Source organism: Cuculus canorus, chromosome 21 (assembly GCF_017976375.1).
Source record: "Cuculus canorus isolate bCucCan1 chromosome 21, bCucCan1.pri, whole genome shotgun sequence".
NCBI lineage: Eukaryota > Metazoa > Chordata > Aves > Cuculiformes > Cuculidae > Cuculus > Cuculus canorus.
Window position 1 is genome coordinate 3,413,267 of NC_071421.1, and position 68,709 is coordinate 3,481,975.

At 49.8% G+C, this 68,709-nt stretch overlaps 4 protein-coding genes and 2 long non-coding RNA genes across 7 annotated transcripts in view; 1 reads left to right on the forward strand and 5 right to left on the reverse strand.

The window, feature by feature from the left end:
- Positions 1-209: 209 nt before the first annotated feature.
- LRRC47 (leucine rich repeat containing 47) lies at positions 210-6,818 on the reverse strand. Its single transcript, XM_009561580.2, has 7 exons — positions 6,160-6,818; positions 4,666-5,103; positions 3,657-3,773; positions 3,457-3,572; positions 2,369-2,471; positions 1,867-1,956; positions 210-1,565 (listed from the first exon to the last, which is right to left on the reverse strand). The coding sequence occupies exons 1-7, from the start codon at positions 6,793-6,795 to the stop codon at positions 1,326-1,328; spliced, it is 1,740 nt and encodes a 579-aa protein (XP_009559875.2). The 5' UTR covers positions 6,796-6,818; the 3' UTR covers positions 210-1,325.
- Positions 6,819-8,943: 2,125 nt separating this feature from the next.
- Positions 8,944-22,862, reverse strand: CEP104 (centrosomal protein 104). The gene is made up of 21 exons (XM_054085950.1): positions 22,793-22,862; positions 21,695-21,859; positions 21,088-21,261; positions 20,655-20,793; positions 20,047-20,112; positions 19,639-19,715; positions 19,302-19,470; positions 18,724-18,882; positions 17,847-18,095; positions 16,804-17,007; positions 16,296-16,463; positions 15,478-15,651; positions 15,068-15,244; positions 14,555-14,761; positions 13,991-14,057; positions 13,555-13,636; positions 12,836-12,944; positions 12,402-12,540; positions 11,915-11,982; positions 10,342-10,432; positions 8,944-10,119 (listed from the first exon to the last, which is right to left on the reverse strand). Exons 2-21 carry the CDS (start codon positions 21,805-21,807, stop codon positions 9,992-9,994), a joined length of 2,760 nt encoding a protein of 919 aa, XP_053941925.1. The 5' UTR covers positions 21,808-21,859; positions 22,793-22,862; the 3' UTR covers positions 8,944-9,991.
- A 215-nt stretch (positions 22,863-23,077) lies between these two features.
- On the forward strand, positions 23,078-28,507 carry DFFB (DNA fragmentation factor subunit beta). The gene is made up of 7 exons (XM_054086097.1): positions 23,078-23,257; positions 23,328-23,454; positions 23,975-24,163; positions 24,795-24,874; positions 25,034-25,208; positions 25,403-25,499; positions 25,969-28,507. The coding sequence occupies exons 1-7, from the start codon at positions 23,102-23,104 to the stop codon at positions 26,183-26,185; spliced, it is 1,041 nt and encodes a 346-aa protein (XP_053942072.1). The 5' UTR covers positions 23,078-23,101; the 3' UTR covers positions 26,186-28,507.
- On the reverse strand, positions 28,507-33,477 carry C21H1orf174 (chromosome 21 C1orf174 homolog). Of its 2 annotated transcripts, none has more exons than XM_054086099.1 (3): positions 32,293-33,477; positions 29,422-29,919; positions 28,507-28,645 (listed from the first exon to the last, which is right to left on the reverse strand). In XM_054086099.1, the coding sequence occupies exons 1-3, from the start codon at positions 32,524-32,526 to the stop codon at positions 28,532-28,534; spliced, it is 846 nt and encodes a 281-aa protein (XP_053942074.1). In that variant the 5' UTR covers positions 32,527-33,477; the 3' UTR covers positions 28,507-28,531. The 2 variants fall into 2 exon arrangements, with proteins under 2 accessions (XP_053942074.1, XP_053942075.1); XM_054086100.1 differs by lacking the exon at positions 32,293-33,477 and adding an exon at positions 31,199-31,351.
- Positions 33,478-60,728: 27,251 nt separating this feature from the next.
- Positions 60,729-65,265, reverse strand: LOC128854256 (uncharacterized). Its single transcript, XR_008453250.1, has 3 exons — positions 63,668-65,265; positions 62,534-62,691; positions 60,729-62,211 (listed from the first exon to the last, which is right to left on the reverse strand). It is a non-coding gene; the product is annotated as an uncharacterized LOC128854256 (long non-coding RNA).
- Positions 65,266-67,328: 2,063 nt separating this feature from the next.
- Positions 67,329-68,709, reverse strand: part of LOC128854272 (uncharacterized) — a 6,059-nt gene continuing 4,678 nt past the window's right edge. Inside the window, exons 2-3 of the long non-coding RNA XR_008453271.1 lie at positions 68,664-68,709; positions 67,329-68,167 (exon numbers count right to left, since the gene is read on the reverse strand). The exon at positions 68,664-68,709 is cut by the window's right edge and continues 66 nt beyond it. This is a non-coding gene — a long non-coding RNA (uncharacterized LOC128854272). The remainder of the gene's footprint in view (positions 68,168-68,663) is intronic.

Sequence of the window (68,709 nt, forward strand, 5' to 3'; positions counted from 1 at the left end):
CTCAAGTCCTACAGGAGTGTCTCATTCAGTTGTTCCAGCTGACTCAGAGCACAACTCACTGTAAATCGTCGGTCTGCAGAAACACCTGACTGCACGTGAAAGCTGGGAGCTCTAAGAATCACTTGCCCACAAGCAGCGAGGAAGAATTACATCACCCTTTTTACAGCGCACGATAGCTGCTTTGGCAAGTTTATGCAGTTCCACGACCGAAAAACTCACCAAAACAAGCCACTGTCATAGATGACCCCAAAAACTGCTTTATTTTTCCATACAACAGGTAAGTCCCAACACATGACCGTGTTTGACAGCACATCTGGAAGTTTAGTTAGAGCTGCGTATCTTTTTTAAAGGGAAGAAGTCAATTTGTTGATCACCCCATCTTATGGGGAGGTTTGCACCCACACAGGGAGCAGCCTAGGTAGAAAAGACACCCACAGACTGCAAAAGTGGGGACCACACAGCTGTCCGCGTTTCGGAAGGTGTTCCCAGCACTCTTCATGTTGGGGTGTGATGGAAAGCCCAAGAGTGCTCGTGCTCTGCGGAGATGGGACCTTCAGCAGTGTCAATCTAAGGCATCGCCCTCCGAACAGAACTGAACTCCAAGAATAAATCCAACAATGACTCCACAGGTGCACAACAAGGTCACTGAAACTGGGAGTGCTACAAGAACGGATGATGGCTCTAAAATGTCCCGGGACACAGAAACCCCTACAGTCAATTCAACTGACTTCACTTAAAAATGGAAGCTGCGTTAATGTCTGAACACAGAAACCATCACTTTAAAACTGATTCCTCGAGTTCTGACAGCAATTAAATTCTCACAATTGTGCAGAATGAGGCGTTAGCGAAGCGGTTTTGCGTGCTGCCCTCACTAATGGCACAGAGCATGGGACTTGGTTTCGACACTGTCACGACTGGGTGTCTCAGTTTAGCTGCCAAAATAACAATCCAGCTGAAAAACACCAGGAAGAAACAGCGATTGTGCAGAAAAATACCCCCGTCCTCATTTTATCAATAACAACATGTTGTAATGATTTTCTCTATCAGTTAACGCATCCCGACTTCCGATACGTTCTCTGCCTCTCAGTTTGCATCTCGAGATGCCATTACCTGGTCAGAACACTGGTGACTTCCTATGAAGGCTGAAAGAATGCAATATTCCTTGCTGTAGATTGGTGGAATGTTAGTTCTACACACCCAGGCATGATGCACTGCATCTGTTCTTTAAAACCCAAAACAGTTCACCGCGTACACGCTGCGTTGTTGAATATGAAACAGCAAGAACGAAAAAGGGAGTGGAATCATGTTCTTAGCTCGGAGAGCTGCTAACGTATTACAGTCAGCAGAGAGGAAACGGTGGCCAGGTCAGTTTTGGAAGGATAAAGTACTTTCAGGTTCCCATCAGTGTCCACCACTCGAACCTGCTCCACCACTAACGGGAGACTCGTGGGCTGTGTGTTTTGGCTGGAGTTCGAATTCATCGGTCCACGGAGAGCATCAGGTTCACTATCTGAGCCCGAGTCTTCCTTGTTCTCCAAGGTAGATCTGTTCAGTTCTGCAATTTTCTGTTAAGAGCAAAACAGAGAAAACAAGATTCATTCGGTTGAAAGTCAAACCATAAATTTCCCATTGTGGTAACGTGATGTTATTTACCCCGGTGAGCTCCGAGCTCTGCCAGTCAGGACAGAAAAACACAAAACCCTTTTGTGACGTAGCAAGGATGGAAAACTAAGTGATAGAGGGGGAACAATAACACTACTAAATTAAGAATTAACCTCTGTATTCTTCCCTATACATATGAGTGATTAAACGTACCACTGAGAAGCACACCCAGAATAGGAATGGTCATTTCACTCAACTCCTTACCAGGATCAGTGTGTCCATGACATCTTTGCATATCTGCAAACTGGTGTCGCTTGTCACTTCCAGAAACAGATCCCGCGTCTCTTTTCTAATCTGTAAGGATTTCACAGGTAAGGAATGGGCGCAAACTCACCCAGTCACTTGGCAAGGCTTCACCACACACTGAACAACAGGCACTCATTCCATCCAGCCAGAGGCAAAGCACTCCCACTCTTTAGGAGTTAAAAACCCTGCTCTCGCCCTCCAACAAAGCCATCTCTGAGAGGCAGACCCGTGCCTTTGGAGCAGCCGGCCAGAGCTCTACAGATCTATAAAGGTACAAATGTAACTCTAAGATCCACCTCAACCTGACAGCCTAGCAGAGAACACTCAGGCTTTGAATGTTTGTATTTGGAACGCAATCACAAATTTCATGCAGCTGTGAGCATCTCTGAACCTGGAGTTACGTCCCTTGTAAGAAAGAAACACGGTTTAATTCCAATTAATTTCCATGAGCAGACAGCACCTTTGTTTTCTCACTGTTGGTTATCGGTGGGAAAGAAATCACAACGCCTTCAGCATCCACAAGACACGGGTAGTGATCTTTGCCATCCAGTAACTGGAGATACCTGCCAAGGGGAACAGGGAAACAAACGGTGAGGAGCTGAAACACACTGGCGGCAGAGAGTGATGAAGGTGAAATCAGTGTGTTTCTCATGACCCTGGAGCAAAACCAGAAGTCACTAAAATGGCATCATGGTGGCATGGCTGAGGAAAGCCAGGGGCACAAAGCGACGGGCTTGGACCAGCATGGAACTCGGGTTAACAGCCACGCTGCCAGCCAGCCACACTCCTAGCACCCACAGAGATCCCTGTGCTCAACGAGAAGCAATGGAGTCTACTCCGACTCTTCCAGCCAGCTCACTTCATTGTCCCTCTCACTCACTCTGGCGATAGAGTTCTCCCATCACGCGCTTGGGAATTCTCCCCAAGCTATGCAGGAGCAGCAAATCCAGCAGTGCAGGGCCACGCTCTGCCTGATAGCTCCTCTCTTCCTACACACAGATTTACCGCACCTGCCATTTGCTTAGTTTATTGCCTGTGGATGACATCCACTTCATTCCTCCTCATTTCCCCTCTATTTGCTATTTTAAGTATCTTCGTCCCCTCTAAGAACTAACCACATGACAAGAATTTACTCTTGATGCAGCTAGAAATAATGGCAGGCACTCGCCATCCTCGCTTCACTCCACATCACTCTTTGGGTATAAATTCACGGAATTACAGAATGGTTTGGGTTGGAAGGGACCTTAAAGCCCATCCAGTTCCACCCCTGCCATGGGCAGGGACACCTCCCACTGGATCAGGGGCTCCAAGCCCCATCCAACCTGGCCTGGAACCCCTCCAGGGATGGAGCAGCCACCACTGCTCTGGGCAACCTGGGCCAGGGCCTCCCCACCTCAATCCCTAAAAGCTCCTGCTAGGTTCATTATCCTCATCACCATTCCAGAACACTCTCCTTAATACAATTGAGCACATTTTCCTCCACACTGTGTTTCTGTGCGCGTGATCAAAATTCACACAAAGGAAACCAGAAAAGCTCAGAGTACTCACTTGTGCAATCCAGAAATATTCTGCCGCTTCTTCTGTTTCCTCTGCTCCTCAGCTTCCAACTGCAGCTGCCGGAGAAGATCCTTGGCCTTGATCTCCTTTCGACCCAGAGGTGTTATCTACACCAAACAGGAAAACAAGTGTTTGCACTTAAGACTGGGGTCACTAAAACTCTCCTGTAATCAAAATGCCACCAGCCCTACCTTCAGCTCCTCGGGAGGCTGAACGTCATAGATCAGAGGACCTTTGATCAGCCACAGGTCATGGGTGGCGATCGTGGCTGCCGTTCGCTTTTCACAAATGTCTTCATGCAGTTTAGTCTAAAACAGAAAGAACACCATGAAAATTTAACAAAAATATCATTTATTCCTCCAAGGTTTCAGCATTCTCAGCTATTTAACGTCTGTAGCATTATCAGCCCGTTGAGTGACCCTTCCACGTTCAACGGAGCTCTGCTCATCACCCGTACAATAGTTTTATCTGAACTACAACCCGATCGTAAAGCACAGCACATGCCGTGTTCTCAGCTGGGGCATAAACAGGTTTAAATCAGAACAGAGTCACAAATCACAACAAGTCACAAAGTCTTGGAATCTGAAAGCAGCGAGCGCCGGCCATCCCACGGACAAGGACCAGCACGTGAGGTCGGGAGGCGAGAAGTGCCCGACAGCTTCAGCACTGACTGGGGAACCTGGGAGCCAAATAAGAGTACGTCTGATGTGGACACCGGTTCACTGCTACATTCCACGGGTTCCACAGCGCTAACGTTAGAGAGGCCATGCCCGTGCGTTGGTCGCCCTCTCTTGGTAACAGCTCAGCTTCTCTTGGGTTCTTTCGGAAAACTAGTTCTGCTCATCACGGACGGACCAGACGGCACTGCCCTCCCGCTGTACCCCCACCACAAACCGGGTACCCTAAGTTTTGTGGAATCGTGGAATCATTAAGTTTGGAAAAGACCTTTAAGCTCATCCAGACCAACCATCAGCCCAACTCCATCACGCCTGCTAAACCACGTCCCGAAGTGCCAAAGCCGCACACTTTTTGAACCTCTCCAGCAATGAGGACTCCCCCACTGCCCTGGGCAGCCTCTGCCAGAGTTTCACCACTCTATCAGTAAAGACGTTTTTCCTAATATCATATCTAAGATTCAGAAACTTCTCTGCTGGAAGGAGCCTGGAACAGCCCATCACAAGCAATGTTCCCCTTAGTTACCTGCACGGACAGGAACTTCTTCAGAGCGTTTCCTGGCTTCAAGTTCACTCCCTTCAGCACACAGCACACGATGAAGGGTCGGACGTCTTTGACACCCGCGCTCACTTTGACCACCAAAGGCGTAGAGACATGCAGAACCTTCACCAGCAGCTTGCTCGCCTCCTCCACCTCATCCTGCTCACCATCCCCACCATCCTTCTTCTGCTGCTTCTCCCTCTTTTTCTTCCTGGCCTCCTCTCTGCTGTTCTCAGCCTTCCCCTTGCCACGGCCGCCGGCCCGCAGGTACTCCAGGATGGACTTGGTCTGGCAGCCATTGACCATCTTCTCCAGTCGCTTGTCCTTCAGCTGGTTGCCCCTGAAGTTGGCTTCCTTCAGCCGTGGGCAGTCAGCCAGCTCAGCAGGCAGCTCCTGCAGCTGGTTGTTGGCCACATCCAGGCTCTGGGAGAGATGGAAATCAGATGGTCAGCATAGTCAGAATGATCAGTGGTGGTCGGAGGGTGGAGATGGGATGGTCAGGGCGTGGTCAGGAGTGGTTGCGGGGGCATGTCAGGGATGCTCAAGGATGGTCGGAGGTGGTTGTGGGTGGCTGAGGGGTGGTCAGGATGCTCAGGGATGGTCGGGAGGGGTGAGGGATGGTCAGAAGCAGTCAGGGATGGTTGTGGGTGAGGTCCAGAGATGGTCAAAGATAGTCAGGGGTGTTCTGGGGGGTGTTCAGCACTGGTTGAGTGGGTCAGGAGGTGTTGTGGAGGATCACGGATGGAGACAGGATGCTTGGGGCTGGTCAAGAAGCGTCAGGGGTGGGATCAGGGATGCTCAAGGGGGATCATGGATGGTTGGGGACAATCAAGGATGGGGGCAGGGATAGCTGAGGTGGTCAGGGATGAGGTTGAAGATGGTTGGGGTGGTCAGGAATGGGGTTGGGGATGGAGACGGGATGGGGTCAAGGACAGAGATGGGGATAGTCGGAGATGGTCAAGGATGGAAACGGGATGGGGTGAGGGACGGTTGGAAATGGTTGGAGATGGAGATGGTTGGAAACAGGGACGGAGTTGGGATAGGGTTGGGGATGGGGTCAGGGATGGTTGGAAATGGTCAGGGATGGAGATGGTTAGAAAACGTGAGGGATGGAGATGGGACAGGGCTGGGGATGGAGATGGGAATGGTTGGAGACAGTTGGGGATGGAGATGGGATGGTTGGAAATGGTCAGGGACAGAGACAGGGACAGAGACAGGGATGGACATGGGATGGGGGTCAGGGATGGCTGGAGATGGTCAGGGACGGAGATGGTTGGAAATGGTGAGGGATGGAGACGGGATGGGGCTGGAGATGAGATGGTTGGAAATGTCAGGGACAGAGACAGGGATGGAGACGGGATAGGGTTGAGGATGGGGTCAGGGATGGCTGGAGATGGTGAGGGTTGGAGCTGGCCGGGGATGGAGCTGGGATGGTGGTTGGAAGCGGTCAGGGCCTGTTCGGGGCCTGTTGGGGCGCACCTTGAGCGCGGGCAGCGCGGCGATGCCGGCCCCCCCCAGGACCCGCAGCTCGTTGTCGGGGGCCTCGAGGCGGCTGAGCAGCGGGAAGAGCGGCTGGGCGGCGGGCCCCGGGGGCAGCAGGCGGCCGGGCAGCTCCCGCAGCCGGTTCCCCGCCAGCAGCAGCGCCTGCAGGCGCGGGGCGGCGCGGCTCAGCCCCGGGCCCAGCTCCCGCAGCCGGTTGGCGCTCAGGTTGAGGCTCTGCAGCTGCGGCAGCTCGGGGTCGGCCCCGGGGCCCGGCTCGGGCCCGTCCCCGCCCAGCGCGGCCGGCAGCACCTCCAGCCCGTTACCGGAGAGGTCGAGGACGCGCAAGGCGGGCATGGTTCCGCCCAGCCCCTCGCCCAGCCCCGCGGGGCCCAGCGCGTTGTCCCGCAGCACCAGCGTGTGCAGGGCGGGCAGCGCCTCCGCCAGCCCCGGGCCGAGCTCCCGCAGCGCCGCGCAGCCGCTCAGCTCCAGCGCCCGCAGCCCCGGGCCCAGCGCCCGCAGCGCCGCCGGCAGCCGCCCCCCGCCCGCCGACACCCGCGCCGACACCGCCGCGCCCGCAACGCGCAGCTCCCGCCGGGACCGCCACTCCGGCAGCTCCGGCCACACCGCCTCCATCGCCCTCCCGGCCGCTACCGCCTCTTCCGGCTTAGGAGCGCCGCCTCTTCCTGCCGGGAATAGCCCCTTTCCAGGGGAGTCACCGCCTCTCCCTCCCGGGAACCGTCTCGTCCTGGAAATCACTGCTTTCCCCGGGAATCGCTGCCTCCCTGGGAACCGTCTCCTCCCGGGAATCGCCCCTTTCCACGGGAATCACCGTCTCTCCCTCCCGGGAACCATCCCGTCCTGGAAATCACTGCCTCCCGGGAATCACTGCTTTCCCCGGGAGTCACTGCCTCCCTGGGAACCGTCTCCTCCCGGGAATCGCCCTTTTCCACGGGAGTCACCGCCTCTCTCTCCCGGGAACCGTCCCGTCCTGGAAATCACTGCTTTCCCCAGGAATCACTGCTTTCCCCGGGAATCACAGCCTCCCTGGGAACCGCTGCCTCCCAGGAAATCACCGCCTCTTCCTCCCGGAATAGCTGCTTTCCCCGGGAGTCACCGCTTCTCCCTCCACGGAACCGTCTTCTCCCGGGAATCACTACTTTCCCCGGGAATCACAGCCCCTTCCTCCCGGGAATAACTACCTCCGTGGGAACAGCTGCCTCCCCGGGAATCACCACCACCCGCGAACCGTTTCCTCCGGGGAACCACCGTCTCTCCCCGGGAATCTCCTCCACTCCGTCAACCGTCTCCTCCTGGGAAGCACTGCTTTCCCCGGAAACCGTCTCTACCCCTGCATCCCTGCCTTCCCATGAACCGCTTGCCCCGGGAATCGCTGCTTGCCCCGCGCTCTGTCTCCTCCAGAACCACCGCCTCTTCCTCTCGGGAATCACTGCTTCTCTGGGATCTCTCTCTTCCCAGGAATCATTGCTTTCCATCTCCTAGGAATAACGGCCTCCTCCGGAACCGCTGCCTTCCCCGGGAATCACTGCTCTCCTCCCAGGGACCATCTCTACCCAAGAATAACTGCCTCCCTGCGTACCGTCTGCTGCCAGGCTGCCCGGAGCAGCGGTTGCTGCCCCAATCCCTGGAGGTGTCCAAGGCCAGGTTGGATGGGGCTTGGAGCCCCTGAGCCCGTAGGAAGGTGTTCCTGCCCATGGCAGGGATGGAACTGGGTGCCACAGCCCAGGAATATCCTGAGCGAAACCAGTAGGCGTTGTGCTTAGCTGAGCAATGGGGTTCTCAAACGAGAACCTGTAGCACTAAAAGAGAGATAACAATACATGTGTATTTGTTAATATATAGTCCTAATGTATATATATTTATTAATAGATAAATTTGGAAGAGTATAAAGACTGACTACCACAATCTGTCTACCTGTAAAACCCACGAGCTTGCACACAGGCTGCCCACAAACTATATAAACCCCGTGAGGTACAAAATCAGTGCTGTAGATACAGAACAGCGCAAATTCACAGTGCAGCAGCAAAACCCCAGCACCAAACCTCTCCTGACATTACAACAATCACTCACCGCCCTCCCTCTGGGATCAGTGAACTCCAGCCGGGAAAGCCACTGCTGAAACCACGAGTGGAAACGCTGGGGCTGTTGCTTTAGGTGCAAAGCTTCATACGTTGTGTCTTGACAGAACTTGTTCTCTTTGAAGCTCTTAAGCGGTCACACACTGTGGTCGATGGATGCTTACTTCAATCCAGATCCAACCAGAGAAACTGTCTCAGAGCTGGATTTAGAAGCAAACTGAGACTACAACAAGAGAAAAAAAATCTAAATTTATTTATTCTAACTTTTCAGGGCCCCATGAGGATTTTTTTCCTCTCTTGGGGATATACTTCAGAATTAACTGTGGGATTTTAAAGCATAACTTCAGTTTTTGCAGCCACTCCCTCGATACACGCTGTTATTTGGTACCAAACAGGACTCCTGCGCTTTGGTTTCATCCTCTTGTCGTGCGGATGGATAAGGCACTTTGTGCGCAGCAAGAGGCAACGCAGAGCAGCAATTTCATGTTCCTCCGTATCGGTGTGTCACACGGCAGTGTCCAACCAGCCCTTGTGCTTTTTCATCCAGTGTTAATCCCCAGTGCTGAGCAGCGCTTTAGGCACTGCCCAACTGCCTTTAAAGGTCTAAATCTGAAATCGATGCAAAGGCCGTGCTTCCACAGCCAAACCCCTGCTCACCAGGCATGGCTCCAGATGGAGGAGATGGTCCTCCTCGAGCTCCAGCAGAGACACTGACGTTATTAACGTGCCTCAACTCATAAATTACAGGCACCAGAATTAGTCAAGCACAGTTATCTGTCAAAATAATGCTTCTAAGAGTCTGAAATACGAGTGGAAACACATTATAATGGCCCTGACCCAACTCCTTTCGGCTGACATAGAAGGTGTTCCAGGATACCCCTCACAGAAAAAGGTTTAGTTTCCATTTCCATGGAAGGCACCCAAAACTTTAGAGCCTGACACAAATAAATGGATTTGTGAGCTTTCCCAGTGGCTGTAGATTTGCCTTGCTTATAGTGACAAATACGGGGAAGAAAAAGACAGCTCCTGTGAACATGCATCTGCAGAAGACCTAGCCGTATATTCCGCAGTTATTACACAGCAGTGTTCAGGTTCAGCCAGTACCGGCATTGCTTCCCAAGATGTGTCACTACAAACAACTGTCACATTGGGGTCAAAAGGAAAAATGCATTTCACCTCTGTCTCCTCAAGTACAGTACAATTCACGCTCGATATGTTTCTTGCTCTTTCCCAAGAGAAAGCCAAACCACAAATGGCTCTGGCTGCTGGATCTTAAGGAAATTCCCTATTGGATATCAAACCCAAGCTGTTAGAACCACAGTGGCAGAGTAAGCCACTAACCACGGGCACAGCCTCTGTGCTGGCCATGGCAGCAGCTACGCAGCGCAGCCAGGTTAACTCCCCACTTACTGGGGAGGATTTTTAGTGAGAGGAACCAGTCCCAGTCCAACGCACGGCGTTCCTTGTGCCCCACAGGGAGCGCAGCAGGCTGGATCTGTGCCAGAACACTTGCGTATGTCTGACATGCACTTTTCTAGGAGAAAATCGCAGTGCTGCACAGACAGCTAAGAAAAGAGTTACCTACTGCAGTGGTCAGACCAGGAGGTACTGCTCAAGGTGGATAAACAGCCCCATGCAGGCAAATGAAAAAGATGCTATGTCACCTGCAACTTCTAAATAATCATTACCAACTGCACGACCAGTTATTAAGACAAGGAGAATTATTTTTCCTGTCATCGCTTTGAGTATGTTTTGCCAGTGGGGGCCCCTCTTGGGGTTGGGATCTTGCTTCCTGTCGAGGGAGATCGAGCTTTTGCTCCTGAAGGACTCGGTTTCTTTAAATACTGGCCACCTATTTTGCCTGTGAAGAGAAAATACAGATCATTACTGCAAGCACATCCACTCCCAGACATGTATTTTGTCTCCCATTTTGATTCTCAAGATATACAAAGTCCAAATGACTGATTCTGGCAACCAGGAGTTGGCAGGCAGAGAGCCTGAGGTGCATCTTGCACAAGGAGTGGTAGGAAATGGTCAATGTTCCCTTTCTATCTCTACGGAATGTTCGGGAGCTTTATCTTACCAGGCTGCATCAGGATAGTTTTATTTATTACGGGTAGCCTCCGTTGGTTCATTTTACAGCCGTCTCTGCCCGCTAGGTGAGATTTCCAGGCCTAAAGTTAATTAAAAGAAGCGATATTACAAGAGCAGCAAGGTTAGCCAAGCTTCTCTCCAGTCACTATGGATGCACACACGCTTTTTAAAACACGGAGAAAATAAGCATTGGGTACAGATTTTATGGCAACAGCATTTTAATCTGTTTACTCATAAAAGCATGAACCCCTTATGGCTTATTAAGTGAAATACAAATTAATATGTCCTTTTTTTAATGTAACTTAAAAGATGCATCATGATAAAAACCCCAGCCCGATCCTAGAAATTGAAAGTGAGTGATATTCATTCTGGTTTTTAATTTTTCTTAGTTAATAACCAAGTTCAAATCAGGAACAAGGAATGTACAAATAACAGAAAATATTTCTCCTCTTTAAACTGAAGTAGTGTGGGCATAACCACCAGGTTATGATAATAATTAAACACTCAGCACCAGAAGGAGCAGGAGCTGCTGTTACCTGAAACCATAACAGCCTCCTCAGACTGGAAGCTTTGTGAATCTCCTGCTCACAGGAATAATTTAGGCCAAAGCAAGGGGGAAAAAAAAACCCAGACCACAAAGAAATCCAAACACCACATGCATTTCTCAACAAACATTTTGGATTTGGTTACCATAATTTGTGAGTTCCTCATGCTGGGGAAAGCCAAAAGGGTTTGGAAAAAAAATGGTTTTCAGACCAGCAGCACTACTCAATGGTGCCAAAGAGAGGACGGAAATGACACGGATTGCGTATCAGCCACAGATATTTAACTAGATCCAATATTCCATATAGAGTTGTCAGCTGCCTCCTGGATAGCCTTTTCCGAACATTAAATCGTACACAGAACTACTTGAATAGGGTGATAATGCACCGTTAGATGGTTTGTATAAAAGACTGGAACAGATACATTAAGTATTTTCTGACGAAATTGGTTTTTTTATGTAATACCAGCACACATTTACAATGCTGAAAGCCCATTTTGGAGCTGGCACATCAGAGATTTCATAGCATGAGGCACTTACAGGGAACACCAGGTAAAAATCAGAGAGGCCATCTCGGCTCTCTTGACAACTACAGCAGTTCTCGATTCCTTTCTTCACATCAATTCTTTCTTATACCCAAACCAACATCATCTTAACCCTGGACACCCTGTTGGATGTGCTCAGTCCTGCTGCAGCATCTGAAACCTGAACAACAGGACTGACAAGAGAACTCATTGGTTCTGGTAGCAGTTGGGACTTTGGAAAGCCATGAGGTGTAGAGCTGTCTTTGTGGAAGGAGAAAGACCAGCACTGAACAGCCTGTAGCTCCTCAGTTCCCACATACACATGGGAAGGGCAGGAGATCCGGGTTTGGATACAGTCCCAGTGTAAGACAGTCATTACAGACCCCAGCAATAACCCAGGCAGGTTCTGAAATCGCTGGGGGCAAGCTGGTGTTAGCAGAGGACGCGAATTCAGTCCCAGTGGCATAACACCAGACTGACCTGGAAAGCAGTCTTACCTCCTCTCCCGGGGAGAAGTTGTCATGGCACAATGGGCAATGGTTTGCCACATTTTCCGGTTTGGCAGCTGAAATGATTAGAAAAATAAAATAAGAATTGCAAAGACAGGCTAATTTCAAAAATGAGAGGAGAATGTGCACAACAAAGAGCACAGAGCTACTCCATGGCTAAACCAGTCCAACCCTATTATCATTAATTGCTCTCAAAAAAATTCCGTGTTTAATGACCTACATCCAAACAAGATCAAAAGGAACAATAAGGATTAATCCACAAGGGCGTGGCAGAGGTTTGCTGTTCCCCTCACTCATCCTCCCCACATATATTCATAGAAACAAAGCATTTCAAGCACTAGGACTAATTTAGATTTCTAAACCACACAGTGTGGTACCTAAACATAAGTGCTCTGCCTTCCCAAAGATACATGGGATTTGAAAGTCCGACTGACTCAATCTTTGCAGTTCAACCTTCCTGTTCAAAACTACTCACGATTGCAAGTCTTGCTCTTAAAATGTCTGGGCAACTCGTCTTTCAGGATGGCCTCGCTGCACTGCTCACATTTCTCAAAGCTCTCCTTCTTATCACAATTAGTCAACAAGTGCTCCGTCAGGCTCGCTATTTCCACCACCTGCAGCAGACCAAGAGGCACCCAGGAAGATTCATACCACACTGAGTACATATGGACAGTGTTTAAAAAACTGATTATCTCATTTCTGAAAGTTAAATCTCGCTCTCTAAAATGACAAAGGGAAAACCAGTTATTAATAGTATTTATAATGCTGCTCTTTTCAAAAAGCACTATCCAAGATCACACAGTTGGGTTCGGAATTCATCTACTTTAGCATTAAATATCTCACAGCAGCTTAAAAGCAGAGTAATGACAGTTAACGTTTTGTAGTTGCTCTAGAAAGTTGATGCCTCACCTGTTTGCAGTGCTCACATCTGGTTAACATAGGGCAGTGTTTCCAGTAATGGAGATCCAGTCCCTCCTCTGTGAAGGATTTGTCCCTTTCACCACAGAAAATACATAAGCTAGGAAAAAAAAAATGCAAACATCAGTAACAGAGCGAAATGGATGAACCCAACTTCTTCTTTTGGAATCTGTTCTGAAAAATAGCAAACATCTCTCTCAGTACATCTTGTTCCCCTGCACAGTGCTGGCCTCAGCTTAGGGCACAAACAGACACCGTTATAGAGTTTATGGTAAATACAGCCATAGAGCATTTGATCATAGAGAGATGAGATTCCACAAAAGTACAGGGAACGGCACGCTGAAGCTGGATGTTGTGGAATCCTCAGAATCCTCAGCTGCTTTCTCCATGCCCTTAGCCTACAATATACACAAAAGTTACAATACATCTTTGCCTTACTCTATACTGGCAGTTGAACACTGAACTATGGCTGTTTCACACCTCAAAGCAACTACTCAGACAACAATTTCAAGGTCATGCTACCCAAGAACTTAAAAATCAACATCTAGGATTGCCAGGTGATGATTCCAAATCTGCTAGAAGATAATTTTTTTCATTATTTAAGTGCTGAAAGTATTAGATTTGATCCAATGGAGAAATATTGTTATCATCATTAGCCGGCAGGTTCTGCTAAGTGCTCATCGTGATTTGCAGCTGCTCCTCTAACTTACTTATCCAAGTTATCTCCACCGGAGGGATGATCCTTTGGACTCTCCGCTGCTGCAGGCTGTGGGCTTTCGTATATGTGGTAACCTGTAAAAACAGAACTGTTAAAACCAAGATCACATTTTAATTTGTTTTCGTGCATGCCTACAAATAAACATTAACAGCACATCATCTAACAGAACCTGACCATTTCCATCTTGGTAGGCAAGCACTGAAAGACAATTTCCCTGTAGGCAGTTGGGAAACTATTACTTTAGTGATCTACAAAGGCAAACTATCTTAGCCATTATTTTCACATGTGGTAGATAATCTGCTTCAGGTTAGGGAGATGCCTGAAGTGGTTTCAAGCCAAGCCATACTCATTTCTTAACAGAAATTAACTGGTAAGCTGACGACAAAGTTTCTTTTGTTAATTTAATGGTTTGAGAGCTGCCAGCTGACCTTGCAGAAGTTTTTTTTCTTCCTTTTTCTGTTTCTCTGCTTCTTCTCTTGCTGCTTTTCTCTGTGCCTGTCAAGAAATACACTTTCAATTACAAAAGTTTTGGAACCATCTCTCATATAGAAAAGAACAGAAAACAGATCAGCATGGAGCCAATGGCCAAGGCAGCACAAGAAAGATCCTCTTGGGTTACAAGACCAGTCTGTGGCAGTAACACCTCCCTCCTCCAAATGCCTCTATACTAACTGGGAAGACACACAAAGCCTTTCCCCTGTGCTTGCTGTTTCCAAAGCTCACCAGCACAGAGCAGTGTATGTGGATCTTTTAAAATGACTGTGGGTTATTCCAGAAGTCCAATCTCTGTGTTCTTTGCAGGCTTTATTTGTAAGTGTGAGGACAAGTAATAAACTGAAGACCAGTGTTTTAAACTAAGCAACATTAACTACACATCTTAAAATACTCTATTCATGTCATTCACTGTCCGATATGCCTGTGAAATCAGTAAATTGCTCAGCTGAATGCCATGTTTAAAGCAGCTACATGTCTTCTACAACCACGTTACGTACCCTAGCGTCAGCTTCAGGAAGTTTCCCATCTATTTTAGCAAATCCATCAAAGAGTGTTTTATAGAGAACAGTCTTGCGAATGTTTGCATTGTCTGGAGGAAGATAATCCAGCACGGCAACCTTGTGCTTCCGGTACACATCAAAGATAATCCGCAAAGCTGCGTCACGGACTTCAGAGACTCTGTGCTCCAAAGCTCCTGTTGCAAACTGAAAATAATCATAACAACAAAGTTATGCCTCTTTTCCCACATTTTTAAAGACTTGTTCCTTAGTCTAAGACAATTACTTCACTGCAGTAGGAGAAATCTTCACTCAGACAGGTTTTTGCAAACATTTCTTGACCAAGTGATTCCTTTTTCTCCCTATTAGCACACTGCTTCCTCACAGGGTTGTATCGTCACCTACCAAGAGGCTCAAATTCCCTTCAGTAATTCACTCAGCTCTCCAACAGGCAGACAGATGAGCCCTAATAAAGCAACAACAGAAAAATCTTCACTTGCTACAGACTCCTACCTTCATAACGTTGCTGACTGTAAACCCAGAGTTTTCAGTTCCCATGTCTTTCAAGAGGCTTTCCACCAATTCCACCTGACTCATTGCAAGGTGTGCTGGGAAGTTCGGTTTTAATGGTTGCACCAAATGAACTGGAACAATCTGAAGAGGTTTAACTTCACTGCACAGAGCCATTTCCTATAAACATACGGAGAGTCAGTGTGCATTAGGAATACTAGCTGATGAGAGCAAACTGGCTGTGCAAAGCAGAGCTACTCTAAGTTACTACCACTTTCCCTTCCCCATAAGGCATAATCCTCTACAGCAACAGACTCCGGACTCAAAGCAAAGTCTGACGAGGTGTTTTCCACCTGCGAGCTCTGTGACACGCTTCACGGAAACCAAACTGTGATGTGAAGAAAAACACCCACCTGAATAAAGTTAACAGCCATGAGGCGGAGGCGGGAGGAAGAGTCTCCTGTTCTGGAAAGCAAATTTGGAAGCGTTTTTTCCACACAATGAGCAGTTTCTGGCTTTCCTAGTTTATGTTTTGGTATATACTGGGTAACGATCATTTTTAACAGTTTCAGGGAAGCTTGAAAAACCTAATTTACAAAGAAAAAGGAAACGCTGAAAAAAATTACCACTCAGATGCCTGTTTTCAGCCAATATTTCTGTATCTCTAAAGAACAGCAGCAACAGCAATCCAGAATTACAACTCTTAAGGGAAACTACTTCAGACACCTCGCTCAAAAAATATGTTGCTAGGGCTTGGTGAAAAGCTTCAGAATTTGCTCTATAAAGAGCAATGCAGCTCTTGATTTTTTTCTTTTTTCCTCCTTTAAGGCTTACTTGGAGCCCATCTCTCCCGAGAGTAACTGCAGTCTCTTAGACAGAAGCCAACAGTTACTTCATTGCTGTATTTCAGCTTCACAGAGAAAAGATAAAAGGCTCAACCTCAGAACACATTTACTGCATCAGCAGTTGCTTCTCAAGCTCATTACTCGGCCCAGGACAGTATTTTCCACGCTGCTAAATACCAGGCAGTGCCCAGGCCTTGATCCGAACGAAAAGTTGACATTTCAGTTGTCTGGGGTGTTCAGTGGGGTTTTTTGTGTTCTTTTCACCTTATGCAACAGCAGTTTCGCAAACTATATGTTTAAATTATTTAAAAGTTCATACGCGGTTCTACAATTTTTGCTGCTACTTCTTTACTGGAGTGTTTCTTATCACACACATCACCACTTACCGAAGACACTATGTCCTTGATGGCTCTCCTCACAAGAAAAATGGCAGCCCTCAGCATGCTCTTTAAATCCTCCTTTGGAGTGTTCACTGATGCTTCCATCAGCTTCTTGTACACAGCCAGCAACGCATCCTCACGGTACGACCACGTTTTGGAATACGCTCCAGAAACCTGGACACAGAACAAGTTTATTTCTCACGAGGTCAATACTGATATTTCACTATTTATTCAACATTTATCTACAGAAGCAGAACACATGAACTTAAGCACAAAATTACAAGGTGTTTCCTATGGGAACCTGGCTTTTATGAAAAGAGGTGTTTCTGCACTGATTTTTGAAAAACGATGAGTAAAATGGATCAATAGATCAGGCTCAAGGTCAAATGATCATCTCGGATTTTTATGTAACAGCTTTGAACATGCAAAAATCACAACAGGAAGTCTGTTGGCACAGCACCTATTGAATCAACTCAGAGATCACAATCTGTGTGTCTGTTCTGCTGTTACTTACCAGAGCCTCTCCAAAAACTTCAATGGCAGGGCTCGCCTCTCGCAGTGCCTTCTCAGTTAACGGCTCCGGTTCCCCAGTGATGCCAGTTGTCGGACTATCGCTGACATCCTCCTCAGTTGTCTCTGGCTCCAGGTACGCAACTGCCTCATCAGACTGTTTACAAACGGCCGGAAGGGGTCTCTCATCATACAGTAAAAATTCAGCCTAACAGAGAAGATAAAGTTTGCTGTTCTAGAAATGACCTAGATGTGAAGTTGTTTATCACTAACTGCATTCACCTCAATGCATGTTTTTCCCCATTCAAGCAGCATCGCTTTCACTGTAAATACAGATGTGGAAGCTCCCATAACGTCATGAAGAAATAAAACTTATTTCTTGTCTATAGAATACAATGAAAGGCACACAAAACGCCTCCCATGAAGCACACACATCTACAGGTGAAATACCAGCCAGTCCTAAGGCTTTATTTGTTAAATCATTTCAGGACAACAGCCTGTTCAGAGAACAAAACTGCTACTGGAGCCTAGGAAAGTATGCCCTAGCTTTGCCAAAAGGTGGAGCAGCAACACCTAAGATCAAGCGAACCAGATACCGTGATTCCCCTCCTCTCTTCAGACATGACACCCAGATTCTTATCTCACCACCACATCCCAACAAATTCCCTTACTGCTGTAGATTGATCCATCATCTCAAAGATTTATTAAACCATTAAAGGAGAAAGCAGAGCTCAGCTTCCTCCGTACTGGCTGTGTGACCCCCACTGAGTCATTTAATGTTGATTTGCTTCCGCTCACCTATTTTTAAATCAGGTTTAATCCCTTTTTGCCTCAATCTCAATGAACACTTCCAAAAGCTTCTGAGGAACTTTGTGAAAGAGAAAGATCAGTGCCGACTGTCAGATGGGCACTGCTCAGCACTACAGTCAATTTCTGATACCATATAAACCCTGAGAATAACCACAAAAGCCCTTGTTGTCTGGGAAGGCTGAGTACAAGACCATTTTCTACAATACATTTGTGCAGCGATAGATGTACACTACTCACATTTCCTTTGATAAATTCTTTCCTGGAGGTTATGGGATGGATAACAGCAGGAGACGGAGACTGATGCGGAACAACGGGCTCAGTGGAAGTGGGATCTGCTGACTTCTTTTCCAGCAAAGGCTCTGCTCTACAGGGCTCTCCTTTTTGTGGTTCCGTGTGTTCACAAGGAGGTGAACTGGCAGCCTTTGTGCGCTGAGGACTGTCAGTATAACTCGTGGGCTCCAAAGGCAATTCAGGTGGTTTTTGAATCTGAGAAAGGGCAGGAGATTTTGTAAAGCAAGATGAACAATGTACTAAAATCAGAATTAGTGCAGCTACAGCTCTGATGGCAACATGACTCTGATGCTTTCAAGTAAATATCCGACCTCATTCACCGCCCTGTAAGCACTTCCACTGGATGCAGTGTTATGAAACTATCAGAAAATAATTCTGTGTGGATGCATGTGCGAGAGATATATAAAACAGAGAACAATATAAAACTACATGTATACATATCTCTTACCACATTAACTCTGTATAGCCTCAATGCCTATGTAAGCCTATTACACGTCTTCAAAGTAAGAGAAGTCAAAGTCCCTTACTAATCTGCATTGGGTAGCCCTGAAATCATGTAAAATATTCAGACCTTAATGACATTTGCTTGAAACCGTAACACTTGATTGTAACGTAATTTATGGAGAGCAAAACACTCTGCCATGTGTCAGTCTTTGCTCAGAAAAACCCACAGTCAGAACAGAAGACCTAAAACCCACACAGAATTGTCACAAAACACCTGTGCAGTGACTCTTGTTCCCCGAATGCATTTTGGTTGCTTTGTCAATTCTGTTCACAACACCCACATGGTAAAGCCTCCTGAATTAGGAACAAAAGCACCCACCATCAGCTCTGCATCCAGCAGGTCATGGAGCTCCAGCTGCTGATACACCTTCAGCCGGTACGCTTCCATTTGCTGTTTTTTCTTTTTAGCAAGATCATAATCCTCTTTCTCTACAGCACAGCGCTTCTCCACCTCGTACCGCCCCAGCCGTTCTCCCACCTAGACAATGGCACAACGAGCTGGGTTGGAATCATGGCACTGTAGGTATGCACGTTTCCACCCAAGTTATTAAATCACAGAACGGTCTGGGTTGAAGAGACCCTTAAAGACCCTTCAGTCCAAGCCCCCTGCAGTCAGCAGGGACATCTTCAACCAGATCCAGTTGCTCAGAGCCCCATCCAACCTGGCCTTGAATGTTTCCATGGATGGGGCTTCTCCCACCTCCCTGCGCAGCCTGATCCAGTGCCTCACCAACCTTACAGTAAAACATTTCTCCCCTAGATCAAAGCCATCTGATTTTAAAACTGCTATTTTGAAAATACACTGGAAATCGCTACAATTCCCGAAGAACGCTCGGGTCCCTGACGGACCACTGGAACACTGCTCGCCTTAGGAGATAAACAGCCTTCCAACAACACCTTTTGCAAGTCTGCGATAGCTTGTTTGAGCTTCTTGGCATAATCGTAGTGCTCGTCACGGACAGCTGTGCGCTTCTTCTCATCCAGCCTACGTATGATCTGAGCAACTTCAGGATCCTGGTACATGTCGAAAGCCAGATCATCCAGAGGGGAGATGCAGTCAGGTTTCCTGAAGATAGAGAATGAATAAAATAACTGTTCGGCTAATCTAAAAGGGACTGGGCTGAGCAGATGTGTTCTCTTTTCACTAGCAGGGAACTAACAAAGCACAGAGACAGAGAACTGCTTTAGAATGACCAGAGGGTTTGCCAGCATATATGTAAAAGAACATCCTTACCCCAGGTAAGTTCCATCCAAGGCAGGGTCATCCAATTTAATTCCTAAGTAGTGGTCTATCAGCTTCTCTCTGGAAGGCTTTGTAAAAGGGAAAAAGAATCTTAATGCCCATTCATTAACTTCAAGCACATGCTCAGGACAGAAATTTTGACTTGCTGTAATTGACGTAAGCTGTGCGACTCATAACACTTATGTTTTGGGGCAGGAGAAAACGCAAACGTTCCAATTGGTTATGTTCTGGGTCTTGTATCTACAAATTAGGTTCAGCTTCTGAGAACTTCAAGATAGCATTAAAAACTGGAAGCACTTCACCAGCACAGAACCAGCAGAAGGAAGATGCATCTCACTGCCCAGAGAACCCTGCATATGAACGCCTGTAGCGACAACGTCAGTGATGCTCTGCACTCACAGTGTTATTGCTGTCAGCACCACAGTCTGCTGGGTCCCCAATAATGTTGACGGCCACCAAGGCAACCTGGGAGAGATGAGAAGACAACGTAAATGCATAAGATACGTGTATTCACAGATCTACAGACTACACTGTACAGAATCAGTCATTCCCTTTCCTGGTCTGAGGTGGAGGTGGAAAGTGTCACTGCAGAACAGCAGCAGATATTTGCTCTTTCTGTACCAGGCTGGCTGTACAATACCTCCACATAATCCCAGACCAGATGCTAAAGACTAAGAGTGGCTGCGTAGTGACCACAAAGCTGTTCTCAGGGGAAGCACCCTGTCTGCAACACAGACCCTGCTGTGCAGTCTAACACTCAGAATGGAAGGCAGTAATGGAACGTGCACTTGACTTATTTGCTCTGGACAAGTTGCACACATTTGGTCATTATTCCAATTCGCTTAGAACCTCTTATTTGTATCTCCTGCTTCAAAAGAAACCAAAAATAAAACCAGGAGCTCTCAATCAACATTTTCAGCTTCTGCAAATCAAGGGAGCAGATTTCTGTGCCTATACTGTACTACTGAAACGCCATCTACCTTACCAAGTGAGGACTTCTAACTCACCTGACCATATAAGTTGTATTTATTGACATAATTCTTATGCAAAATCAGCTTCAGGTACTGGCCAACTGCATCCATGTACACAGACTTCAACTCCCGTGCTTTGAAATCAGTCTTTTCGTTGTCCGATAGAGCAACATAACTGAGAAGGAAAACATAACAAGTAAGCAGAGAAAACGTACAAACACAAAGGTCAGTGCTCTGGTGAGGTTTAAAACTCCCTCGTAACTGAAACAACACGCTGTCATCTGACAAGCATTCATCTGCATCGTGTCTCTTACACCCACGCCTTCAGCTCTGTTACAGATCTAAGCAAGCAGGGAATCTGTTCACTGCTTCTGGCAAAGTGCACCAATGCTGAAGCATAAGGAGGACTATTTCCTCCTGAGGCTGTTCTGATCAAGTTGATAAAACTACTCAGAGCTTTTTGACTTACCCAAGCCTGTGAAACCTCTCTGACTGATAAGGAGCAAAGTATTCAGGCAAGCTTTCACTGATGTAGAACTCAATTTTGCTTGAAATCATGTACTGGTGCGCCAGCAGCTGCAGCTTTCGTATTCGACACCTCTCCACCAGCTGCAGGATGATCTCCTGTGGGTACTGACAGAGCCTAAAAACACACACAATGTCTCAACCACCTTTTTAAAGACAACTTCACTGCCAACTAGAGCAACATTTAATGCTGAAACTTCCCAAAATCAAAGTTTAACTCAGCTTTACTGATAGAAGAGCAGAGCAGAACACTTCCCGCTTTATCATATACATGAGCACATTGTGCGTCATGGATGTCTACAGGAGGTGCTGAGAAGACTGGATTTTTAACACCAAGACAAACTAGTTGCAATCTCCAAGGCAACTGTCAAGAACATAAAGAGTTCCCTCTTTGTTTTAAAGGACTCTATTGAAATGCAATGTGACCCCTTTTAACTTCTTTGGTTTTAGAATCAGTTTGGCCTAGGATGCTGTAAAAAGCTCTAAAGACTGCGGCACATCTCCCGCTCACGGTAAACTCCCCCAGTGCTCAGTCGTCCCACCCCCAGTACCTGGGCGATCGCCATCCATTCACTGTCGGTGCATGAACCATCAATTCTTTTGCACTGAAGCCGTCTTCGTGTCCTGATGAACTAATAACTATAAAGCCAATCTTGTGCGGCATCCTGCAGCAGCCACCCAGTCAGAGCAAAGACAGTTCCAATTTAACCTGATCCCTGGAACCATAATAAATGAACAGTGAAACACTACAGTCAAAGAATTACATCTTGCGGTCCATCAAGTCAGTAAATGATAACTGCAAATGTCAATTTTCTTTAATTAATATTAGCATTATAAGCTGCACCATATTCCTATCTGAGGGTTTTGTTAATAGGCAGTGAAATGAGGGATTAGCCAACTTGTGCAGCAGTTTGCCAATAAACTCCATTAAATCTGCTAACGCGAGATCATAGAATCACAGAATGATTTTGGTTGGAAGGGACCTTAAAGCCCATTCAGTTCCACGCCCTGCCATGGGCAGGCACACCTCCCACTGGATCTGGGGATTCTAAGCCCCATCCAATCTGACCTTGAACACCTCCAGAGACGGTGCAGCCACCACTGCTCTGGGAAACCTGGGCCAGGGCCTCCCCACCCTCATCGTGAAGAATTTCTACCTAAAACCTCATCTCAACTTTCCCTCTTCCAACTTAAAGTCGTTCTCCCTATCACCACATGCAAATGCCCTTCTCCAGCTCCCACCGATGGAGCTTGGAAGTATTTGTGTTCCGAGATACGCACAAGAGCAATTTGTTCTGTCCTCTATGTGCCCGAGCCAAAGGGAAAATAAGAACCAGCCAAAACAACCTGAATTTACCCAAAAGGGAGGCAGGGGAAGGGGGGACGGGGGGAAGAGTGGAAAGTGGAGAAAGGGGGAAAGGGAAGAACAGGGGGGAAAGGTCGAAAAGCACTGCTTCCCCCATACCATAAGGATAATTATGGCACTAAACAACCCCCCCTCCCATTCCCCCCCCGGCCCCGGCGCCCACAGGCCCCAAGGAGTCACGGCCAGGCGTACGGGGCTCCCTACACGGCGGAGCCTCACGAGGACGACGGCGGGGTGAAGGAAGGGACAGAGGACGAGGGAAGAACGGCCGGGCCCCACTTGCCTCAGCGCGGCTGTGCACCGGCCGTCATGACAACGGCGGCGCCACTGCGCATGCGTACCCTTAGCCCGGCCCTCCCCTTAGCCACCCCCCCGCCCTGGACTGCGCATGCTCACGCCTAGACCGCCCTCCCCCGACTGCGTCCACCTCTCAGTGCGCATGCGCACTCCTAGGCCACCAACATTCCCCCCTCCACGTGCCTATTCGCTTCCTTCCGTCCCCAGAGTGCGCATGCACACTCCCTCGCCCCGCCCCCAGATGAGCATGCCTTCGCCCTCCCCAATGAATGCGTTCGCCCGTCCCCGTGTGCGCATGCGCAGTCTTTCGCCCCGCTCCTGGCGGAAGGCGGCGGGCATGGCGGAGCCGCTGCGGGCGTTCCGGGTGCGCATTCCCGGCCAGACGCAGAAGATCGGTCTGGCGGCGGCGAGCCTGCGTGAACTGCTGCAGAAGGGCTGCTCGCGGCTGCAGGTATGGGCTGGGGGCAGCGGCGCGGGGGCGGGGCCGCGGGCGTCTCTCACCGGCGGCGTGTGCGGTGCAGCTTCCCTTGGCAGGCAGCCGGTTCTGCCTGTACGAGGACGGGACGGAGCTGAGCGAGAGCGGCTTCCGAGAGCTACCCCAGAACAGCGAGCTGGTGCTGCTGGGGCCCGGCGAGACCTGGCAGGGCTGTGAGTGCGGCCGGAGGGAACCATGAATGGCCCGGGGGGGGGGGCGGTATGGGGGCGACGAGACCATAATCGCTGGGGGGGAAACGACACACACAAATCGTAACAGATGGAGTGGGGGGAATCGGGGGATGGGACACCCCGCTCTAACTCCCCCCAATAACCGCTGGAGGGGGGAAAAAGGGAGGCACAAGATTATAACCAGTGTAGTTAGGGGATGAGACCGTAACCGGTGGAAGGGAGGAAAATGGGGGGACGGGACCATAACCAGTGGGAGAGGAGCAGGGTGAGGGGGGCACACTGAGTGGGAGTGGGGATGCTGGGGGTGAGACACAGCCAGGGGAAGGGGGAGCGTGGGGAGGGGACCACAACAGGGGAACCCCAAAACCACAATAGGAGGGAGACAAAAGGAGGCAACGGCTGGGGAGGGGAAGAGAACATGGGGACTCACAATTGGGTGGGGGGTGAGGGGCAGCGTCCAGGTCTGGCCGTGGGTCCTGGGGCAGCCCTGCCTCACCCGCAGGTGCCAGCGACATCGAGCTGCTCCTGGGCATCTGCTGCATGCGTCGCTGGGCCGTGGTTGAGGTAGCGCGGACGCTTCTTGCCGACGAGCAGGCCCCGAGCAGGCAGCGGCTGCTGGCGGATCTCATCCACAACCTGAGCGAGAACAGCCAGGCTGAGGGCAAGGAGCAGGACCAGGCGTGGTTTGAAGGTGTGTGGAGTGGCACCAGCCTTGGACTGCCCCTAAGGAAAAGTGCTTTAAAAATCTGGGAATCCCTCTGGCTCAGGGTATGATTTACCACTCACTTCAGCAAGCATGTGAGCTCAAGTGTCTTTGCATATTTACTCTCAGAAACAGGGAAAAACCTCAGTCTTCCCTATTGCTCTATCCCAGATTGCTCTAGAATACATTTTTCCCCCTTAACAGAGGTCTGCATTTGCAGTCTTTTAATGATTTGCTAATAGTATATTGATAATTCACAGCCAGCTGATCTTTCTTTACATTTCCTTTATGCTTTCCTTGCAAGTCTCCCCTTCCATTCCAAAGCTGTTGCAGTTCTTCCTGAACAATTCCATTTTCTTGTCCCAGTGTCTTGGTGTTCCACATATGTAAATTAACAAGAAGCATTTAACAACTGTAACATGAGCTACTGTCCCACAGCAAATGCTCAGTGTGGGCCTTCTCAGGACTAGAAGCATAGTAGTCTGGAGCTAGTAAAATAAAAATGGGCAAGAAAAAATGTGTGCCTGCTGAGTTTGTGAAAAGCAGGGGTAAATACCCCATGAGGCAGAAGCACAACACTCACAGCTCTTGGTTACAACACAGTCTTAACTCCCTTTAGGTCTACAATCTCGTTTTAAGAGCAAGTCAAGCTACATGCGTTACAGCTGTGAATGCAGAATACGAGGCTACCTGAGAGAGGTAAAAGTTTCTGTTTAATTAATTTCCTTTCAAACTGCTGGTAAAAGCCATTCTCTGAGCACATACATAACTGGGTTACGGTGCCGTTGCAGAAAACAGTCCTGGGCTGCTGTAGGCACCAAGGAATAGCTGTGGGTTTGTTTTATCCTGTTTCCTTAGGTTAGTAGTTTTACTCCCAACGTTCATCCTACAGCAAGAGATGCGTACAAAAGGATAGTTGACCTGATGTCCGATAAACTGAAATCTGCCAACTACAACGGGTGCTACTTTGACAGAAGAGAGGAAGAGGCCGCGCGCCTGTGCACTGCAGAGGGGTGGTTCTCCTGTCAGGCAAGTTGATCTCGGTTCCAACAGCAGAGGTGTGACTTGGGATGATAGCTTTTAAGGAAGGAGATGGTTCCCTGGGTGCTGGTGTAGAGAAAGTATGGAGTTAAGGGGTGACGTCAGAGCGTGCGTGATCTCTGGTTGGGTACAGCTGGAGCAAGCAGCAGTGCGCCTCTCATCGCAGCCGTCTTGTTTTACAGGGAGCCTTTGACAGAGCCGAGTGTCCGTGTAAGCATTCGATCAACCCTTACAGCAACAGGGAGAGCAGAATCCTCTTCAGCACCTGGAATCTCGATCACATGTATGTATAAAGTCTTAATCCCAATGAACCTGCTCTGTGCCCTTCATCTCAGACAGGAAAGGTGCAGCTGTGGAGTCTTTACCCAACGCCGTGCAGTCAGCTCCGCTAGGGATGGTGCACAGTGATAACAGATGCTTGGATGCTGCAGTAACATAAAATCATGAAGCCAGATGATAATGCCATCTCATTCACTGCCTCATTCTGCTCACATTTCCTTTGAATTGAAACTTACCCCACCTCACCACGTTATCCATTGTCAAAGTGCCTCTCAGACCCACTCTTGTGTGTTGCGTGCTTGGGAAGCAAACGAGATTGGCCTAAGTTATTTCCTTGGGAAAAAAAAATAAACCCAAAATCTAGTTATGGGAAAAGAATTCAGATTCCGCTTGGCTCTGAAAGGAAGAGGGAGACTGGATTATTATGAACAGCCTTTTGATGGCAATATTGTTTTCTCTTTTGTGTTGTGAAGAATAGAGAAGAAGCGTGCTGTTGTCCCAGAGCTGGCAGAAGCTGTCAAAACACGAGACGGAAGAGAAGTGAACTGGGAATACTTCTATCGGCTGCTCTTTACCATGGAGAATTTAAAGCTTGTCCATATCGCTTGCCATAAGAAAACCAATCATAATCTCAGCTGTGATAAAACTAAAATTTACAGGAAAAGGAAGAAAACCCAGGAAATTTCATAGCACTGATGCTGGAAGTGACTCCTGTTTTCCAAAATTGTGTCACAAGGAGCATCTTTAAATAGCTCTGGTTTCTTAAAAACTTACTGAGGAGTGCCTGGCAACGGAAACGCAAGTAATTCAGCTGCAGTCTTTCAAAGTGTATGTTCATATTGTGCCTAAGTCCACTCTCACCGCACGCCTGCCTTGGATCCCACTGTGTTAAGTGCAATAAAATGCAGCTGGGAGCCAGAGTGAGGCCAGAGGCTGACACTGGTCATGCCTTGTGTTCTCTCTCGCCCAGACAAATGCGGGCACGGAACTCAATGCAGAAATGAAACTGGGACAAAACATTTCCTAAAAACCAACCCAGGTACACCTTTCTCTGAACAGTTAAGCCAAACAAAGTATACTTGAATACAATCATGTTTACCCGCCTCTTGAGGGAATTGCTTTTATGAAACACTTCCTACTTCAGGACAGAATACAAAAAGAGAATTTTTACTTGAATTTTTTTAACTATCAACTGATGGCATTTGGATTTTTAGGAACCGCCACTGTAAACTGATTTTTTTTTACAATAAAAGAATCACTGCCATCTTTGCGTGTCTGTTTGTGGAGACAGAGGTGCCTGAGTGGTTGATCAGGTGTCATGGAGCACACCTGGTACTAGAAAGGTGGAGCACTTGTCACTGCTCTGTAAATAACCATTCATTTCTACGGCAGAGCTTTGCTTTCTCCCAGGTTGCTGCCTCTCTTTCTTGCCTCAGCAAATCCAGCTCGTCCACACAGAGCTGCGTTAGGGCAGTATTGCTGTGAGGCATAACTTGCTCACAAGTGCAGGAGCATTGCTACAAAGAGAACTTTTAAACGACAAGCTCAGTCTCCCCCTCTCAAACACTTAAATGTGAAAAGTAAGCAGGTATGTTTTATGTACAGGACTTAATTCCAGTGCTCTGAATCAATCCTGCCATCAAAACCAAGGTGGAAACGCTGCACTGGTTTTAGCATCGCAGCCAGGATTCTGATGACAAACACAATGTCATCTGTAAGCACACATTCTACCAACTGAAAATCACCATTTTGCACAGTGCTAAAGTAAAAACAAATGTCTGTGTGTGAAAACATACGCACTGATAGAGACGGTAGCAAATATGGCATTTGAGGCAAACTGGGAGAGCTGCTCCGAGATGGAGTTGTGCTGAAACCCATGAATATGCTAATAAAATACTAGATTTGGAGTGAAAAGGAGCCAAGGAATACGGTTGACAGAAACAATGCATCAGCTGGAGTGGCAACGTGAAGAAATTAACATGTCATGCATATGCAGCGTGTTTGGTTTGCAACTCTTGAATGTTTAACAGACTATAGCTGTAGAAATTAATATTTATTTAAACCATCTGCTGATAAGATTTTCTCTATTTTTAGAATTGTAGAAGAAACTGTAACAATAAAGATTTGGAAGCTTGTTGCATAATCACACTTTCAAAGAAGTGTTATAAACACAGGGCGAGTTAACAGTTCCTGAGATCAGCTGGGGTCACACATTATTTCCTAAAACACAGGCCAAAATGCCAAATCTGGTGGCCTGACCCCATATTCTGAGCAGTCAATGCTCATTTGGGTCTAATACTCTTTATCGCCAGCCATGTGTTTGTTTAGAGAATTCCTATTCCTAACCCATAGAATTCACCTGAAAATACTGCACAAGCTGCATCCTGTGACTGTTACAAAAGGGAATGCTTACGCTGGGCGGGAGAGGGTAGCGCTCAGCTTCACGTGGTGGTTCAGAGAACTGACGTGCAATAAAAACATGAGATTAATAGCACTGAACTCACGTTGACACCCAAGCATTTAGTTTTGCCAGCAGAATCGCATCTTAGAGGTTTCATGCATTCTGGTTTCAATGTAAACAGTGCACCACAACTTGCACACCAGAGGCTGATGTCCCTCTTTGCGATCAACCAGCTGCGTTACCATCCATAGTGCCAGACATCACAGAATTGAAAGCAAAAGGACCTCATTCCAATATAGTTTGCTGGGCTATTTTTAAAAAAGGAATGAGAGCAAATGTTCACCTTAGATATGGGCTCAAATTTATAGAAACACAGTGAGAACTTATATCTCCCCTAGTTTTTTTCTTAAATACTAGTGTTACGTTACAGTTTATTGCCAAATCACTGAAAATTCAGTCAGTTGTTCCCCAGGTTACTGTGGGAAAGCACTGTATCTGGCAGTTCCAGAAAAACAAACTCAACTAGTTCTTCTCTCTCTGAGAAAAGGCAAACACAGACACCTCAAGTTAGTGGGACAGCCAGCCACCGTAATGTGGTGCAAAGAAAAAGAGGTTTCATTGTTTACAGTTTGTTGTTAGACAACATCCTCCTCCTCCTCCTCTTCCTCATCTTCCTTCGCAATGAAATGCTGCTTCCTGAACTCTCGCCTGCTCATCGCTGTCCTCTGGAGTGGAACTGCTGGGAGATCCTTTAAAAGAAAGAGAAAATCATTCAGGGTAGCCTGTTGCGGCAAACAGCAGACCTACCTCTGCAGTGGTTCACACACTTCCGCAACAGATAAAGGAGGCACCAACCTCCGTATGCGGAAGCGGTGGCATAAACCCATGGCTAAAGCAGAGGAGCTCCTAGGGGAGCCTGCCTGAACCAGCTCACCAGTTCACGCTCCAAGTGAGGGCTGACATTCCTGCAGGCTTGAGCAAGATTCAGAGAGAGGGAAGTGCTCCACAAACAAATCTTCACTATTCCCACTAAATACCAACCCTGACTCCTGCTAAACACCCATCCTCACGGAACCCCTGAAAGGAGAAGGCATCGCTTGCCCAAAATTATCCAATGGTACAGGCAGCCCTGGGATTTGAAAGTAAAGCTCTGGCCCTTGATCCAAAAGCAGAGGTTGCCAGAAGCCAATTTCCACCCTAAAGAATTACAATAATCACAATTAAGACCCAACAATCAGTGAAAAACTACTTTGACAGAATAACACTGTGTCTTTATGTGTAAGAATAGCTGTCTTATGGAATTGGAATAAAAACCTAAACAGAAAAGATCTCACATCTGAAGTTAGCATGCATTGGCAATTAATTTCACCCCTGAGAGAAATAATTCCATCTCAGGGACAGTGTTATGCCTCCAGAGGGTCAGGTTTCCCCACAGTTTTGGGGCTGGCTTGCTTCTGTTTGAGGATGCAAGACTGAAGTGGAACAAGACTAAATCTGTAGGGTGAGCAGACCGGCATCATCTTACCTGTATGAACCCAACGTCTCCAAAGAACCGGTCCACTGGCATTGGCTGGTTGCTGTCCTCATCCAGGAGAGCACCGTGGTCTGGCTGTACTGTTTTTTTCAGGAAAGCTGCCTCCTCCGAGCTGGACCCATCTGAGCATACACTCCCATCACTGCTCTCCTCTTCGCTGCAAGCACTGCTCTGCAGCTCTTCAGCACTGCTCATTTTTGGTGGAGCACCACTTGATTTCACTGCACGTGGCTTGAGGGAAACATCCTGCTCCTTTTCCCGTTTTTCTTCATTAGGCTCTGGAATGCTTTCACTTTTTTTCTGTTCAGTTACATTGCAGTCTCTTGGGGCTTCTGAACGTTCATCCCCATCAGATGTTTTAGGAGGTTCCAACGCCGTGGGATTTTCACTTCCACATGGAAGTCCTTCCCGTCTGGATTTTACAGGACTGCTTTTGTCATATTTTAGCTTCTTCAAGGGCTGTCTGTCAGCTGCTTCATGTGAAGACGACTGTTAGAAAACAAGATAAGATCCTAAATCTTATTTGAAATAAATAAATATAAAATCCCCAGGATACCTCTAGATGCAAGGCGGAACATGGAACCGCAGGGCTCCATCAAACCAGCGCTCGTCAAGGACTGCGCCTTCACCCTCACCTGCATATAAATAATTAACAGACAAATAATTAACAGATAGTGCACATGAGAAGAAGGAAAGAGGAGCTGATGGCTGGCACCAAACCACAACGTGTGGTCCTTCATCAGTGGAAAAGCCGCTTGGAGCATGAACCATTGTGGCTAATCGCCATCCGCCTGTTTCCTTAGGGATGCTGTGGGCAGAGGTTAATGCGGGAGAAAGAGCTGTCAACCGGCATGGCCCAGCATCAACCAGCCGGCCTCCCAACGGGAATGATTCCCAACAGGAATGATCGTGAACAGGAATGACTCCCAACAGGAATGACTGAATGGGAACGACTCCCACTGGGAATGATTCTGCTCAGGAATAACTCCCAACAGGAATGACTGAATGGGAATGACTCCCACTGGGAATGATTCTGATCAGGAATGACTCCCAACGGGAATGACTGAATGGGAACGACTCCCACTGGGAATGATTCTGATCAGGAATGACTCCCAATGGGAATGACTGAATGGGAATGACTCCCACTGGGAATGATTCTGATCAGGAATGACTCCCACTGGGAATGATTCTGCTCAGGAATAACTCCCAACAGGAATGACTGAGCAGGAATGATTCTGAGCAAGAATGACTCCCAATGGGAATGACTGAGCAGGAATGACTCCCGATGGGAATGATTCCCAACGGGAATGACTCTGAGCAAGAATCGTTCCCAACAAGAATGACTGAATGGGAATGACTCCCACTGGGAATGATTCTGCTCAGGAATGACTCCCAACAGGAATGATTCTGATCAGGAATAACTCCCAACAGGAATGACTGAGCAGGAATGATTCTGAGCAAGAATGACTCCCAATGGGAATGATTCCCAACAGGAATTACTGAATGGGAATGACTCCCAACGGGAATGATTCTGAGCGGGAATGGCTCAGAATGGGAATGACTCCCAGTGGGAAAGACTGAGCGCGAATGACTCTGAAAGGGAACGCTTCCAAGCGGGAATGGCTTCCCGTGGGAACGGCTCTGAACGGAACGATTCCAAGCGGGATCGGCTCCGAGGGAGCTCCCGGCGCTGCGACGGGCGGAGCGGCAGCCCGAGTCCCCCCGGGTCTCCCTCTGCAGGCGAAACCATCCCCCCCGGCGTCCCTACCGGGCTCGGCGAGCGCTCCTGGCCGCGGGCCGCCGCCTCCCCCGCTCCCCCTTCGCCCGGGACCCCCGGGCCCGACCGCCGCCGCGCCGGGCGCCAGGCCGCCGCCATCTTGGAAAGCGCGCAGCGCGGGCGCCATCTTGTGGGGCGGCGCCGCATCGGCCGCGGCGGGCACTGACAGGGGAGGGGCTCTGTCCCAGACACAGGCGCTGTGCCGGGCAGCCGCAGTCCCTGTCCCATCCACAACCACAGCTCCTGTCCCAGCCCCAGGCTCAGCCACAGCTCCTGCCCCAGTCCCTGTCCCGTCCACAACCACAGCTCCTGTCTCAGGCTCAGTCACAGCTCCTGTTTCAGTCCCTGTCCCATCCACAGCCCCTGCCATAGCTCCTGTCCCAGGCCCAGGCTCAGCCACAGCTCCTGGCCCGGGCCCTGTCCCGTTCACAACCACAGCTCCTGTTCCAGTCCTTGTCCCCTCCTCAGCCCCAGTCCCTTTCCCATCCACAGCCCCTGTCTCAGCCCCTACCACAGCCCGTCCAGTCCACAACCACAGCTCCCATCCCACCCCCTCAGCCCCCCGTCCCATCCTCAGCCCCATCCTCAGCCCCCTGTCCCACCCCCTCAGCCCCAGCCTCAGCCCGTTACACTCTTCGTTCTTTTGGAAATTACAAAATCTCGAGTATCTGTGCTGAACAGATGTGTTTTCTTCTCTGATCACCTCTGTTTGCAGCCTCTCCCTATCTCAAATGCAAGGTCAGACTCCGAGCTGGAGCCAGCTCCAATTAGCAAGGGATTTGACTGTTGTGAAGTTCATAATAACATTAAAATTAGTCCTTGGAAAGTAATAGAATATGCATAAGATTTCTGGGAAAAAATTATACATATGCATATAAGTGGGAAATACATTCTGTAACAGCTCTTGTCTCACTACACAGGATTGAAGGAGATCATTCCCTCACATGGTCCAGGTGTGCACTAGAAAGATGCTTGGTTTCTATAACTCTAAAACAAGTCTTAGAGAGTTTATGTGCTGGTAATTTTCAGCATCACAGCCCCAGCCACACCCTCACACCTTGAGCTAGGTCCTCAGGGAGCCTTACCTTAAAACAAGCTTTAGCAAAAGGAAAACAGAGCTTGGTTCCAGATCTCCTCCATGGGCTGCTGCCTGTGGGGGAAAAAAAAAAAACCCAAACAAATTCTGCCCAGTCACTGTATCTGTTATAAACATTACAGATCTCCAGCTTCCCATTGTGTTTTCCTTCTGGAGCAATGCTGGCTCCGGTCGTCAGATGTTCATTTGGGGAGTTATTATTCAGATGTGCCTCTCCGTTCATTTCCCCAGTCCTCAGGGAGCAAATTATGTCAGTAACTCAAATCCCTCTTTATCTTCAAGGACTCTGCCGATAGCAGATGGATTTCTGTGTAGCAAAGCAGCCTTCCAGTTCCTAAAGGGGGCCTACAGGAAAGCCGGAGAGGGACTTTTTACAAGGGCATTTAGCCAAAGGACAGCGAGGTAATGGCTTTTAACTGAAAGAGGGGAGATTTAGACTGGATGCAAGGAATAAAGTCTTCACCATGAGGTCAGTGAGGCACAGGTTTCCCAGAGAAGTCATAGATGCCCCATCCCTGGAGGTGTTTAATACCAGCCCGGAAGGGGCTTGAAGCGCTCTGGTCCAGTGGGAGATGTCCCTGCCCATGTCAGGGGGTGAAACTACACTGGATGGTCTACAAGGTCCCTTTCAACCCCAGTCATTCCATGATGCTATGAAACCAGCCCAGCACTTTGATTTAAGTACATAATTATCCTCCCTTCCTTTACTCGGTGAGGGGAGGTAGCACACTTGCCTGTTTTGGAGAAGTTGTAGGTACCGGTGCCCTGATGGTCTGCAGCAGAGGAGGGACAGCATCATCTGTCACGGTAAACTCCAGCTCACTCTTGTTTAATTCAGCACCTTGAGCACCCTGTGGGGATTTTCATAACCCTGTCTGGCCGAGGGCACAGGAGCTTGTTTCTGTACAGCAGCTCTGGTTCATCACAGAGCCATACCGCCGGTGTCAGTGGTCTGAGGATATTACCGACGCTCCTCAGTCCACCTGGGCTGATAAAGTGCTGTCCGTTCATCCTGGCCCTGGAAAACATCAACAACAATTTAAATTGCAGAAATAAGTGGCAAGACTGCACCTATGAGATTACTCAAGTAAGACTTCTTTTCTCAAAAGCATAAAGTCTCGCAGTTAAACTGCTGCGGTTCGGAGGCAGGCCTGATATGTTGTTCTGCAATTTCTCTCCGTGCTCAGGGGTCCTTCTGTGCTTTGTTCTCTGGCTGAGATAATTCATATTCTCCTCCAAAAGCGGTTCAACCGCTCCACTCTCTCGCAGCGTTGTTGCTTGCAGCCACTGAATACAGATGATTGTTTTTATTAGGCAGTGAAAACTTACACTGTCTCGTAAACAGACGAGGACTAGAGCTGACTGAAGAACAGCATTTCTGCAGCTGGAAAAACTAGTTGATGTTTTAATTTCTGCAACAAACTGAAAATAGGAAGGAAATTTTCGTTTTGAAACTGTTCATAAATACTTTTGGCAACGCTATGTGTTTCTCATTCTTTCTTCTGCTTTGTAAAATTGGCGTGCATATGCAAGGGGTGAAGGCAGGGGGTAACTGAGCCCTAAGCAGCCTCGTGTGCTTCCATAACCCAGCACGGACACGGGCTCACAGGCTGAGGCAGCTCCCCTGGGTGGATACACAACCACAAATGCCCAAGAGAGCGCAGCGTGACCTCCAATGCTTGCAAGGATTGACCTTAGGCAGGTGAAGCCTGGATGCCAAGGCTCCCATGCAGAGCTTTTGTCCTGCAGTCACCACACTCTGCCCTATAACCACATCACTTTGTGGGAAATTGCTGGCAAGTTCACAGCTGCAGATGCTGTTGACTTTTCTGGAACGTGGCTGATCCTTCTCGGAGAATACAAGTGTGATGTAGCACGGAGAGCACCCCAGGAGAGGCAAGCAGGAACGCGGATCCCCTTGAGACCAGTCCACATCTCAGCAGCCAGCAGAGTCTTCTGAGTGACTTGAACAGTTACGTAGGGGCCGCGAGCAGCCAAGAAGCCCTTAAAGAGAGCCACAGCAGCACAAACTATTTACATTAAATTCACATTTCCACATAAAAGAATGCTTATTTTCAACACTATTAAAAAGTGGTTTTTATTAGAATCTGTTGTCTAAGCAGGCAGGCAAAAAAAGAAGATTTTGTGGGCTCGCTCATCCTCATCTTTATGAAAGCTGGCGGGCATAAAGCAGCAGCTGATGAGCTTATTGAGCAGGAAGGGAGGTTCAGGCTGTGAAACTCGATGTGTAAATTAGCTTCTTGCAGCACTTTTCCCCGTGCCTGTCACTTCCTCCAGTGTCTCTGTCTGTTATAATCCTCCCAGTTCATTTGGCTAAACGTCGGTGACATGCTAGGACAGCAGCCAACACCCCTATCGCCTACGAACACGCTGGCTGTTAACCATTGAGAGAGAGGTCTGCCGAACACGAGAGTCCTCCAGCAGGAGCACTGGCTGGCCTTTTCCTGCTCTGGGAAAGTTATTTTCAGTTAAGGTGGCTCAATTATTTTTCATTGGCACCTGGAGAGGGTGTAGGAGGAGGACCTGCTGCCCAATATCTGCCAAAGGAACCCTTGCTCCCTGCCTGGACCACACACCTTCCTGCTCACCACCTTCTCAGCCTCCTCAGCAAAGCAAAAACAAATGTCTCAGGCTTCTGCTAAGGATTTGACAACGCAACTTTTTAGCTGTTCTCTCCTGTCAAACGATGTTGTCACACCAGCTTGGATAATGACAGCGGATATTGAACTACGGATATGGGGCTTCCAGGGGCACTGCCTCCTGGATGAATTTCTGAGGAGCTGATGTCCCAGCTAGGATAAAAACGTTCCAGGAGTCTGCATCTCTCTGATGCGGCTGACCTGAAGAGCACCGAGATTGAATCAGGCTCTCATTTTCATAGCTGAGGAGCATTCGCACCGGGAACTGGAGAGCCCTGACATGAATATTACAGGGAATTTATGATATATAATGAAACTTTACACTTGCTGTGTCAGAAATCTCTTTTTTGAGTCTTATTTTGGTTTTCTTTCTAGTATCTTATCAAGAACCAAGTGTGGAAAGCCAGCATCTGAAGAAATTAATTAACATAACCGAGCAGAGCACACAGGCTTTGTGAAGAAGAGCAGCAAAGAGAAAAACTATGAAATTCAATAATGAAAATCCTTAGGGGACATCTGGGAAACAGCCAATCAAATTATAGCATCACTGAGTTGTTTGGGTTGGAAGGGACCTTAAAGCCCATTCAGTTCCACCCCCTGCCACGGGCAGGGACACCTCCCACTGGATCAGGGGCTCCAAGCCCCATCCAATCTGGCCTGGAACCCCTCCAGGGATGAGGCAGCCACCACTGCTCTGGGCACCCTGGGCCAGGGCCTTCCCACCCTCAGCAAATCATTTCCTCCTGAGATCTCATCTCAGTCTCCCCTCTTTCAGCTCAAAACCATTCCCCTTGTCCTGTCCCTGTACTCCCTGATCCAGAGCCCCTCCCCAGCTTTCCTGGACCCCCTTCCATTGCTGGAAGCTGCTCTGAGGTCTCGCCGCAGCCTTCTCCTCTCCAGGCTGAACAACCCTAACCCTCAGCCTGTCCTCATATGAGAGGTGCTCCAGACCTCACATCATCTCCATGGCCTCCTCTGGACTCGCTCCAGCTGCTCCATGTCCCTCCTGTGCTCAACACTCACAGTGCCAACCCTGGAAGCCCATCCAATCCCCAGCACTCACCCTGCGCCCAGGTGCGGCTCCTGCCCTGCGTCGATGGAACGCTGTGCCAACCTGGAATATAAGCGATTAACAACAGGATCAGTATACAAAGTGCGGTGCGTGTTTTAGTCCCTCTCTGTCGGGTTGTGTTATTTCTGTTATTATTTTAACTGTCCTCTCCTGGGCTGATTGAGGCCACTGGGAAGCGCACGCTGAAGATGGGATGGAAATTGCACGGTTTAAGTAGCCAGGCAGAGTGGTGGAAATGGCTGCTGGGACGTGGGAAAAGGAAGAAATTCATCATGGAAATTAAGGCTGCAGTTGCTGGGTCTCCCCAGCATCATCTGGCACCCTGGGAAGCATCACCCAAGTGCCGGGGAGGAGCTGGAACCGCTAGAGTCCCGGCTGCTCCCCTGCCAGCACATAACGTATTGCTTCCTTTTGATGGGCAGGAGCCATTCCCGTTCACAGACGTTCAATGTAATGTGGGAATTAGTAATTTGTGATAGTGCCTGAAATCACTTTCGAATACATAAAACACAAATACAGCAAAAGCGGAGAAATGAGCCATAACTCTCCCTAATGGAAACCCCGGCCTCCCTGCTTTTTATGGTGTGGCAAAAAAATGGCCCTACTATTTTCAATCATTAATTTTGTATTGGCCTGAACTGCGAGGCCGTTGGTTTCCAAAGCGCTTTTTGCAAAATAATGAGGCTATTTATTAGTAGCAACTAGGCTACACAGAAAGAAGAGTTGAGATAGTTTCTATAGTAACTCTCTGCTAAACCATTTGACACTCGCCCTGGCGAAAGCAGTTCTGTGCCCCGGTCGCCAGGCTGAGCTGAGCTGCCCCCATCCAAGGGGTCTCTGCACTTCTTTTTCTCCCATTACAGGACCTGTTTTAAGCCATTACGAGCACCACGGCTGCTGCCCATCACAGGGGCAGCATCTTCATTTGGGGATTATGTATCTGGAGATAAATAACCTGAGAAACACCCTCGAGAAGGTGGGAACGGAGGTACGGATGCTGCCAGCCCGTGCCGGGATGTATGGTGGTCCTGTGCACCAGCTCTCACGGCCCTTAGGGTGAGATGCAACAGGTCTTTCCTCCCTGCATAGCATCTTTTTGTCTTCTTCCTCATCTGTACAGCCTGTATTCATTGGGCATAAATGTATATTCTCAACCCATCCTCCTCCTCAGAGACGAGGAGCAGGAGGGGGGGTTGGACAGCAGAGCCAGACTGGCCACTGACCATCCCAGTGCTCACCGGGAGCACTGGCTGCTCCTAAGACCAAAACGATTCAAGGCTCACTCTGGTCTCTGCATCACAGCAGAATTTCCAGAAGTAATTGGATTTGGCCATTCAGTTACTTCCACAAATAAGAGAAAACACAATTATTCACATTCTCCAGTCAGATACTGTGGGAACTAAGAACAAATCCCATTTTTTTTTCTTTTATATACAGCTCCACAAATGGTTTGTATCGAGTTAGAAAACAATAAAAATCCCTGGCACTGCAACAACGTTCATACATTAAAGCAAACGAAGCAACCAACCAGCCCTGTCGAGGTGCTGCAATGCAATGTGTTTTCCTTCCAGGCGCCAACAGAACAAGGTGCAGGTACCACATGTTATGGGGCAGAGCATCCGCTGCGGTGGTGGAGCCCTCAGCGCAATGTGCGGCAGCTCCAGACAGAGCTCAGGTGGAACCCAGCTCTTCTACCCATGTCTTTGGTTGCAAGAGCGAGGTGGGCACCCTTGCGCAAGGAGGTTCTGAAGACCTACATCTCTTGCATCCAGCTCCCTTTGTGCAGCAAATAAATTCCAGGGATGTCTGAAGATTAGGTAGAGGCCAAATTTATGCAGGAAATAGTTATTCACTTGGCCTTACATGACAGCTGGCCAAACAGGGCTTGGGGAGGAGGATAAATCAGTCCTGACCCGTCCATGTTTGCAGGGAGAGTGGAGCATCCTCCAGCCTGCACTCTGGCTCCGGCTTGCCGGCTTCTCCCGTCCCTGGCGAAACCATTATTAAAGCAGACAAGCCATCATGTGAAATAAAGATTTATCGTGGCGTAATTTCCCAGGAGGGACAGAGATTAATGCCGAGCAGAGGGGAACCAGCATTCGTTTTCTGTTTGGGGAGCGGAGAGGCTTTCCACCCCCTCAGGCCCTTCTGCTCCTGCCAGGAGCTGGCAGTGGCCCAGCCAGGACGGCACGGTCTCGGGGCCAACACACTCTGCTGCCTGGCTAAGAGAAGAGCAGCTCCATCACAATGCATTTCTGTTCTGCTTAGCTCTTAAAAGACACACATTCCCATACCAGCCTCCCTTTGGATGTCAGTTTGTTTTTTCCCAAATTTGTAAGGCAATGACAAACGCTCGGTGTCAGGTAATGATTGCACACAATCTCATCTGTCCATCGCTCCGAGCACAGTCACAGACTGCACAGGAATGTGCCACGGATATAGCGTTTTATGGTATCATAGTATAGTTTGGGTTGGAAAGGACCTTAAAGACCATCAAGTTCCAACCCACTGCCATGGGCAGGGACATCCCACTAAAGTAGGCTGCCCAAGGCCCATCCAACCTGGTCTTGAACACCTCCTCTTGGTTTCGGAGCCAAAAGGGATATTTTAGGGGTTTTTTTTTTTGGATGGTCTTTGCCTAGGGAAGGTTCCCTGATGTTCCCCACAGACATACACCATGCAGCAGCACAGCGCTGGGCATCACCGGGGGATGCTGGCTGTGGGAAGGCAGGAGGAGCATCCGCTGGATGCAGACCCCCAACGTTACAGCAGTGCAGGAGCACAAGTCTATTTAGCAGCAGCAGGTTCCCTGAGCACCGTCAACGGGACAATCTACTTGAACCCCTTCTTCCATCCATCCCAGCAGCATCCTTTGAGCAACCCTGCCTGCCCCACTGCAGGACCAGCACCTGCCAGTGCGCGCTCCCCCATCTCTGCCGGTCCCTTTTCATGAGAATTAAAGTCACAAAGTAGCAGCCTGTAGAAAAAGAATTATTGCTGGGGTTGAGGGTTCTTCATCAAAAACAGAGGAGAGCTATTCTGCTTCCTTGTGCTCAGGCTTGCCTACCCCTGCCCCTCTTCGCTGTCTGTCATCTCCCAGTGGAGATGAAGATTTCCTTCCAACTCCCTCTCCCCTGCCTTTTCTTTTGGGGTTTGACAGAAAAGGAAAGCAATGCCAGAATCCCCCGAGGTTTTTCTGCAGCCAGCACAGCCCTGGCTCTGGCACCTCTGCCTTCTCTTTTCTAAGAGCATCTTAAATCTCACCCTTCCAAGGCCGCTTTGGCAGTGCGGCCCCCAGCGAGAGGCTCCCCGTGCATTGGCGAGATGGCAGCTCTTTGCACGGTGCCTCAGAGGAGGCTGCGATGCCGGTGACACACAGCACAGCCCCAGCTCCCAGCACCACCATCCGGGATGGATTTCAGAGCAGAAGCAGAGCCGTGCTGAGATCCATCAGCGTAAGGCAGCGCTGCCTGCACGGCGCGTGGGCACGGGTGCCCCAAGCAAGGGGAGAGGAGGAACGCGAGAAAAGCCACAGAAAAGGCAGACTGTACAGTGACTTGGTGATTTTTTGCAGAGAAAAAGCTCATCTGTGGACTGAAGAAACCACCGCCACTCAGACAGAGACCAAAAGGCTCTCATGAAAGAGCCCTGTTGTTGTTATTGCTCTCCTTGGATGCGCTGTGCGGGAAGAGGGAATACTCGTAATGCACATTTCAATTTTGGCTGCAAAGCTTTCATCATTATCATTTCAATTAAAATTGCTCTTTGAAGCAGTTTGTCTTCAGGCTCAGACACACGAGCCTTTGCTTTCATAAAAATGGAAAACTTGAAAAATAAAAATGACCCTATTTTATCCAGCCCTGGATTCTTCCTCTCGGCACACAGAGAGCCACAGGGCTTGTCTCGGAGTGTGTGAGGACAGCTGCCTTCACCCAGCGCATCCCAAGGATTGGCTGTAAACCTCGATAAGTGCGATGCTGAGAAGCTCTCAGCCGCCGCCGCGTTGGCCAAGGCAGGCGGCAGTGCCAGGGGTTCATGCTTCACAAACCAGTAATGGTTTGGCAGGAGCGAAAAAAGGCACTGTAAAAGTTTGGCTGTGACAGCAAGCAGTGGCAGGATGGGGTCAGATGTAAAGCACAGCATCCGTGCTCTGAGGGCATCCCTGGCCTTCCTCTGGGGCAGGGAAGCGCTCTTAGAGCAAGGGCAGCACTTGTTCAGGTCCAATGCTGAGAGAGGTGCCCACAGCCCTGTTACCTCTCACCTTAAATTAAACTAAAATTGAGCTCCGTTAATGCCTTCAGGGCTCCGACATTTGAGCAGTGCCCCAGCAGTAAATCAGTGGGACTCTGCAAGGTTCCGGCAGGAGGAAGGGCTCCTTCCCGAGAATGCTCACCAGCCTCTCCTACCTCTACTGGGGATCCTAGGATGGGCCATGAATATACATGAGGCAGAGATTATTCAAAGCTTCCATAAAACAAACTGATGCTCAACGCTAATTTATGGATATACTGAATTATCTAACACAAATGTAAATAGGATTTAAAAGAGATATCAGGATAGGCACCTACAATCGAGTCAATCTTTGCAGAGAAGCAGAAGAAGAAAGGAGGAAAAGGAGTCTGATAATTTATGCAGCTGTATGTCCCATTCTGTCCTCAGGAATGTGGATACCTGTAGCTGCCGCCTGTCCTTCATCGCTGCTCGCAATGTCATCTTTTTAATGAAAATTAAGTGCTTTGGTTGTACTAAACAGAAGCTGTGCGGACAAGTCTAATTGCAGCGCTGGGAGATGGAACCTCATTTGAAAGGAAGCAAGTCCCGGGAGGATGCGGCACGGACTCTTCAGAAACAACAGACGCCATGGACTTAGAAGGGCTAAAAATATTTTCCCTGCATCTGTGCGAGCCATTTCATTTCCTCTTCATTTTCTCTAATTTTCTTTGTCTCCAGCTTTAACTGATTTGATGCATCCTAATTACGTGCACATCTGCCTGCTCCCAAGGCATCTCGGCTGACCGGCACAGGGAGGAGGCAGCGCTGCTCACTCGGTGCTGCCTGACACCCTTCTCCTGGGATCATCCATGAGCTCTGGACGCTCCCCAGCCACCCCCAGGAGAAGGCTTTCCACACATGGAGCTTCCAGTGCCATAGTCCAGCGCTAGAAGATGCCCAACTGCATTTCCCACAAGTACCATCACTTCCCAGCAGCTAACAGTATGGTCAGGATCGCATCCGTTGCGGCAAGTCCTCACATCCCTGTGGACAGGACCGGGGTTGGCTTTTTCCAGTTAACCATCACTTAAGCAAAGCCTGTGTAAATCCAGTGCTCAGAAGTCATTTATTCTGCTTCTAATATACGATAGTGTTTTTCATCCTGATTTTAAAGAAAATCCATCCTCACATTGAAGCTAAAAGCAAATCCCTGGCAAGATTAGGTTAGCCTAGAAAAACTCAGCCCATAAGCAATTACCCATCGTTTCAGAGGTGTTTTATCTCCTGGCATAAGGAAATCAAAATCCCCAACCAACAATTCATGGGCAGAAGCGGTTCCGATACAAGAACAAAATGCGTGTTGTGTCCTTTCTTTAATCAAGTTAATGGTCATCATTTCACATGCTAATGTTTCCTCCGTGGTCCATCAGCTTCTACAGCTGCAGCCGCCTTCAATCCGGCACAGTTTACCTAAGAGACCCAATTACGTGCAGGGGACTGACTGTGAACGTCTCAAACAAACCCCCACCGCCAACCGCTCCGTCTGCAGCAAAGATCTCCTCCAGCATCACGGAGGGCAAGGGAATGATTTTAAAGGCTTTGGGTGAAAAAAAATAGAGTAGAACGGCTTGTGCCCCGCTTCATTCAGTTCCCTGGGAGGGCTCAGGATCGGTCAGGAGGCTGCAGGGCACTGGGATGCTCCAGCCCAGGGACCGAGCTGGCTCCTGGGGAGCCTTTAGCAGGCAGCGATGGTTCCAGAGGCACAGGCTGTGCCGCTGGCACACAGGGTCATGAGTCGTACCACGCTGCCCATGGCAAAGCACATTGCCATTTTCATTGCCATTTCCATTGCCATCTAGTGGCAATCACTCACAGCTGCTTTTTAACCTCCATTTTCACACACGATCAACAGTAACCGATATTCAATTAAACCAAACCCAAATATTCAGCATTGCTCCCCTCAATCTTTGCAGGAAGCTGCCGGACAGAAGGACCTGGGGTGCTGGCCTCAAAAGGTGCTCAGCAAAGGCAAAGCATAGAGGCACTCGGTAACAAAGGATGCACCAATTCTCTGGATTGGTTTCCAAGAGCTCAATTCCACCTTCGCCTGAGTAGAGAGGCATCCACCCTCTCGTGCAGCCCCCAGAAACACAACAGTAACCGGCAAAGACTCAGTTTCTCCCTGCATTACCCAGGCAACGAGCAAACCACATAGTAGACACAGTGTGATCAAAACTATGCTTGGAAAAAAAGCACAAAAACCCCGAGCGGTCCAGACCCTCCAGCAGGGTCCTCTCCAGCTTTCCAGCGCTGTTTGTGTTGAAAACGCAAGGCTTTTCACATCCCTCACTGCCCATCGACTGCCTGCCGCCCCAGCCTCCCACAGCATCCTTACTCCCATGGTCACCGACTGAAGCATCTGCCCCGGAGAGCCCCTCCAGCAGGACCCGTGTCTCCGTGGCAGGATGAGGGGTAGAGGAGAGGCTGCGCTGGGCAAGAGCAGAAGGATGCAGCACCCTCGCAAGAAGCACAGCTGCTCACAATCTCCAAGGGCTACGAGATAAGGGGGCTGCCAGGGAAAAGCCGGACCAGAGAGATAAGAGAGCTTATTCTGCTCAATTATTGGGCAGATAAGACAGCACAAGCAAGCCTGGCTCTCCTAATCCATCACAGCGAGCCAAACAAACTGTCCCCACTCGCCTGCTGTGGCACTCAAAGGCCGGGCAGTTTCTGCTGCAGGCAGAGCTTGGCTGCCCCGCTGGATCTCCTGCCTGAGACTTTACAAGCCTGGGAGCACTTGGGCTCATATTTCATGTGAAATACGGCCCTGGCATTTCTCACAACCTTTGCACAAAGGTTAGGAAGGAGTTTGATGAGATTTGCTTGATGGCTGGGAGTTGGGATGCACTGTCGACTGGGATGATGGAGCTCTCTCCCGGGAAGTGGCGGCTCACCCATGGCTTTGAGGGCTGGGGAGGAGAGGGAGTGGGGAAGTGTGGACGGCAAGGTCTTCCTTCTGCAGCAGTAACGCTCTGCCAGGGCTCATCTTGACAGCTGTGAGGTTGTGGGGCTGCTGCAAACACCAATCTGGCCCCATGAGCCCCCAGCATGAGAGAAAACCTCCTTCCAGGATGGCTGCGGACAAGGGTTGGCAGCACCCTGCATGACTCTGATGGTGCTCACAGAGCTGAGCATCCAAACAGGGACAGGAGGAACCCCCGGGAATGGTCGTGTGAATACCTGGACCCTGTAGATCTGACTGTGACAGAGGAGGGACAGGGATCCAGGCCAGGAGACACACTGGGGGTGATGGCACTGGGGCTAAAGATCCCTCCCAAGAGAGCAGCATCAGCCCTTGGGGACAAACACCCTCCTCAATGGGGCAGGACTGAGCTCTGCAGGAGCCTGCGCTGCTCTCCAAGGGGTGGGTAGAGATAGAATCATAGAATTACAGAAAGGCAAATGCCAGGGAAGGAAACATGCTTAGAAAATATCTTCTATCTGTGATTTCAGCTAAATGCCTCTAATTCACCCGCACAATTAATTGGAACCATGAATCTGCAGCTGGAGTTAACTGCATGCACAGGACTAAAGATGGTTATTAAAGTCTCTCCTGCATCATCTCCCTCACTGGTGGCCGAGAACGGAGCTGGCATGTGCGTCTCCATCAGCGCCTCAGCCCCGACTCCGCAGTCGGCAGCTCATGAGGCTTAGACCCAATGGCACCTTCCCCATCCCAAACCACCAGCGAGGTTCAAATCCCCTCCTGGGCAGATTCACCTCACCAGCTGCTACCAGAGTCCAAGGAAACACAGCCTAAACCAACCCTAAATCATCCCTGACCTGATTTGGAGGCACAAACAAACCGTCCTTGCACCGTCCGTAACTGCACACGCTCAGATTGGACCAAGACACAACTTTGTGCTTTGGGGAAACTTCCTCAGATTTTTAATTATCACAGGCAATTAAGACTTTAATTCTGCCAAGCTCCAGCTGCCGCAGCTGGCACAGCTCCAGCAGCCCAGCCATCCTCTCCAGAGGCAGCACTGGGATGCTGGGCCCGGATGAGGAGCTCCAGGGGAGGGGGTTGGTCACCAAAGCCACCACCGGGTGACAAGGGGTGCTGGCAGGAGCAAGGTCACGCTGGGCACAGTCAGGCGAGCAGCTGGGGAGGTGCACGTGGGGCTGCCCAGATGTTCCCGGCCAGGGCACAAGAAGAGAAGTAACAGTAAAATGCCAATTAGGCTGTGAAAAGTCAAGTATTTTATGGTAGACAGAAGGATGAGGAGAAAAAAAAACCCAAGAGCAGCATTAAAAATAGATCAAGGTAATGAGGTGAGAGGTGGCTGGGGCAACACCAACCCCTGCGAGCAGCTGTGTAAGATCGAGGTAGCATCCAGCCAAGTGAGGATGGACAAACAACTGCAGCCCCCAGGGAGCCCCCTGGGCATCCAGAGGCTCCACCATCCCATAAAACCATCTCAACAGCCCTGGAGAGAGCCATGCTCAGCCAAGGATATGAAATGCAGACGCAGCAGAGGGAAGCCAAGCCCTCAACAGACAGAAAGCACAATAACCTAATCCGGGTCCCACTGCAACGGCTTTTCTCTTTTCATGGCGAACGTTTCTTTCACGGCTGATGCGGCGCAAACTGATACAGTTGTAATACGCACGCAGGGGGATATCTCTCTCTCCACGTCTGCCTTCTGCCTTATCACAAACAAATATCACTACAAAAGGTGGAGGAAGCATGATCGCGGCCTCATCTGGCATCCCACAATGTAATTAGTTAGCGCACACCAACTGGAGCCTGAAATGCGGAATACAGAAATCCGAGGAGCTCGCCCAATGAAAGGGAAAATGAGAAAGCCTCACCCAATGAAGGAGCTCTCTAAATATAACCAGCACTGCAAAATTATGTCAGGGAATAATTCATACGCAGAAAGAGCTTTAAAACACGGTGGAAGCGCGAGCAGCTAAATAGAGCAAACCCCAAGGAACAATAAGGGAACTGCATAAACGTGATGGAAGTGAGAGCGCAACACAGCAGCAATGATAAAAAAATACTCCAAGGGAGCTCTTGTAAGTCACCCCACTTCTCCAGGTTACAGCGAAGTGAGGAAAGCCGTGGGAAAAGGTGGGAGGTCCTCTCCCTCACCACCAGCTCCTTCTGGAAGATCTTGAAGGTCCCTTGCAACACAAAACAGTCTATAATTCTGCATAGCGGAAGAATGCAGCCCCTTGGATTGGCTTGTGCCACACTGGACACCAGAGAAGGAGCACCGTCAGCTTTGTCTGCTCAATATAGGCATATTTAGTCCTTTTATTTCCTACTCATTTTGCTCCAACACATCCAAGGTGGCACAAACACTTTGCTTCCTCAGCCCTTGGCCGCAGGAAACCTTGTCATTAAATGGGCTCTCCAGTGTCTCCAGGTCCGGGGTACATGAGGAAATTTGAGGATTGTATAGATTAGCGGGCTCCCTGCGTCGGTGGAGGGATAGGAGCCTCACCTTGCCTTTCCTTCCTCTGCACATTCCCATGGCTCCTCTCACTGGCTTGGATGGGGCTGATTAATTCCTGCAGCTCCCTACATCGCCTTGTGCCGAGACCAGCACCTCTGGCACTCCAGGGGTATTTTGGACACTTTCTTTACTTTAATTTGATATGATTCGATTTGATTAAAAGGTATTGATCGGGGAGAGGGGGGAAGGGGCTAAAATTGTGGCTATTTGTCAGTAGCTGAGAGCTTGTGAAATCTCATTAATAAAGCACGGCCGGCGCTACCCAGTGCTCAGCTAGTGCTGCTCAGAAACAGAGTCAGGCTCGTTCCCCTCCAGCACCCGGTGACAGATTAATACCACTAGAAATTGTGAGTGGAAACAGCATGGACCTGCTTCTGGGTCCAGAGCTGGAGGGTGAGAAATAGCCCCTGCACAGCCAGGGTGTCCCCAGGGTGCCCGCACCCCAAACTCCTCCACGCTTGGGCACAAGCTCTGCACAGGGCAGCAATTTCAGAGGCTCTTGCAGCCCAGCTTCAGGGAAGAGCTGGAAAGCTCCTGGCCCAAAGCGCCTTTCTCTTGCTCTCGAGTCATCGTGCTGCCTCTAAGAACGCCTCTAATACCTTCCATAAGATCATAAAACCATTAGGTTGGAAAAGACCTTAGACATCAACTCCAACCATACCTGACTCAATCACGTCCTCAAGCACCTCATCTACCCAACCTTTTAAACACCTCCAGGGATGGTGATTCAACCACCTCCCTGGACAGCCTCTGCCAGCGCTTGAGAACCCTTTAGGTGAAGAAATTTCTCCAACCTAAACTTCTCCTGACACAACTTGACGTTGTGTCCCCCATGAGATGCTCCCCACCACAGCCCCTGCCAGATGTGGACACAACTTCAATTTAAGTCCATAGTCCACAGGCAGCTTCTTCAGCAGCTGTGACAAAGAAAAATTACAGAGCAACGCTTACAAGCTCTTTTGCACAACTCGAAGGGAAAATGGGGACCGAAACGAGCAGATGTAAGACTCCTGATGCATTTGTATTATTTCCAGAACGCTATCATAGCTCCCAGAATACGGATGTCAAACAGCTTCCTCTGAGCATTTTGTACGTCTTTAAAAATGAAATGGGCTGTGCTGATGCCTTCAGATGTCTAATGGGCGATAGGGGTGTAAAAGTGCCACTTCATGCTTTGAGACTTCACTACAGTAAATCAATCCTATTTTCGCTGCTTATAAATGGCAAATATTTTCTTAGGGCTACTTCAGCACAGAGGGAGGAGGAGAACAGGAGCTGGGGGCTGTTGACAAAGCCAAGCACGCAGGTCAGCCTTGGGGTCCTGCTCAGCTTGCTGTTTCATCCTGCAGGGGATGTGAGCCCCTAGATTTCACCTGCACCGTTTGGCACCCCAGAGGCTCAGGAAACATCTCATCACCTTTATCTCTTCCGTCATAGGGGCTTTTGCATCACCCAGGAAGGCTTCTCTCTGTATATCTGTTTTAAGCCCTCTGTAATAGCTTAGAGGGAGCCAGGGGAAGCTTGACAGGTTGGTGCAGTATTAAAAATGATGTATGATAATAAAAGGGGAGGAAAAAAAAGAAGAGACAGCTATCTTACAAGAAGTCATCTCTGAAAGGCACAGAAGGGAGTGTGATTAACAGATCTGCTGCATCGCACAATGCGCACAGTTGGGTTTGGAGGAGGAAAGCTCTTCACGCTTGGGATCTTTCTCTAAAGACCTTTGGTACCATCAATAAACACCAAGACCTTGATGGAATGCAAGTGGTGGAACCGTGGTGCCCACAGGGTCTGCACAAGCGCAGGAGATGTGGTACCCTGAGGTCCCTGGGGCTCCAGCAACCGTACATAGGGTCTGCAGAGACAAGCAATCCACTTCAAGGGTGAAGCTTCTGGAAGAACACCTGGAGGAGGGCGCTAGGTGGCCCTGCTGTCCACTGAGAAGGCTGGCGAGTCTTTGGTCCAGAGTAGGAACAAGTGACAGCACCATTGAGGGGCATGTGAAGAACCATCACCTCCTTATCTCCTATAAACCTGTGCCTGGGATCTACTGTGACTTGTCTCAGTGACTCATATGATCATAATCAAAATGGACCATAATCATTACGGCAGGAAAGCGATCCCTACATTTTCCTACTTACTAATCTTCAGCTTCTCCTTGTGACCTTTACTTTAAAATGTTTCAATATAAATAATGCACTTCTGTGAATATATTCTTCTGTTTATTTCCCAAAGCTCTGATTCTCCATGTGTGACGGTCCCTGAAGTGGTAATTTGTTCTCTTCCCTGGTAATTGCAATTTTAGAAATAGCTTTCTCAAATGCTCACAGTCTGATATCTTTTTAGAAGACGTTTCCTTCATTTTCCCCTCGTTGATAGAGCTGCTGCCCACGGCAGTGGTGGCACGTGCACAGGCAGCCAGGACAGGGGATGCCTCAGGGGGGGCTCTGTGGGTGCTCCTCTAGCACAGACAAGAGGTTTGTACACCCCAGGAGTATCCATCTTCCTATTAGGCTCCTCCTAATCTATTAGGAATCCTCTAATAATTTCAGATTAACTCCTATTGACTCCAGTTGCAACTGAGAATCAGTTATTGCAGGATGGGAAACATGCTGGCGGTACACGGAGGGAAAAGAGCCCAGCAAGAGAGATGTCAGTGGGCGAATTAGATGGAGTCTTGCCCTTATAAGCAGTTCATCCCTGAGGCACTGACTCAAGATACACATCGCTGCTCGTAAGTGAATAAAATGATCATTCCCACCTACAGTAAATGGCTTTGGGCTCTGGGTCAGAGCAGAACCTGGCAGTAGAACAGGGGAGCGGGACCAGCAGGGTGGTCTGATGCTGAGAGGCAACCCCTAGGCTCGGGTAGAGCAGCTCATTCTCTGCAAATGAAACACTTGCAACAACCAAGGGCTTTGCTTTTGGGGGAAAAAAAAAAAAAAAGGGCTCTCCAGCAAGGCGTCTGGTGCAGGCTCCTTTTCTCAAGGGAAATGCCAAGGGAAGGCTCCACTCGTCACCCCAGCTGCCAGGTCCCTTCCTGCTCACCTGCGAGCTCAGTCCTTGTTCTTGCCATGCCGCAGCCCCTGGGCTCTAACCTTCTGTAGCCAGTTCAGAGAAATTGTTGGTGATTAATTTAAGCTGAAGGTTAAGAGCTAACATAAGCTAGAAAGTCAATGACTAATCTATTAAGCTCCCCAGTAACTTAATTTACATGTTTTTAATGATTGCTTCCTACCTGGGCACTCTGAAAACTAATTGGACTTGAATCGTTAAGTGCATTCAGAGGTGGACTCAAATTAATAAGTACCACTCATGTTTGCTTTTAGATGCAAAAGGAAATCAACTTTGGTTCTTGGGGCTGCCAGAACACCTCATTGCCACGTGAACGCCGCCACATCTCCTCCATTCGAGGGGTATCTGCTCTCTAATAACCAGGATGCATTAGCCTGGGGAGCCAGGTTTGCCGTACCTGCTGCCATTTAGGAATTAAAATCCCAATTAAGGCCTGGATGCACTTCTTGAGAATTGAGGTTTTTGTCCATTGTTAAAGAAAAATCTGCTTGAGACTTCAAATGACGCTTGGGCCAAGCATCACTCACAATTAGTTGGTGTTCTTGGGCATCCAAGGGACCAGCGAGGCTGGCTTGATGGTTTCTTCCTCTGTCAGGTCATGAGCCAGTCATCCCTCGTTCTTCCCAACCAGTTCAATCGCAGACTTCATCAGTGAGGTTCTGGTGTCTGTGTTCCCCCTCCATCTGACACCATCCCCCCTGTGAGCAGCGAGTAATAGGGACGTAATTCAGCGTCACAGCACTGTAAGCAGTCAGCAAGCTGCAGGAGCTCCCCTTTTCTCCCAGTTTCTAAGACCAAGACGAAGCCATCTGAAATAAACCACCAGGTGGGCAGGCAGAAGATCCTTCTGCGCTGCATCTGCTTCCCTATGGCCTAATCCTCACATCTGCAAGGGAAGTACAGCCTTCTCCAGGAAGATAATTGCCGTCAACTTGTAATTAGAAGCATCCACACCCGGTTCTCCATTTCCAGCACCTCTATTAGAGGCGGGCATGCAGCAGAAAACACAAATCTCACCCCCAGTAAGTACAGCTGTGGGCGTTCAGGTCATCACTGTGAGTGTTTTTAATTCCCAGAGGATGGAGGGGTCACCAGGAGGGACCTCCAAGCTATAGCGAGGGGGTAGGAGCAAATCACACCTATTCATGTGCCCAAGGGAAAGGTTGTCACTCAGATCATAACACTCCATTCATGTCTAAAGTGCCCAAAAGCTGCACGAGAGAAATAACAGAGATGCCTGCCGTTTCTGTCCGTGCAAGGACAGCTCTTGCTCTGAGCAGAGAAGTCTGGCAGTAACAGAGGAAGTGTGGCTGGAATGAGAAGCACCTACTTAAGAGATAACACGAAAGCCCTTTTAATGTAATTTAATGGCAAAAGGCAAAATGAGGCTTCAAGATGCAGCGCCAGTTCTCTACTTAAGGTGAGGACAAGCACTTGTGTTAGATCAATCCACAGGAGGATAAGCAGGAGGAAAAAAAATCAGTGTGGTATTTATGTCTCTGAAAAGTCCAGCCCCTTTGCTGGAGCTGCGGGAAGTGAATTTTCTCCGTGTCAGAGGTGCAGGACTGTCCTTGGAGCAGCACTGCACTCGGAGCAAAGCGGGACTCGGTCCCCATGCCCTGGCGAGTGGCTGGCAGCAAAAGCCAGCGTGGCACACGCAGCGCCCCGTGCCATCACCAATGGTGTTGGGGAGGCAACCGGCCACCACGTTATAGCCCGCGCAAGTTAATCATCATGAAATTGAGGATTTCACAGTTTGCCAACAATTAATAGCTGAGCAAACAGAGCACGGTGCTTGTTTTGGGGAAGACTGTTCCCCCTAAAGAACAGTTCTTTTAATGAGGCTCATAATAATACTCATTAATTTGTGTATGTCTGAATGTTCAGGTTCGCAAATGGGAAAAGAAATAGCTTTGCATTAGGCTTGAGTCATACACACAACAGCTTCCCTGTTCCTTCCGAGCCTCAGGGGGGTCATTGGGAAGTTGTTTTACTGGTAAAAAAAAAGGTTTATAGGAATAAAATCTGCAGCCTCACGCAGCACTGACTGGGTCACAGCGAAGGTCTCGGGTCCTGCAGCCCTCACTGCTTCCTCCCCATTGCGCTTCTCCCACTGAATGCATCCCAAACTTTTTGTTTCTGCAGGTCAGTGATATTTGACAGAGAATGGGCTTCTCCTCCTTTTGTGGGAGCAGTTCCTCACACCCCTCCATCCCACAGGCGAGGTCCTGGCTTGTCCATTCCCAAGGGAGAGACACCGTAGAGGTTCCTCCCGGGACCTCTGGATGCTCAGCCCCAAGCCAGGAGAAGTTTGCAATAGGAATAGTATTTCCCCAGCGTGGGGAGCAGGAGGAAGCCTCACTCCAACCTGCCAGGCTCAAAACAAATAAGGACTCTGACAGAGAGCACCGAGTTCCCGCACCATCCGTCAGGGATGGAGCGTTTCATTGTGGGCTTTTTCATTAGCTCACAATAGAGGAGCTGTACAGATGCTGCCCGCTCCTCCCTCAACAATGGCAAGGAAATTATGCACCTGGGCTAGCAGCCAGCAGCCAGAGGATTTATGCTTTCCAAGGTCTTTTATTAACTTGACAACATATGGCTCTATCTGCAGAGCATCCCCTCCTCCCTCAGGGTGCCGGGGCTCACCGGGTTCTGTGCCCCTCTCCCTGCTCAGGGAAAACACCGAAGAAACACACAGCCCTTTGGCAGCAGGTGGGATGTTAACAAAATGACATGAAGCAATGGTCTTATTTAAATTCATTTTTCTTGCACAAATGCAAGAAGCAGAGATTTAAAATAACCCTATTGAATATTTAGGAAAGGCAAGGATTTTCCTTTCGGCACGTAGCTGTGTTTGAACAGGTACATCAACACAGGGTAAGGTTGGATTCCACGTGGTTGTCCATGGAATCCATCTCCTGCACCAAAGGTGGGTTTGTCACTACATTGAGGCGCATCTCCACTCTGCCAAGAACCGGCTCCTTAAACAACCACACCTTGAAGAAGAGCCTGAGCTTTCTTTACATTCATATCTGATTTCCACCCTTGCAGACGCCTAACACGACAGTCCATAAGGGTCCCTTCGGACCCGGAGCTGGCCTGAGCCGCTTCAGTCGATGTATGCATACGAGCCCACGCTTGGAAAGTGGAGTTACAATTGATTTTTGTCTTTAAGATTCAGGCTGCAATTGATTTCCCTCAGACAGAGGCTTTGCATCTAATGAAATGCAGAGATCCTCTTGGAAACGCGCTGCAGCTGGCCACGGGCAAGGAAAATTGCCCTTATTTTTAAAAGCTTTTAGTAACTCCAAGAGAAAACCCCAATGGCTGAGTTTCTGCAGGTGGAGGAGAGGAAGGGAGGTGGGGAGAGGCTTCGGGGAAGGCAGCTCTGCCAGGGAAGACCTCGCTGAAACATCTCCGTGCCTTGATGCGTGTAGGAGGAATGTCTAATGATGTTGGACTTAAACTGGCTGGAAAAATGTCATACCACTGCCTTGCTGTAGACACGTCTCTTCCCTCTCCCAGCTCAAACACGGCTGGATTGCACCCAGCCAAGCCCAAATGCTGGAGGCAATTCTGGATCTCCGAGCCAGCTGGGGAGAGTCAGCACCCATCCCTGTCCCGGGCAATCATCAGGCCAGGAGCGATGCTCCCCGAGGACAGATGTGCGGGAAGAGGCCACCTCTACACACCAGCAGCTCAGGTGTTTCCTCAGCCACAACCCAGAACAGAAGCCAGAGGGGTACCACAGAGGGCTTCCCTGGCAAGGAGGGCTTGGAATACACCGGCAGGAAGAGATCCCACTTCTCTTAGAGGGAGAAGCTCGACTACCAGCAGCGCCGCTCCTAATCAGGCGGATGCGCTCTGCTTTCACTGTGGCAGAAGGAGGCCGAGAACTGAGATTTATTCCTCTCTTCCCTATGTTTGAAAGTCCCCAACAGAACAAATCCCTTCAATTATCAGTACAGAAACGAGCTCAGCACTGCCTGAGTCTCAGATCAGCATCACAACGACTTTCAGCTGCATCCCTGCCTTTCCCTTCATTCTGCATCCCTACATTCCTTCCCTGGGGGACAGGACCCCCCCAAACCTCAGTGTTGGCAATTAAGACACTCAGACCTCTCCAACCATCCTCGGACCAGCACTGCCAGTCGGAAAAGCCCGAACATGACCCACCTTGTGTTTCCAGCGCCGGCTCAGCGGTGACCACGAGGAGGCTTCATACACGTTCAATGAAGGTCACTGCTGCCGAAAAAACTCTTCCTTGCCCCATACCGATATTGTTCTTGCTCTCTGATCACTTTGCCAGTAAGAAAGCTTTTCCCCAGGACTTTAAAGCCCGTACACAGGACCCTACAGTGGCAGATGCTCGGGGTTTTCCTCAGCCAACCTCACCAGGCAGGTCTTTCCAGCAGCAAAGCTCAGCCAGAGGAGTGAAACCAGGAGCAGCCCTCACACTACAGACCTCTCCTCCTACCCAAGAACGCCACGGGGCTTTGCAGCAGCTTTTTGAAGGTGAGCTGTGAGTGGTGTGAAGTATCCCCACCTGTGAGCATCCCCAGCCCCGGGCCCCGGAGAGCGTGTGCCCACCGCCCCTCCTTGCCTCCTGCCTCCAACTGATCTCCTCGGGGCCAGTAAAGGAGCTGAACAGATGAGGCAGAGACACACGTTGGCCACCCCATTTGGAGCCACCAGCTCGGATTTTAAGCAGACATTTACACGCTCGGAGCGCCTGGCTCGCCGTCGTCCCTAGCAAGGCGCAAAGCCCGGGGTGTTTTAGTAACAGCGCTGGAAATGTCATCGGAAACTTTGAGTGGAGATTAGGAGTTGCCATTTACACCTACGTGAAATGTACCAAATCGACTAAGGCAAGACCCAAATAAGCTGAAAAGCACACATCATGTGGCTTCCTGCTGCTCAAGGTTGCCTCGAGTCCAGCCTGTCCCATCCCAGCATGTGATGTGGTTGGCCCTGGCTGCACCTGCTGCATCCCACAGCATCCCCCGAGCACCAGATCCAGCCACTTTGAACAACCACCTTGGCTTTTTCCTTTGCATTTTCCAAACTTTCCCGAAGCCGCCTGTCTGGGGCAGCACGCGGGAGCTCTTCTTGCGCATTCAGACCTGCTGGATGAGTTTGTTTACCCACACGCCTCAAAGTGTGGAGCGTGAGGCTACAATGGCATTTGAGTAGCGTTGAGTGCTTTCAAGAAGATTACACCCGCTGAAGTAGTAATTAATGTTTGTTTTATTATGTTCTGGGGAATGATCGGCCAACAAGATAATTCAAATAAAGCAGAACATGTTCCGATTGAACACTGTTTAAAGGCTGATTCATTGCAAACTGGCCTGTGCAAAGGACTAATAATTAAGAGAAAAGGCACGAGTAGGAGTATAGTCACCATTTATCTGCCTTTTATGTAATTAAAATGATGGAAATTATGGCTTAATGACTGGAAATCAGATATGCTCTTGAGAGTTTTCTGTATCCCGTTTTCCTACCGAGTGTTGTCTCCAACTGTGTCCTTCCAAACGTATCCCTCCAGCCTTGAGGCACAACTGGATGGCAAAGGAACCTGCGCCACTTGGGGTGAGAAAGCTGGTAGTGATGGTGCCAGCAGCGTTTCTGCCCATCCAAACCCTTGCTCCCAAGGGGATGCACCACCCGGGTAGCGCGGGCTGGGAGCGGAGCTTCTCTCACCAGTCCTCAGCAAATCTGCCTGGCACGGGCGTTGCTTCCAGTGATTAATCCTTTCCTAACGCGTCATTAAATTATATACAGCAAAATAGCTGTGTCACATTATATGGTAAATAAACCTCAGTGCAGGCAGAACATCCAGCAGGCTCAAACCCACTCGGTTCTATTCTGCAGTTGAGCATTGAGCAGCGCAAGGAAGAGCAGCTGCTCTGCTGCAGCGATGGCAGGAGCTGCGCCTGGCAAGCCCTGGTGCTCCTGTGCCAGAGCCCGAGTCGTCACTGACCCGTCTGGCACGGCAGGACTTGAAGAAAAATGCCTTTACTGCCAGAGTGGTGAAGCCCTGGCAGAGGCTGCCCAGGGCAGCGGTGGAGCCTCCATCCCTGGAAGGGGTTAAAAAGCATTTAGATGTGGCGTTGTGGAACATGGTTTCAGTACACGATGGGGGATGATGGGGTTGAGAGCAGCCCTGCAGAGAAGGACTTGGGGTGCTGGGAGATGAGAAGCTCAACGTGAGCCACAACGTGCGCTCACAGCCCAGAAACCAACCGTGTCCTGGGCTGCATCCAAAGCAGTGTGGCCAGCAGGGAGGGAGGGGATTCTGCCCCTCTATTACTCCTCTTGTGAGATCTCATCTGGAGTATTGTGTCCAGTTCTGGAACCTTCAACATAAGAAGGAGATGGAGCTGATCCAGAGGAGGCTACAAAGATGATCTGAGGGCTGGAGCACCTCCTGTACGAGGACAGGCTGAGAGAGTTGGGGTTGTTCAGCCTGGAGAAGAGAAGGCTCAGAGGAGATCTTAGAGTGACCTTCCAGTACCTGAAGGGGCTACAGGAAACCTGGAGAGGGGCTGTTCATAAAGGCTTGTGGGGACAGGACTGGGGGCAATGGGTATAAACTGGAGAGGGGCAGATTTAGACTGGATATTAGGAAGAATTTCTTCACCATGAGAGTGGTGAGGCCCTGGCCCAGGTTGCCCAGGGAAGCTGTGGCTGCCCCATCCCTGGAGGGGTTCCAGGCCAGGTTGGATGGGGCTTGGGCAGCCTGATCCAGTGGGAGGTGTCCCTGCCCATGGCAGGGGGTTGGAACTGGATGATCTTTAAGGTCCCTTCCAACCCAAACTATTCTATGATTCTATGGTTTAGCAGGCACGGTGAGGTTGGGGTGACGGTTGGACTGGATGAGCTTAGAGGTCTTTTCCGACCTCAACAATTCCATGATTCTCTGCCTTGCCATCATTTTTCATTCCTTCATCTTGTTTGCTGACTCTCAGTTCCCCTAAATAAGGAGAGAGAAATTCTCTCCATCACGGAGCGCAGGACCAGCACGGCACAGTCCGCCCGCTCTCCGTGCTCGTACTCAGGGACCTGCAAAGCGAGGTGACCGGTGTCGGTTAAACGATAAGGAAATTGTCCTCCATCTGTTGAAATAAGTTCCGCTGCATTTATTCCTCAGAGTCACTGTACGGGGGTGGAATGTTATTAAGCTCATGGAGGCAGAGCTGGGGTGCCGGCTCGGTGCCAGCACTGCCGGGGACCCTCCTGCCGCCCCGGCACGCCCGTGGCGCTGAGCCGACCCACGCTGGCGCCCACGCCGAGGGGCTGCTGCCCACTCCAGTCCTTGGGAGAGCATCTTCCACAAGATGGAGCTGTGGGCAGAAGATGTACACTGGGAGAACACCGGATTCCGAGCGGCTGTCCAGTCGACGTACAGCGGGCTGTCTGTCCATCTGCTCTCCCGGAAAGCGACGCAGCATGGCCTGTCTGTCTGTCCATCTGTCCGTCTCCCAGGCAAACTGGCTGAGGACCCAGCACAAATCCCTAGATGTGTGCGCGTGTGTCTGGTGACTTCTGCCAACGCTCAAGAGGCACAAAACCTGTGGAGTTTTGGGACGGGGGGGGCTTCACCTTCATCACACAGGATAGCGAGGCTGCCTCAGTTTCCCTTCTTGCACTGTGAGCTGTGGCTGACAGCAGGGACGCCCAGGCTGAGCAAGTTAATCTTTATGTATCGACAGCTCGCTGCTTTGCCGTGTAATCCTGAGAGAGAAATGCAAAACCAAGACAGATTAAAATAAATGCCAATGCCCGAGGAGAAATGTCAGCAGCCGGGGGGGCTGCGGCAGGAGCTGGGGAGCAGGTGCTCCCACGAGGACTCCCACCGCCCCAGCTCGGCTTGCCTATCTCCTCCACCTCCGAAGGACACCTCTCTGCATTACATTGAGCTGGTTTGCACCCACGCTGGAGAGCCCTGGGGAAAAGGTTGGTGCTCAGACTTCCAGCCTCACCGTTCCTTGGGTTTATTTATTCTGATTTTCACTGCAGCGGAGGGGTGGGCAGCTCCACTTAATGTTAGAGTCTTGGGGAGGAAAACAGCGCTGTGCTTCATACTGTTTCCACGATGATAACACATCTCGTTGGATGCTCTTCCCCATCACAAAGTCCGGTAGAACCTTTCTTATAAGTGGGAATTACTTACATTTGCTGTCTTTTTATTCATTACTCAGTGCTTGGGAAAGCAGATCAGTCGGATGGTTTGGTCGCAGCCTGGTGATGCTCCACACAGGTGGGGCCCCGCGGTGGGTGATGATAAGGACCTTTTGGGGTGGTGCTGAGGACGTTTTGGGATGATGCTGAGGACTTTTTGGGGTGATGCTGGCAGCTGATCCGACAGAACGGAGGCAGAAGTCGTCCATCCCTCTGCTCAGCAGCCCCAGGGCTCCCAACATCACCCGGCCCTGGGAGGAGGTAACCTGATCCAGGAAGCCCATCGTGATGTGTGGCTCCTCCAGTGCCACCAGCAGCCCCTGAGCTTCATCAGGACGGCTACAGGAAAGGGACCGGCCTTGCCTACCATCAACACCCCCAAAGCTCCATGCCAAAACACACACAAATGACATGAGGTAGAAAATAGATCAATAAAACATTCAAGGAGTGAAGAGAAAAGGACAAAATAATGAGCATCTCATTTGTTTGCTTCCTTTCGCCTTATAGGCAGGACGACAGGAGAAAAACATCAAATACCTGCTAAAAAGAGACAACTGGAGGGGAAAAAAAATACCCACCTAAATATCAGCCAGACGGTACAGCCAACCAGGCAGAAACCCTCGCGCTTCACCTCTGTGGGCTCAGAGCAGTACCTTTGGCCCTGGGCTCAGCCGGACGATGCCGGGTGCCGGTGGGCGCAGCAGCCGCGCTTCTTTAAAGCCAATATAAACGGAAAGAGGATTTGGAGAGCGAGAGGAGACAGATAAGCGGTGACAGGGAATATGAAAACACAGCCTACTTTTGTCAGTCTGAGGAAATGGGTACGGCGACAGCAGGGATGCAAAGGACACTGCTTTGGCGCGGGATGCTTGTGACGTCCAGGCTGGGGACAGCAGCGCCGGCACCGTGCGGGTGCACCAGAGCCTGGTAGAGCACCACGGGGCCACGCGGAATGTCTTGCTCTCGGCTTCTTAGCAAAGTTTTTGTTCTGTGCAGAAAACAGAGGGAAAACCCTTCAGTTTGAGCCTGAGAGGAGCAGCCAAAGACCTCCTTCGCTGCCCAGCAGCGCCAAGCTCCGTGTCCCAGCCCCAGGACCTCCCAAGGCAGGAGGCGGCACCGTACCCTTGGCAGGGCGTTGGCAAGGACCTGCTGCTTCCATCTCAGAGGTGAGCTTCAGCAGCTCACCGTCTTCCTGATCCATCCCAGGGCCACCCATCAACAGGACGGAGCTGGTGTCCACAGCTGCCCTTGCTGGGACCACAGGGAGCAGGATCTGCCCCCAGCGCATCCCGTCTCCCACCCTGCCCTCCTTCTCTCGCTCTCCCTTGCCTCGCCGCTGATGCACACAGGACTTTATGGAGCAAATGCATCCCGTGTGGTGCTCAGCTCTTCTGGGACAGAGGCTGCTTGCCAGGCGGTGATTAATGAGTGAGGTGAAGACCTTCTCTCCTGCTCCGACGCTCCTGAAATCTGCCTGATCACGCATACTAAATGGAAACAAGATTCAGGGATTATATTCTTTAACGTTCTTTGGATGGGTCTGTGCTGAGGCCCCGGCCGTGATTGCCATCACCAGGTTGAGCTGGATTCGAGGAGAATTTTTATTTGAACAATAGGTCAAATGTGAATTCCCCTCACTCCAGACACGGGATATTAGCTCCGATTTTGGAGGCTTTTAGCCTTCTTGCAGAAAGAGAAGAGAAAGAAAATCTTCACCTTCTAATTATGTCGGTTACAGGCAATCAGACTCGGTCATATTCTGATGACTTTTATTTGACGCTGACTGATTACACGTTAATCACTGCCCCAAGCTTTTCTCTGGTTGTGAGGAAAGAAGTTTTAGACTGTTAAACTGAGCATTGCAGGCTCGGAGACGGCTGCTTGCAGGTCACATCTATCCCTTCTCTCCTCATTCAAGGAGCATTGGCTGGAAGCGGGAATGCCCTAAAGGAAGCAGTGGAATTAGATGGAGCCTCTGCATGGTCAACGCTGGATCCACCTCACACACCTGCACTTGTCCGTGGGCTGTGGCTCAGGGCTGAGCTCCCAGCGTGGGGATGGTGGCCCCATGAACCAGCGTTTGAAACACCCACTGGGAATTCAGTTTCCGAAGAGCAAAGGACAGCTTTGAATATGTTTTAATATCTTTTACCACTCCACGACACTCGTGTAGCTGAGAGTGGAACAAAGCTCACACAGAGGAGCCTGATGCAACCAATAATGACCGAGTAGTATCTTTAAGACACAAAAGTCTACCAGTTCTGAACACAGATGCTGAATACGGCGCTGTAGGAGAGTACAACATTTGAGGCTTGACTGTCCCGCAGCTGTTCACAGTGCATGTGAAAGCTCTATCTTAATGGATTTATTATCTTTTAATACAGCAATAGGTTGGGAACAAGTCCCAGCGTTCAAATATTGTGGTTTTCCGACCTATTGCAGAGCATAGAAAGACTTCCGCTTACTGACTTTGCTTCTCGCCTCCAAGGAGGAAAGGGCACTGCTGGGAGTGGAGCAGCAGATCCACCCATCCTTCTCATCCGCATGAGAAGGTGGGTGCCTGCATCCCTTCCGCCCGTGCCAGGGCACGCGGGGCTGGATGAGCGCCGGCGGCTTTGTAGCGAAACACATCCCGACTCATTTGGGAACTTGAGCAGCCGCTTGTATGGGGTAATTGAAATACAGAATATTGCAGCTCAAATTCCTCGCGCTGTGTTTCAGCGGAGGCCTGGGAGCAGATAATCGCTTCGTTTCACGGGAGAAGCGCTGGCGGGGTCAGGGCTGATGCATTGTAAATCAGTGTCTTGGAAGGAACAGCACCTTGTTTTACTCAGCCTGCTCTTGCCAATTTGAAAATGATGTATGAGTCTGCAGCCGGCTGCTGCTCCGTGGGAGAGCTCATCTTCCCTTTGGCACCCAAACTTCAGCACAAAACGTAAACCGAAACGTGGACTGGCTCTATGGCATCGCTACGCTGGGAACTGAAAGATGAGGTGGAATAGATATGTTTTCTCTCTTTCTTTCTTGCACATGCAGGTACCGGCTGGCCAATATTAGCTCCTCCGAAAAGCCTGCATTAAATGCCTTATCCTGTGGTAAACATTGACTTGGAGACCTGATGCAATACTGAAAGGTTGAGGCCACCGTCAGCTGCCCTCACTTGCATCCCACCCAAAAATAAATGCAGTTTTCCTCAGCCTCCCCTGATTTTTCTTTCTTGGCAGAGCCTCTTTTCCTTCTGCCATGGATAGCTGAGAGCAGCCGAATGGATTTAACAGCCCCTGGAGCTCCATCTGACAGCATTTCCCATGAACTGGCTGCAGCTCTGCTGCCTGGGAAGGGCTGATCCGGGGATGCTGTGACCCCACGGGCAGCAGGGTGGCTCTCACAGGGGACGCAGGCTTTCCCGTGGGTGCTGCCGCAGGCTTGCAAGGCACCCGAGCACAGGGCAAAACTGCAGCCAAGCTGTGCCCGTAGCTCCCTGCCAGAAGAGGATGGCAAACCCGACAGCTCAGGAAGTGCGAGGTTTGGGTTTAACACACACAAAATGTTGCACGGGGCTCAGAATCACAGAATCACCAGGTTGGAAAGGACCCACTGGATCATCGAGTCCAACCATTCCTAACACTCCCTAAACCATGTCCCTCAGCACTTCACCCGTTCCTTAAACCCCTCCAGGGAAGGCGACTCGACCCCCTCCCTGGGCAGCTGTTCCAGTGCCCCATGACTCTTTCTGTGAAGAATTTTTTTCTGATATCCAACCTGAACCTCCCCTGGCGGAGCTTCAGGCGCGTTCGTCTGCCCAGCGGTGCGACCTCACCCAGGGCTGGGTCGGCTCCGCTCCTCGCTTCAGCTGCCTCACGCTGATCCATGCTCAGAAGGCTTTCATCTCTAATTTCACAATTTCTGACATTTCCCTAATTACCTCCGGCTCGTTCCTCCACGCTCGTTTCTCAGGTGAGGCTTCGACCCCTGCCAATCTCATTTGCCTAATGGACGAGGGAAGAGCCCTGCTCTAACAGCGAGCTGGGGGTTAATGCGCTCTCGCCCAGCGTGCGGCATTCGCAGGCGCATCCCGTTCCATCCCTACACTGCAGACCAGGTTTGAGCCCAATAACTTGTGGCTGCACTAATCTTCTCTGTTATTTTGGCTTTTCCTCCAAGCGCTGATAATACCAAGGGAGAAGAAATGCCAAAGAATGAAAGCTGTCCTTATTATGCTACAAAGATGCTACAAAAAAAGCCTACAAAGAGAGCTACAAAGATGATCCGAGGGTTGGAGCACCTTCCCTACAAGGACAGGCTGAGAGAGTTGGGGTTGTTCAGCCTGGAGAAGAGAAGGCTCAGAGGAGATCTTATAGCGACCTTCCAGTACCTGAAGGGGCTACAGGAAAGCTGGAGAGGAACTATTCATAAAGGCTTGTGGGGATGGGATGAGGAGGAACGGGTATGGCCGTTGGTGGGAGGATGGCTACAGAAAACCTCAGACCAGGCAAATATTGCACTCAATTCAATTTGGTATTCAACATAGAGGTGAGCGGCTAACCTCAATCTCAGTGCAGTTGTCCTTGGCCTGGGGCTGTTCATGTCGCTGAACCTGAATGGAGCACAGAGGCGATGCAAACTTGGAAAAGAGGGAAAAATAAAGGACAAATTCTTCTTGTTGTATTTTCCAAGCAGCAAACAATATGGCTAAGCCTGTTTGCTTGGAGCTAAGTGAAAACCCCTGTAAACCTGGAGTACACCTGCCAGCTGCCCAAGGCACCGGGGGTTTTGGAGAGCTTCTTGAGGTCCAGGTTGTGCCTATGTTAATTATTTTGGCCTTTGGTATCACACTGAAATGCAAACCATCCAACAGCTCTGCTGGCTGGGGGTCCATGGCTGGAGCTGCGATGCTGCCCCATGGGACGGCTGGGCTGCATCCTTAGTTTCTACATTTGATTCACAAACTGTTAATGAAGAAACAGCTAAGAATACTTTTCTTTCCTCCATAAATAATTTCAGGACTTCTATCTCTCTCCTTCCTTAGCAGCATCCACCTCCGGGTGCTGACGTTCTGCCCACGGAGCCGTGGCGCGGGAAGGCTGGCAGGGTGGGCAGCCGCTGGCAGGTCCACCACATTGACGGCGTGGTCGCTACCTCTGCTCTGCTTGCAAGGGACTGGCGGCAACCTGGCAGATCTAGAGCAAAGGGGTGAGTTAGTGAGGTGAGAAAACGCGTAGGCTGGAAAAAAGACCTGCGAGGTCCTTCTCCTCCCACCCACCAGCCGGGTCCAGCCGCCAAAGGGAGATACGAGCTATGTATGCGAGCACACGAGAATGAGCTTTTTACTGTCAGAGGCAAAAAAAAAATAATAATAAAAAAAAAAGAAGGTAAAAGACATTAAAACCATCCCCTAGAGTGAGAATTTAATCATGAACTCTTGCTGGTGGAGGCAAAGCATAAACCAATAAATAGAAGAAATAAGTCTGATAAACTCTGCAAGGATGTGGAACAAGTTACCTGTGCATAGGAGTACGTGGGATGACGAAAGGCTTTAGAAGTCCCTATGCAGGAGGAAGATCATGGGTAGTAATAAACCAGGTGCTTAGCATGGTTTTAGGGGAGATTTAGGCTTCAGGTGTGACGATGCTCTCGCCCTTCCCCGTGGTGGAGTAGACCTAGGAAAAACAGACTTTGCTTGCAGGGAAAACACAGCAAGGGTTGTTTGAAGGAGAGTTTCAGCGAGGAGCCCAAGAGAGAGGGGGCTGCTGCAGCAACAGCGGCTTCTTCTTCCCAGCCTGGGGGTTGGAGGTGCTGCCAGGGTCCAGGTGGATCCCGCAGTGGGGCAGGAATGGGGCTCCATCAATTCAATCTGACTCGTAATAAGTGCAAACCACTCCTCACTGGAGGGCAATGACTGCAGCCAACGTCAGTGAAGAGTCTAGGACAGCTCTTTATGGCCAACTCTCAGCAGGACACATCCAGCTCTCCATGGGGACAGATTTACACAGGGAAACCCAAACCCTAACCCTCCCCATATTCTAACCCCAAGCTGTAATCCTAACCCTCCTCACGTGGAGTTGCTCCTATGGAGACCTGGACGTGTAGAGTTGTCCTGCGGAGCGTTGTCTGCCACGGAGAGCTGGCTGAGGACGGTTGGCTGTGGGGAGTTGTCCCTTGCCATCTGCAGCCGGTGGCTGCACGTTGCCATCCTCGGCAGCGGCTTGGCGAGGGCTGGAGGGCGAGACCTTATAATAACCAGCCCTGCTCTAAAAGTAATGTCAAGCACTTTTGGTTATCTGCAGCTGGGAACACACCCAGCTCCAGATATTCCGGTCTGTGTAATTGAATTATTTAGGGGCTGGCATGGCGTGATGAAATAGGCTTTCTTCCTATTTTTAGGTTTCCATCTACAGGGCTGGAAATTACAGCCATTAAAATGTTCTATTAGTAATGATATATAAAGGGGAAAAAACTGATCAGACTTTTCTAGTGCACATAGAGCATTAGGATATCATTAATTTTAATGACAGAGCCCAAATTTACAGAGCTATTATAATCACAGTTGAAGTTTCTGAAAAAAAAAAAGAGAATAATTCTAAATTATTGCTAATGAGTGAAAAAAATATTTAAATCATATTTAACGGCCCTTACCCTGATATTGGCTGTTGCCATGAGCTAACGGCCTTGGCCGGTGTTTGTCCCCTGGTGCTGACAAACACCTATAGACTCCGAGGGGTGTCCGGGAGGATCCATAAGAAGCATTTCTGGAGGTGAAGAGGCTGCGCTTCTCCAGGGGTGGTTTTAACCCCACCACTCCCAGCCCCTGGCATGGGATTTCGGGCTGTTGTGGTGAACGCTGGCATCGTCCCAGTGTTTGAAGACACGCGCTAGGTTTACCTGGGAGATGGTGTCCCTCTCCTCTCCTTTCACAGCATCCAAAGTGGTTTCCAAGCCCCTCAAGCTGCTGAGCAAAAAGTATGATTACCAGCCCTGCCTGCTCTAAAGTGTTAGCAATTAAAGCCCCTTGGAGGAGCGGAGATTTTGATCTTGGTTTTCTTTTAAAAAAATAAATGACTAAAGAGCAAAGTCCTTCGCCAAAGCAGATGGGGGAAAAAAGAAACTGGAGAGGAGAAATCCCTGCAACCGGCGGCTGCGGCAGCTGCTTTCTGCCCTCTCCTCTTGCCTTCCAGCCACAGCGAGCGAGCCAGCGGCACGGAAGACGGGCTGCGACACCCAGGAAAGCAGCTGGGGTCTCCCCCTGTGCCCGGCAAGTGGACCAAACGCTGCCCTGTATTTATCAAGACATGCCTGCAATAACCCAGCCGGCATCCACTGAGCGGCATCGCACTTCAGCCACAGCCCGAGGCTCTTCGGAGCAGGGCTTGAACAAGGGACGATTTACTGCCTGGCCCTTGAAAGCTTCGGTCATCTCTAAGCCACCAAACCCTCGACTTCCTCGTGTAAAATGCTGTTTGATCCCAATCCGCTACAAAGTCTGCCGCGTGAGGCCAGGTCCCTCGCCTGCGTGCTGTGCTTCGTTCTGTCGAGACCATGTAGAGCTGGAGGAGAATCTCAAACAAACACCAGCCAATATTGGCAGACACGTTTTGAGCTGTGCTAACCTGGGGGTGTAATTTCTCTCCGTTACTAAACCCGTGTATCGTTACCTAACTGGGGCCAAGGCATGGATACCTCTCCCAGTCACCGGCCATGCCATGCCGGGGGGTTCAGCTCAGCCCCCTCCCTCCTGCTTCGGAAAAACCTGTGTGGTTTCCACTCAATTGAAAGGATTGGCTCAGAATTCCACGAAAGCCCAAGTCTGGGAGGGAAAGGTGCACATGGGACACTCCTGGCTGGGTTCAGGGGTCAGGGGGGTGATGGGGCTGCAGCAGGGCATGGGCATCATGGGGTCCAAGACCTTACCCATCACCCTGCGAGGCGCAGAGGGCAAACGCGCTTTCTTGCCAAGTACGCAGCTACAGAAGAATCTGCTCTGTTTTCAGCTCTGTTTTCCCAGGGCTTTGCGCTCTTGTTGGTGCCTCGCAACCTGCAGAAACACCCTTGTTCAGAGGAGGGCTTCCCGACAAGGACCTTGTTTTGTGGGAACACGTTCTTCATTGCACGACGACTACAGCGAAGAGTTGACTGAACGGTAGACTCAGGTGTGGTTAGACCCTGTGCGGGGACGCTGCCCAGGAAGATGTCACCGACGAGCCCTGCTTACTGTCGGGGGCACTGCTGGCGAGCTGCCTCTCCTGCTCCTGGTGCTGCTGCATCAGCTATGCCGGCAGCTGGCGGCTTAACAGCCCGCTGTGCCCTCTAACGGGAAAAGGCGTACTCGTGGCAAGGCTGATATTCCGGAAAAAAAGAGGCTTTCTTGGTGCCCCATAGCCACTACCAGACCTGTCCTCCCAGGGGCTGGATGTGCTGCGGTGCCAGCGTGGAGCATCATATAAGCCCTGTAGAGGAGGTACCCACTGCTTCCTGCTGCCTGTACCTGGGTCTTGCCCTACGCTCAACACTGCAGCCGGTTTCCTAAAGGGGGAAGGCACCCATGGGCATCTTCCACTTGCCCTTTGGGCCCCTCTGCCCATGCGATTTAATTTCTTTATGCTATGGAGCAAACCCTGTGGAAATGAGCAGCGGGGCATGTAGCTCCTCGGAGACGTGGCAGCAAAGCCGATACAGGCTTTGATTATGGTGACCGTGAGTCTGCTTTAACCCCAAGTCTCACAACGCAGCAGTGTGCTTGCCAGGTATGGGAGAGAAGGAATATGGGAAAGGGACATTAAATGGACACATGTCTCTAAGGAAAAGCCCTACCAGCAGAATCTCCCCCTCCTCCAGCTTGCTGGATGCTCTCCCAAAACCCTGTGAAACATCTCCAAGCAGAATACCATTGGCTCATAATAGTCCACGCAACATTAAAACTATTTTCCAGATACCTGATATTTAAGACTTTGCAATAAAAGGGTCAAAAACTTTTCAAATTCATTAGGTCGCTGCCTCAAAAGAGCTGCTTCATTAAGTGCTGCGGAGATGGCTGATAACGGGAGGTGAAGCAGAGGGCCCCAGAGATTGGATGCACACACAGTGCTGATAAATGGCTTCTCTGTGGCTATTCCAGAGCCAGCAAGGGGAAAAATGCCTTCCCATGGTTGAACAAATCCGGAGTTGAGTGTGAAAACTCAAGAACTGGCTTGGCCGGAATAAAACATTGCTGCTTCAGCCTTGCAGGGAACAATGTGACCTCTGGGAGAGGAGCTGTGAGCAAGCACACCAGCAGCACAGAGGCAGCTTCTGGGGACCCAAAATCCCTTTGCTTTTGCTTGGTGTGGCCCGAGGGATCCCCAAACGCCCAAATGTCCCCCCACACACCCACCCTTGCCGGGGGGATTCGGTCCTTTGGCTGCCGCCACCAAGCAGAAGGTGAGGAGCAATCACTACTCACAGCCCCCATGGGAATATCTCCCTTTTTTCCAAGGTGCCGTTAAAGCAGCAGCCCTCATTGCCGCCTCTGGATTTGATAACTGCGACCTTAGCGTGGGAGATTGGGCGATGGCTGAAGGGTGGCCACACTGCCCATCCTCCCTCTGGTGGGTTTAAATAATCCTGCGGTAGATCCAACCTCTCCAACAGGCAGAGAGGAGCCATGGCCTTGGGTTCTGCATCCCCGAAGAGCTTCCTCTTAATTCAGCTTGGTCAGCTTTGGCTGCAGATCCGCCGCGCGCAGCCTGTAACGGCACAAAACCACCAGCCCCTTCCTGATGGATAAGAGGGAGGATGAAGACAGACGGCTTTCTCTGACCAAGGTAATAGAGTCAGCAATTCCACTTGGCTAAGCACATGGTTTTGATGATGTCCCCACACAGCGCTGAGCAAAACGCGCCGACGGCAGAAGATGTATAATGCTATCTGTGTAACAGTCTATTTTCTAAATGGAAGCTTGCTATTTAAGAAGAAAGCACTTTAACACTTTGGAAAATATGAAGGTCCCCAAAGCTGAATTTTTGAGTGCTCATTTCACAGCTTACAAAAAAAAAAAAAGCCGAGTTCATTACCGAGCGTCAGCGAGCACCCGGTGGCACCCGTCCAAGCAGCACTCAGCGTGCGCATAACTAAGCGGAGCCACAGTCCCAGCACAGTCAGAGGCATCGCTCACGTCCTAAAAGTTAAGCATCAGCTTCACCGAGTTTTTAAACATTAAACTTTTCGTTTTTATGTTTTAACATCAAGACCGGCACCGGATTCGCTTCTAGACTCACCCTGACCCTGTGAGGCAGCCGTGGCCGGGGGTCCTGCCGTCTCCTGGAGCTCTCCTGTGGAGTCCCAGCTCTGCCTTCGGCATTCTCCATCCTTGTCCTCCTTTCACAACGCCAAGGTGCTTTTTGGTTTCTGGAAAGCAAAGGCTGAGAAAGACACCCCATTGCCTATCCTTCACAAGGAGCTTCTCTCGCTGCCCCCCTGCTCACCCTTAGGCAGCGATTCATTGAATAAACGGCTTTTAGTGGAAAGGCAGGGGCAAAGATGAGGTTGTGAGGGATGAACCTGGGGGAGCAGCTGCCTCTCAGAAAGCGAGGCCTCCCCAGCGGGCGGTGGGAGCAATCAGAGAGAGAAACCTTCCCTGCCAATGCTCAGCATCCCTGGACACCGGAGCCCGAGCAGCCCAGCAGCGGGAATGACGGGAGGGGTTCTCGGGAAGTCGGTAGGACTTGGGGGCGACTCCTCACAACCAACAGCTGGCAGAGGGCACTTGCAAATGCCAGCTTTTGAGCTGCCCAAAGGAAAGGCTTTTTAGCCAGGTTTTCACTCATTTCGCACTGTCTGCATTTGTCCCTCTGAGTCAGAACACATCTCCTCGGCACCCTTCCCTGCGGTGCTGAGTGACCTCTCAGCAGTGCTGGCATCCTCGGTGTCCTTGTCAGGGAAAGAACACGTTTGTCTCCTGTTCTTGCCCTTGTCTCTGCTGAAATTCTGCTTAAAGCAGCCTCGGATGAAGCAGGCGCTGCAGACTCTGCTGGCTCATCCTTTCCTGCCTCTCCTTGCAGCTTTGGGACCGCAGCCCGAGCCGCAGCAGTCGAGCACAGCATCCAAACGCTTGGTCCAAAGCCACCCCGGTTTGTGTGTGGGAGCCAGCGAGCACCACGATACCTGTAAATACGGGCTGAGCTTCACCAAAGCTGTCCGCTTGATCAGATATATGTAGCAGTTCCGGGACGAGGTGAATAATGAAAATCTCATGCATATTTCATTTTTATAAATCACATAATTCATATCTATTCACAAATATTTGCTTTGCCTTATAAACCAGATGAATAATTTACAGAAATCGGCAGCAAATATTTTAAAGAAAATAGGAAATTCATTGACTACATTAATCATCAAATATTATTCAACTTATATTGGTTGAGGCTGCTGACAGATAAATTCTCATGTTATGAGAAGAGCTGGAGGAACAGGTGACATTTCCCATATTAAAACACGAGATGAAACTCGTTTCTTCCCGCAATGAAGTTATTTTCACGCTTCCCTGCTCAGGCCAGGCAGAAGACCCACGGATGGCTCCAAGAGCCCCTTCCTGCTTGGCTGTGTTGGGGAGACCCTAAAGGGCTCCTGGAGCTCACCCTCAGCTCCAGCATCTGCTCACCTCGGGCGATGAAGTCCATACTCTGGGCAGGCATCCCATCGAGAAG

Bases quoted from the DNA above. Each gene is read 5' to 3' on its own strand.
- LRRC47 (XM_009561580.2), bottom strand. From the start codon at position 6,795: ATGGAGGCGGTGTGGCCGGAGCTGCCGGAGTGGCGGTCCCGGCGGGAG. The intron at 5,104-6,159 runs GTGCGCCCCAAC...CATCTCTCCCAG, and splicing joins CCGCGCTGCCCGCGCTCAAG to AGCCTGGATGTGGCCAACAA. The intron at 2,472-3,456 runs GTGAGTACTCTG...TCCCCTTGGCAG, and splicing joins AATATTTCTGGATTGCACAA to GTATCTCCAGTTACTGGATG.
- CEP104 (XM_054085950.1), bottom strand. From the start codon at position 21,807: ATGCCGCACAAGATTGGCTTTATAGTTATTAGTTCATCAGGACACGAA. The intron at 14,762-15,067 runs GTAGGAGTCTGT...GATTATTTTCAG, and splicing joins CAGTCAGCAACGTTATGAAG to TTTGCAACAGGAGCTTTGGA. The intron at 12,945-13,554 runs GTAAGTTAGAGG...TTTTTTTCCTAG, and splicing joins GGTGGAGATAACTTGGATAA to CTTATGTATTTTCTGTGGTG.
- DFFB (XM_054086097.1), top strand. From the start codon at position 23,102: ATGCGCAGTCTTTCGCCCCGCTCCTGGCGGAAGGCGGCGGGCATGGCG. The intron at 25,209-25,402 runs GTTGATCTCGGT...TTTTACAGGGAG, and splicing joins GTGGTTCTCCTGTCAGGCAA to CCTTTGACAGAGCCGAGTGT. The intron at 25,500-25,968 runs GTATGTATAAAG...TGTGTTGTGAAG, and splicing joins ACCTGGAATCTCGATCACAT to AATAGAGAAGAAGCGTGCTG.
- C21H1orf174 (XM_054086099.1), bottom strand. From the start codon at position 32,526: ATGAACGGAGAGGCACATCTGAATAATAACTCCCCAAATGAACATCTG. The intron at 29,920-32,292 runs GTAAGGCTCCCT...GTTTTCTAACAG, and splicing joins TTGCTAAAGCTTGTTTTAAG to TCGTCTTCACATGAAGCAGC. The intron at 28,646-29,421 runs GTAAGATGATGC...TTTCTTTTAAAG, and splicing joins GAGACGTTGGGTTCATACAG to GATCTCCCAGCAGTTCCACT.